The 72,089-nt window shown below is 50.4% G+C and overlaps 1 protein-coding gene across 1 annotated transcript; it reads left to right on the top strand.

Annotated features, from left to right (window-relative positions):
- The first annotated feature begins 21,454 nt into the window (after positions 1–21,454).
- LOC128270010 (uncharacterized) lies at positions 21,455–22,153 on the top strand. Its single transcript, XM_053007413.1, has one exon. The coding sequence runs from the start codon at positions 21,455–21,457 to the stop codon at positions 22,151–22,153; it is 699 nt and encodes a 232-aa protein (XP_052863373.1).
- The last annotated feature ends 49,936 nt before the right edge of the window (positions 22,154–72,089 follow it).

Genomic DNA, 72,089 nt, shown 5'->3' with positions numbered 1-72,089 from the left:
AATTGACCGGACCTTCCGGTGGGCCGGTGCGAAGGCGCAAAAAAAAGCTGATAGAACCATCCGGTCCGGGCTCTTTGTTTTCTTTGTACATCATTAGCAAGCGATTGTTCGTCCTTTGCGTGGAGCCCCGTTTCTCCTGGGTGGCGTGCCGCTTTACAGAGCTCTGGCGGCCGAAAGCGTGACCATGAAACGAGCATAAGAAGGTGCACGATCGGCAAACAGCAAAAACCCGCCGATGTCCCCGAAGGCGGCTTCTGCAACCCTTCCGAGGGAGACCCGAAAAAGGACGCCCCACGCTCCCCGTGCGTCCGTCCGTCCGTTCGGGGACCGATTTTCTCCAATTTAAGACACTGGAGACTGCCGCTGGCCGCTTAGGGGTGAACGATTTATGCTCGTTTCCCTCGCCTAACAAAGCAGAAAACGATCCGGTAAACGAGTAACGCAAACAGAGCAAACCAGGAAAGTGACCACTTTTCGCCCTTTTTTTGATGTTTGTTCAATTTTCGGCGCTTTCGCTCGCTTGTTTTCTTACAAATCGTGTCGTAGCGTAACGGAAGAATGGGGGTTGATTTTTTGCAAATTTGAATCTGTTCCTTCCGACAAGTGACATATCGGCCTAATTTTAAAGTTCTCGCTTTGGGCGCTGCGCTGCGATGTGGTTGGTGAAAAGCGAGACGGGTTAGAATCGCCCATTTATATCTTCTATGCCATTAAGATATCCCGTCCCGGTCAACCAGAGGACATTCTGAAGCTTTGGAAGCTAACTTTTAATGTCTTTTTATTAAATAAACTGGCCTTTAAGGTCAAATATTTTGGAGTTTGAGTTGTCCCTTGATCAAATACTCTTCAGCTACCAAAAGTAATGATCTATTCTTTACGCTTTGATAGACCTTCATGTTTTAGTTTCACGGTTCACTGGACATCGGAAATCGGGATTCTCAAGAACCGTTAGAACGGAGTACGGAGCAAGTTAACTCCTTCTCCGCAGATGTTAGAAATGATGCTCTAAGCACTAAGCTAAAAGCAAAATGCACCCGAGGCTGCAGTATTTGTGCAGTTCGCTGCGGCAAAGTGCATTTCGCCAGCCAGGGTGGCTCCTCGCTTTGTGCCGCAAAGAGCTCCCAATAAAAAACGTCCCGATAAGCGGAGTCCTTCAAACTCGGTTCAACCGACTGACCGAACCGTACGGAGCATAAAGCAAAAGCGGAAGCAATTTGTGACAGATATGAAGCGCTCCACACAAGACCCGGTGCGGGCAGGGAGTTTCCGGCCAGCTCTTTCCATTGAACTTTTCCCGAAGCTCCCGAGGTCAGTGCCTTGATTTTGCGAAACGAGCCCCTCGCGTAGCACCGTAATGAAGCCTCCAAACGTGGAGCATTCGCACACAAGGGTGGATAACGTGAAAAAGCGTGCTTCTGGAGAAGCAGCTCCTGAAGGATGGCCTTAGCCACGGCTGAAGCCGCCGAGTTCGGAAAATAGTCGACAACTTTTATCGGCTTTCCACCCGTTCGTGAACCCACTCAATCGGAAAGTGCACACTGGGCCAGCTCTGGTGCACGGCGACACAACAATTACCGCACACCACACGAAACAATCGGCTGGCAACCACTGTTCGGGAAAACGTTCGGTGTTGAATCTACTGGAGAAAAACGGTGGCCCCGAGAGCGAATCTACCGCGCTAGCCTAGGGCCTAGTTCTAAAAACTCCTTAAAGTTTTTCCTAACGTTTCCAGACTAAAAGTTTGATAAATATTGTGTTTTCCAACAAAAAAGTTTCGTGCCCGAGATTTTGCAGAATACAATTGCAAAACAAAATATTTATAAATAAAACGGAAGCAGCAACTATCTGCCGACGCAAAGCAAAAGGCAACATAATTCCCGCGGACGCCGGGCCCTGGGAAATTTCAATTTCACGCCACACGGCCGCCGAGTGCATCCGACCGTTCCTTGGCTCCCTTTCGCCTGCGCCTGCATTCTCCATTTTTTACCGTTCGGCCCTTTCCCAGATAGCTTTTCCATCGCTTCGCCTTTATTTAGTGGGACACATTTTTCCTTCACTTTTGCTTGGCGTCCCCGGAGCTCGCCTGCCATCGCTCGACCGGCGCATCCTGGGAATGTCTGCAAGGACACGGCCCGGCACAACAAAGAAACTACCGCTCATTAGGTTCGCTTCAGGGCTGCAGCTCGCGGATAACGCGGGCTCGTAGGTAAATGGCGGACAGAAAAAAGCTATTTCAAAGTTTAATGAGTCGAATTAATTAATCATTGATATTATTTTTAAATTAGCCGATTTTTCTTTTCACCCACCGCTGGCGATGCAACCCGCAACGGGCCACGGACAACGGTCGGCGGACGTCTTAAGAAGAAGCTCTCCGGGCCGACGGCCAACCGAATGCCACCTTGAGAAAGTATCAGCCCCTGAGCCGGGGGTCCCAGTTTTTTTTGTGTTCCTTGGCCAACTAATTGACCGGTGGCAACCGTGGTACCGCACGGCAGCGAGCCTGACAAGTGGATGCCAAGAACCCATTAGATTGAAATGGAAGCCGAAGGCAAGCGGCCGGTGTTAAAAAGCAAAATCACAGATAGAGCGCAGCAAGCAGCAACGGAAACGAAATCAGCTTCTGAACGCGGCAACACGCAGAACGGCAAAGAATATCTCGATTTGATGGCGCTCGTATTTTAAATAGTTTCGCTCGCTACTTCCGGGCCCTCCCATTCCAGGGTCGCGCGTTTCATTTCGCTCGCTCCGCCGGCGGACGAAGACGTCCGCCCGGCCACCGAATGGCCCACAGTTCTTTCGTTCGTTCTTCGTTCGCGCGAGAGAAAATGAAGAAATTAGCTTATCTCGCTCCTCGGTCCCCGACGTGTACGTCACCTGCATAATTAACCGTCGGAAATTGTGCGCTAAAAGCGGGAAATTAAAACTGATAATTGAGACGGAAAAGTGACGGCCAGATGTACGGTGGCCCGGCCTCGTCATCCGTCGCCGCCGCCGCCATTTGCATAGTATTGCTTTCTCTTTGCTCCAATCTTTACACGGCTCGGCTCAAGGACGAAGATGCTGCATTTTAAAGTGCCCCTTGAGGTGTTTTCTTGCAAAATTAATTTAAACTATCACAAGACGGGGTCTTTTCGTCTTCGTTCCCGTCTATTCTACGTAATCCGGAATGTCCTGCTACGGTCGGTACGGGCGAAAAGCTCCCTTCTTTATTGGATCTATTATTAGCAGGTGGAACCGTAACAAGGAACTCCATTAACTTTTACGAAACTTTCTCTAGTTTTCTGTACGAACAAAACTTAAATTTTTATAAAATCCTGATGCTCGCCGAAGAAACGAATAATAACGCGTAAAATTTTAAGTCGAGCAACTGGCAATCAGAACCAGGCTGTATTTCGCTTAAAGTTCACAACATCAAGTCCGTCCGGAGTGCTTATTTAACGGTGAACACAAAACACAACAAACCTGGCCTTCGTATCACGGACAAGGTGCGGAAGGTGATATTGAATCAAACAACCATCAATCACAGCGCACCTTGAAACCACCTCGATCTGCGAGGACATTCGGTAACACTGGCGCTGGTTGAACGCTTAAACCCTTAAAATGATAACACTGTTCCACTTCTTTGCAAATGCAGAACTAAAATGCAAAATGTCAAGGTTATCCGCAGATAAAGAATTATTTCTTCAACTCCAAAAAAAGAAAAGACCCAAACGAGAACATTTCAACTTTGGACGAAGTAAGTTGTGTAGCGAACTAAACCCAGTGTCACTTATGGCGATATAATCTAACGTGATCTGACAGTTAGGATTAGGGACAGCGAAGAGAAAAGCGCAACTCCAGAGAACTCCCGGTTCTACGGTCGCCAAAGCCAGCCAAGCCAACACCAGCGGGGCCAGGAGTTCTCGGAGTGCCACAGTTCCAACGAACATTAACGAACCGGTTGACGTCTGGTGCTCGAAACAAGCCCGGGTCCGACGACGGTTCGACGTGTGCCGCTTGGTGATACCGTTACTCTAATCATTTCATCATCAATTTCCTGTCTTTCCAGGAGCAGTCCCTGCCAACACCCTGCGCGGCAGCCAGGTGCTCGGTGGTGTGGTGACGGATTTAGCCGCCCTCTGTTTGTTCCTTCAAAACCGAGCGCCTGCGAGCGCTGACGCGGCGAGTGACGGCGGCACAACCTTTGAACACGCTGCCCGTAGCCCCGTAAGAAAGGATTGGCCAGCCTCCACGACCGGGGGCGCCGGGGAAACTCATCTCGAGAGTGGGGAAAAAAGCGTCAAAAACTTGCGTCATCCGACACGGTGCTGACACATCCACATCTTGGCGACGGCGGCGGCGGCACCCGCGGCCCCTGGGCGCGAGAAATCAGCCAGCTCCGGTTCGGTCGGGCAGTCGAGATGAAAACATCGCGACCGAGCGCGCCAAAGTAGATAAAGAAAAGTTTATTTCGTCCCCTTTCGTGCCGACGTCCAGACTTTTCCATTTCCCGCAGCCCTTTTCTGCTGCATTTTTTGCTTCCTTTTTATCCCGGATAAGTTTTCGCATGCTTTCTTGGCAGCGCCTTTTTTTGGTATTGGCGAGGTTTAAAGAATGCTCGCGCTTGTTTTTCCCGGCTTGCGCCGTGGGGACCGTGTCCTTTGTCCGTTGTGCCGGCGCTGGGCGATATATCGCCAGGACTTTCGACCTTTATCGGCGAAGTGATCATGCACGACGGAACGCTGAGTGAGTATTATGTGCTAAGGTGGCGGAGGGCCGGCAAGGAGGACCGGCCACGGCCACGGGATCCACGGGAGAGTCAAGTGGGCAGGCGAAAACTTTCTTGGAAACGAGAGCGCCAAGATTTAGCACCCGGAGCGCTGATGGGTTATTCAATGGGGTTCACGATCCGATCCTCTTATACGGCGTCGCAGAGCATTTTAATCGTTTGGAAGCCGCTTTAAACCCAGCGATTAAATGTTGAGGGAAGGACGTAGCAATTGTTTCCGTAACACCCGGGATGCGCTATCAACAGTAATAGTAACAAACAAATGTACCAAACAAAGCCAATTGGAGTGCCGAATAAAAGAAACGCGAGAAGCTTTACACAAAACACACCAAAAGCCAAACAGAGTACCACCAAAATATATTGATGATAAAACTTTTCGGAACATTTAACGAAACAACAAAGACAGTAAGGAAGCAAAACATTAAAGACAATATTGCATTGCAACCATCTCAAATCCCTATCAAACACAATATTTTTAATAAAAAATGTTTCACATTGCTGGTGGAGTCCAATTTAGTCTTAGCGAAAGCTTGAGGACCAAAGTTCAAGTACCCCAGTTAAGATGCCCCTTAGCGACCGAGTGACCGTGCCACACGTTTGTGGTTTGCCACTAGCACTTTACGAAGCGTGCGCATAAATTGAAGTTGCATTATTGTTGTCCGGGACGCAAATGTAAATGGAAGTGACAGTATGGCCACTGTGGGAAATCGATACGAACAGTCACCAACGCACCAACAGTCACGCGGGGCAGCGGACAGTGTCCTTACAATTTGAGTTCGCCTGTTCTGTGCACCACCAGCACACACATCGTCAGGCCAGCAGCACCATCGGCCCGGCCTCGGCTAGGATCGTAATCGGATGGAAATGTTTGTGCCCTGGATCGCATCCTACACGCGTCCAGCAAGGCTCCGGGGCATGACATGGCGCCCTGTGCACACTGCAGCGCGCGGCTCCGTTCCACCCGGGGCCATCCTTTACTGGGCCCGCCAGTCGTTTCCATTCACCATCAATTTCTATGTAAATTTCCCTCCTGGCGACCAATTTACCTGTCAACATATGCGTCTGGGCCATAAAATAAGCAATAAACATAAAAATCGATTTCATTTGTCGACGAGCTCAGCGGCGACGGCGAAAAGAAAGAAGTAAACCCTCGACGCGCCCGCTGATGTTCGATTCGAGACCTTCGATTCGGGGAGGCTCGGTCGATCGGTTCTGGGCGCGAACAACCCGTCCCTGTGCCGCCCCACGAGACAGGCCTCGCATGGGCCATTTTTCGTGTGCGTGAAAGAAAAACTGGCGCTACACGCCGAGAGAAATCGTTCCAATCACTGCCGCCAAAGTAAACTTATGAACTTCGTTTCGCGGCGAGTGCGTCAGGGATCGCGCAAGAGGATACGTCGACGTCTCAGAAAGCGGCACTTTTCGCGAATGAACTTCTTGTTGTTTCTTCTTCTTCGCTTGGCCCACATCGGCCAACGCGGCACTGCGTTTGCTTTTGATTTATAGTGCCATTCCATTTACCGTGGCATAAAAATGGCGAAAATGCCGTCGCCATTGTCGGTTTCTAAAAAACAAATCCGATGACAGTCGCCCCGACGCGAAGGGTTACTCGGCTGGCAACGGAGGCACCAGTGCGTGCTCCGTGCGATGGATTGCAAAGTGAAGGCAAAACATTCCATTTCCCGGAATACACATTCCGAGTTCGGGCACGGAAGAAAGCAAACTTTCGCGCGCGGAGTTGAAAAGCAACGGAATCCAAGCACTGGAAACTTACAGCATAATTCGCCGAAAAATATTACTCAAATGAAGCTAACTTCTAAAATATAGAAAACCAAACACCTGAACTTTTAAAGAAGAAACTCAAAAAATACTTTCGAAATTAAATCGTCAATCGCTTTGATCATTCATTATCTCAAAGGCTGTTGAATTATTTATGCGAATCTAAAGACAAACGATGGCTCTTTTTGAAAACGTACAACATGCAGCGGCAAACGGAACTTTTCAATCCACCTCGCAGCTAATAATTCTTGTAAAGCGATATCATCAACCCGAACGGAAGAATCGTTGCTCAACGCAACGCCAACGCCGTCAGTAGTAGGGTCCCGGCCATTTTTATGTAGATTATTTATCAAATTTTACGATAACAACAGCCAGCGCATGCCACTTATTTGGTCGACCATTTTGTCACCCTTGTACGAAGGCCCACCCTGCCGAGCGGGGCCCCACCAGCCTGAACCCACCCCGGGCGGGGGGAGTACGTCAGTCCGAGTCACTCGTGATTGAAATATGGCGATGGAATTGTTTTTGCATTTTTCATGCAAACCAACCGGGGGCCGGTTGATGGGATGGTGGGCGGCCTCTAATGCTGCTTACGGTGCCCATGATGGAACTGTGTCGTTCTCTCGAAGCGTAAACAAAAATGAATATCTTTTAGGCAGATGCTTCATCATCTCGCCCTGGCGCCGTGCCGTTGATCACCCGAAAGGTCTAAAACAAAACCAAAATAATGTGGGACCAGCAGCGACGGTTCCGGTGCTGGTCCAACATCCGGTTGGGCCATAACTCCCGCTTTGCACACACACATACCACATCGCTTAACGATGCAGTTTGAAGTCTCCCCGAGCATCCGACGCCGATACAGCGCCACCGGTTTTGTGGAGTCCCGCCCAGTTCAGTTGACAGCGACCGGCTTAGAAGCGTAAGTTAGATTCGGCTCGGCCGGGCACGTAATTCAACTGTCTCTGCCTTCCTTCAGTTCACTTTTTGTCACTCATGTCACCCGGCAAAAGTGCTCCTGAAGTGGCCAACGTGGTACTCAAAATTCTGCTCTTGTTACGTCCAACGTCGTTGCATGGTATCTTTGTTCCTGCCTGAGTACGGATCCCTGATGGAGCGCACTGCGCACCATTCGTTCCGATGGCCACTGGAAACGCTAGATGGCCAGGATGCATTAGTAAATCAGTAAAAGATGCATTCCTTCATGGTTCGTCGTTCCACGATGCCATTCGTAGGGTCCTTGCAAAAATGGATCTCTACATTTTCTGAGGAATTATACGAACAGTACTAACTTTAAAAAGTAACACATATTCATACTTTCTTTACTATCAAACTTTTTTTACCTCCTATTTTACGGTGCTTTGTTCATTTGGCGTCTAGCGAAGTCACCTAACGAAAGACATTTAAAATGCACATTTGAATCAAACAGATGAAATTACACTACCCGTTAAATGCTGTGTGATATAATTTTTGCTATTCCACAATATAATTCATCTAAGCATATTAAAATTTAACTTCCATCCATTTGAATAAACTGAATGTTCGTTGTGGCTTTACATAACACTTTTGCTTACTACTGTATTGGAAAACCGAAGTGAATTAGTCCAAAGTCCTTATTCTTTGGTCAACTTCTAATGAGAAGTTTTAACAAACATATTTCCAACCATTACCGGAACTCCCGGCAAACTTTACGTAGATCTTTCACTGTGTTTTACGAAATGTTCAAGAACCCGTATGAAGTGCTCATTCTCACTCATTAAGTGCACTTCCCATTCTTTAATAATGAGAAAGAATATGATGAAAGAAAGTAATCAGTGACTATGACAGCGATAATTATAGCCGTAATTCGAGTATTGCCAACTGTCAGACAGTTGTGCTATTGTAGCCCGGATTAAAGCCAAACGCTTCTGCCACTCACAAACCACCTCAACCAGAAGCGATTAAAATAAATACTCAAAACGTTTCTATGTAGCGGAATGTTACGCCAAAACTAATATCCAAACTCCGGTGGCGTGGATTGAGCAATCGTAGCGCGGATGGATGCGCCCGGCATTTTGCAATAAAGCAGGGCCACAAAATAGGCTCCAAAAGTGGCCCCGGTTTTGGCTTAAACAATTTGTTACTCGAATGCGCAGAGATCATCAGGCCAGCCAGCCAGGACGAGACTCCCAAAACAGCGCCAGAACAATGGCCGGGAGAACTTTTCCTGGACCTAGCGCCCGGAGCCCTGGGCGCCTCACGAATCTCTCCCTTCCCATAGGAGTTGTTCTCGTTTTTCATCGCACATTGGCCATTAACCTTATGCCTTTATTTACTTTGCTAGTCTAGCGCAACCGCAACAACTAGCGCAACACTAACTCACTTTCACGCACACAGCCGCGAGCGGCGCGATGGCTGAGGCTTCATTAGACACAACGCCCCCGGGCTTCATAATGACCAGCAACCTGTGGACCGGTGGTGATGGCGGTGGCGATGAGTATTCAACTAGTCGGTAACTTCTGAAAGTCACATTAATTAGAGCCAAAATTACGACCGTGGAGCGCCTTGCAGCGCACCATACATTGGCCGGCTCGCGGGCACCCTTTGTTTCGGGTTTCGGCACACTCCAGGAGAGGGCGATCCTGTGGCCCCCCCGGGGGTCGAAGCGGAGCAATAAAACAATTCCTTTTCACTGTCCGGGGCTCACCTCACGCCGGGAGTGGCGAAAGCGAGACGCTTAAACCGGCGCGCCGAACGCGGGGTCACCGCGCACCGGTCGCTCGTAAATATAAAACGGACGAAGCACGCGCACTGCTATAAAATACATATTAAAAAAGGATCCCAAGCGGACGACTATTCTAATAGTTTTTGTTTTTTCGGGACCACGGCGTCGGCGTCGCTGACCGGTGGGCGGAAAAATCACGCCCTTCAGGACGTCAGGACCCGTGGACCCAAGGTGTCCCGTGAACCCTGCCTTCCAGGAGCCGGACGGATGCTGTTATTATGCTGGCGTGCCCGACAAAGTGTGTCCAGGTCGCAGATTATGAGCCAGAAGTTGCGTCTAGAGGCCAGGCGATTCCATTAAAAGTTATGTGCTTAGGTAAACCGACACTCCGGTATCTGGCCGCCGGACGGACGACACGCGGAAGTCATTTGTGGCGCTCCATCGTTCTCGCAGATTGCGTCCTCCTCGCTGGTCGGTCGCTGGGTGGCCCCAAATTAAGCCCCGAACCCGTCCATCGAAAGGATGTCCTGCGTCGGTCGGGGACCACCGTTAGCCACACAAAAGATGGCGCGGATTATGCTTAAAGGCCGTACGGAGACCGGTATGCGGTTCGTTTATTGCCATCTTTCACCGGGCAGCAGTTGGGCGCGCGGGCGGGGAGCAAAATTTAAATCGTCTCCATCCGCCCACCCGTGAAAAGAGAGTGTCCGGCGCGCTCCTGCGGCTCCTGGTCCGGGTTATGGTCGTTTGTGCGCGGGTCTTGAAAAACACCTAATTCTGGTTCGGTGAAAAAAGAATCTGTTCCAATACTGGTGGCCTCCGTCGGAGCGCGCCACTATACAAATTGTTCCGCGGGGAGTTACCCCGCACGGGCTCTGGCGTCCCAGACCCCCCCGCGGCGCGCTCTCTTTACGATGGGACTCTAACAAAGTTTGTGAGCACCGAAAAAAGCACCACCAACGGTTCGGTATCTTCACATATTCGCACACTTGAGACCGTCGCCGGGAGAATGGAAATTCACGCCTTAAATGGATATAAATTACACACACACACACACAAAGCATCCTCGGCAGCGGCCGCCATATTTGGTCGCCATGTTCACGCCCGGGGGCGATCCCCAGGAACAACATGAGCTCTCCCACGGTGTAGCGCGGTTCGTGTTGGTAACCTTCGCGGCTCTAAAGATCCAAGTCATTTCCGACTCAACCCAACCCGACCCGACCCAATCCGGGACCAAATCGCCCGGGCGCCGGGCGAGTTTACCTTTTTATGGACATTTCTAGCGCAGCGCCTCGAGAGGATGGTGCTTCGCGATGACATGATGAGAGGAAAATTAAATCTACTCGCTACCACACCGCGTCGTCAAAAGCCAGACTCTCTCTCTCTCTCTCTCTCACACACACACACACACACTGTGTCCGTGTGAGTCATCATCTTTTCGCTTTTCCGCTGGATCCCGGCCAATGGTGGCCGGAAAAGTGTAATATTTGTTTGCAGTGCGTTACAGCAAGCACCGGCAACATCGGGGTTTTTCGCACCGGCAGGGATGAAAATTAATGGACCCGAGGAAAAAGGACCATTTCTCTCGGTAAAGGTAGCCACAATGTACACTTTTTCTAATATGGTTACCCAGTCAAAACCGTAGTGGGGATGCAACTATTTTGTTGTTGAAATTAATCTAACCGCATCTTACCGCCATAGACGCCGAGACAATGGACAAAATTATGGAAAACGCCGTAAAAGGGTATATTTGGTTACCAAGGCGAGATAACAAATCTCCTTGGACCAAAATAAAAATAAGTATTGTCTTTATGTATTTTGTTAAGAAACAAACGCTTCCACTTCCAACGATTCACCCTGTACTTGTTGTAAAGTAATTGTAAAACACGATAACAATCGCAAAACAATCAAGTGGGATTACAACTTCATAACAACATCACGAGTGCTAGCGCACGGCTATCCATCTATCATGCAAACTCCGCGTTGGCCCTGTCATGGAGTGTGATTATCATTATAAGCTTCTGCCTGACCGATCGATAGAGAACCGCACATCGCCTAGCGATCGAACTTCACTAACGAGCTCTGTTCGCCGCGCTCTAGCGCTAACAATCTAAAGTTTCACAATTGCATCAAACATTTAATTGCAATGGAGCGGACCGCTTTTCCTCAGGCCGGCCTCAGGCCCGACAAAACTTGCCCGACAACACAGCGTTATAGGAGACCTCTCCGCCCGGCGTTCCCTGTAAGGTTGAGTTTATCAAGGAACTAAACTTAAATGCCATGCGGAATGCCTACAGCATTCTAAACATTCTTCCAAATGACCACCAATCACGGAAGAACGCTACACTCATCAGTCCACTTCCAAATGTTGCCGGTGGGTCGGTGGGATGACCGGTTCGAGAGCACGGCTGCGTTACCTTCCAGAACACTGTGCTACTGGCGTGAAGGTACCGTGAAAAATGGCAGCACATATTTTGAATTAATTCAACCGACAATTATGCTCCGAATCCGTACACCACAGAACCGCCCGTTACTCGGTTGGCTGTGTTTGTCTGTCTCTCCGAAGCGTCGACAAATTATCTCCCGTTATTTATTAGGTGCTGGTGGTGGTGGCTGGTGTTTGCTGGCAGATACTAAAATTCTGCGTACGAACTGTTTATGAAATGATAAAAATAACCACAACGCCGGGCAGTCAGACATAACATTCGACTGCCTGTTACTGCCAGTGCACGCAAACAGCATAACTCCTGGGAAAGGTATTTTGTAGTTTTAATGAATTATTGAACCCACAATCCGATGGTTTCGTGCCTGCGTGGGTTATGCAACACAAAGGATGAGGCGTGTGCTGGGAAATACGGCAAAGTGCTGCACCGGGAGTATGCGCCTGAAAGTATGCAACGGGTTATGAGTCCTTACATCAGCATCACATTTGCATTAGTGTTCCACCAAGTTCGAATCTATAACTAAGTTGGCTGCGCAAAAGTTCGAATCCAAATGCTTTCAACCGTTTGAAACTCACGGTTTGTGCAAAAAATATTTATTTTTTTCGCTGCATCGCTCCTGTCGCTTCGTTTTTTAGTGTAATAAAGCATACAGCACTGAAATCCGGACCACAAATACGCTCGGGGTTGGGTCACACGGTGTGTAATAATTGCTTGCGTTCCATTGCTCGCACACATGCACACGGCGAGCCTACATCAATATTGTTTCTCGTAAAAGCAGTGTAGCTACATGCCGAAAGCATCAATGAAGGAAAAAATTGCAGCAAAAACCGGACAAACTTTTCATTTCAACCATGTTCATTTGCGAAACCCCAGTTTTTTGGGTGGGAAATTTTCCGCTGCATGCAAAACCTCGATGGCCAACGCAACGCGAGAGAGAGAGAGAGAGAGCTCGGGTTCGGGAGAGAAACAATTGTAATTGCATAAATTTTCAAACATGCACCGCGCAGCGAGGCCACTTCCTGAGGGGCACTCTGATTTTTTCTACCCAACAATCGGCCCTTTTTTGTCGGTTTCGCTTTTGTGAGTCTTCTTCCGTCCGTGAGCACCGTGGGGCATGTAAATCTGGGTGCCGCCGGAAGGATGCTGTGCCCTCCGACCAACGCCACTAATGGCCTGGTGGAACCGGGCGCTGGTTTTCGATGGCGACGAACACGACGATGACGACGACGACGAAATTGTGTTTCCCGACTCAGACGACTCAGGGCGCCATTTTTATTGCTTAACAACAACACGGGACCCTGAGAACCAATCAACCTACCGGAAGTTGTTTTTTTCGATTTTTCTTCCCAACCCAATGGGAATTACTGCACAAGGTTTAGGTGTGTTTGTGTGCTTTTTAGCCGTTTTACTGGCTTTGTGACTCACCGCCGGGTTCGTGAGCGGCGGACGGCGCCAGGTGAGCGCGGCCGGTGTTACTCGAATGGCAAATAAAATGTTACTGAAAACACACTCCGCATCCGCACAGATTCTTATTTGCTGCGCCAATTTTATTTCGGTTTTTTTAGTCTTTATGAGACGCCGGGCGCCAATGTCCCAATGGCGCGCTGAGCGGTTACCGGTGAACCGTCTATCCATCCGTCGTCTTCAGCCTTCGCCGTGACTGTCACCGTGGAGATTCATCAGCGTGCCAGGCGACGGAAAATAGTTTAAAAAGAAGAGTGAGTCGCGCACGGGGGATTATGTCGCTCCCGACGCCGGCAACCGTTGTCGTGACAGATGGAAAATCTCGCATTCGCGCTCCGTCCACCGTAATTACGGTGTAGAAGATGGAACTAATAAAACCCATTTTATATTCGCTTTTAATGACCGTCCGCCCCGGGTGGACTGGGCCGCCGTATGTTGGCGTTAGAATCGCGCGGAGAGCGGTTAGTGAGCCCGTTACTAATGTGGAGAACCATATGAAAAACAACAACAAATCCTAGATCCAAGGACTTGTGCGTTGCGTGCATCGTGCCCTGTTTCGAAGGCTCACAAACCTGGCTGTTAATATCTGTTTCGAGTGGCACACGTAATAATGAATACAACTTTGAAATGAGCCAACTGATGGCAAACTAGTTCGCGGAATGGGAAAAGTTTACGCACCGCAACACTGTTGATCGAAAATCAACTTCTGAAGGGCTTTGGGTCCTCATTTGGACGGCGTCAAGTTGGTCAACCAATCACCATTAACACGCCATGTTTCGCTGTGGGCGCGCGAAATCCCCGGTGACAGTCGGTTGTGAAATTCTCGAGTCCGCCCCTTCCGGTTCTTAGGCCACTTTCCCTCACTTCCGGCCCGCTTCCGTGGTCAGTCGCTCGGACTACGCTCGGTCTATTATGAAACTTTTGGCTAATTTGATCAAATGTTCGGAAAATTCTGTAAATTTTCACCATGTTTTTTTTTGGTTGGTCGCCTATTGCTCGCCTCGACCGGTCAATGTTATTAATTTTATTTCTCTCTCGTGCTTCCGTGGCACACATACACACGCCAGCACGCGCAGGACTCGCAGTTTGGTAATTACTTTTCACGCTGCCACGCTCGTTCGGTGTCCGAGATGCTGATGAGCCGCTGGCCACCGACCAACCGACACACACACACACACACAAGACATGCTGCATGGAGAGTTTTTGTAAAACAAAAAACAGGAAAAAGGAAATGTTGCGGAACACACCCACTGCAACATCGTCGCGTCGTCGATCGTAGGAAATTTGCGGGTTCCGGAGAGAAAGTTTTCGGCAATGGCAGCAAGAAAAAAGGAGAAAAAAGTCCTTGCGTCACGCAACGGGCTCCGGAGGAACCGAGAACGAAAGTGGAAGCGCATCCAAAATAGTGAAACATAAAATCGGGTGACAGTGGCGGTCGAAACGCTTCCCCGTAGCACCGCCGCGGCATCGGACCAACACCGCCGACCGGCCGGCCGGCCTGCCAAATCATGGCTGATTAATTTCGCATCCCCAAGGCTCTTTTCGAGGCGGCCACACGACACGGAACGGACAGAACTTTAAATTAAATTCCCCAAGACAATTCGCGTGTTCCGTGTCCGGCACTCCCCCTCCGACGGACCACGGTTCCGCCCAAGAAACGGGCCCCCGGCCCCGGTGCAAACTTTTGTCCGACGCCCAGTTTTGTGCCCTAATTAATTCACTTAAGTTATTAATTTCTCGCAGCTTAAAGAGTGGCGCCGGGCGCTGGCCTCATCATTAGAACGACAGTGGCGCCACGGTGAACTTGTTTTCCGCAAGTTCTCTGCATTTTGGGAACCGAACTGAGCGAACCACAAAAAAGAAACTCGGGTGCAGGTTGCTCAAGCAGGAGCAAACCAATTATCGGGTGAGGACGCGAACCCACCCGGTCTGGTCTCGGCTTGGCGGAAAGTATCTGGCAAATAGTGCCCAACGGAGGAGGAAAACTTTTCCTTTGTTCCGCAACATTATGATGCAGATTGGGACCATTGGCGGTGCGCGACACTTGAGACCCTTTCCTTGAGCAATAATGCGCTGTTAACAACTGGGCCGAGTGATGGCACAAAAATGGATCATTTGAAAGTCCTGGCAAGTCCCGCAAGATCCTAGCCTATTCGGATGATATAGACATTGCAGGTCGAAGGCTCTCCGATGTATCTCAGGCTTACATAGAGATTGAGCGAACTTAGGACATTACCGTCAGCAGCCCTACAAACAACACAGGAGACCATACGTAGGAGGTGACGTACTAATAGGTGACCGAAAGTTCGAAGTCGAGCTTTGTGCTTCACTAAGGTTAGCGCCACCAATGTCATAACTGAGATGCTTCGCGCTAGGGTGTTAGCAACTACCAGGACCTTCTGTAGGCCGAGGACATCCCTTGTGGAGACGGTCGAAGCTTTCCTATACCCATCTGACACATGCGACTCTGTCCAAATCTGACGAAACCCTGTTAGGTGTTTGAATGGCTTTTTATCCTGCGACGTCCTCAAGACCGTGCAGCTATACGTCTCGCAAGTTTCCGGTGGCTGGTCATGTCATGAGAATGGCTGACGACGAACCAGCCCACAAAGTCTCCTCAGGCCGTCCAGATGGGCAGGAACGGATGATCGACGAACGAGCCACGCCCGGGATAACGTTGTGGTGGAGCGTTGGAAGGAATCTGTGTTGCAGGCCAAACCCCTATAGAAAGCCAGCGGTTAAAGATGGGACCACGAATCCCGTTGGAATGCCCAAAACGTACATTTCATAACCGGGCCGAAGCTCATCAACGCCATTAGCCATTTCGATGATTGCATTCCGCATCGAGCCCCATGAATTGTACCAATTGATCGATTCGAAGGAAAAAAACAGCGGTTTCGATTGAAATGGAGCGCGAATCCAACAACGACAGCCAGCATAACCTGCCCGCCATTTTGGCCGGTGCACTCCACGAATTATTCATCGTACTTCCAGGAATTTAAAATGCGCATCGCACTTGACGTGAAAGCTACGGTTCCAGAGCTATATTCCAGCGCAGCTTATCGCTTCCAGAGAATCGGTTTGCGTTTCGTGAGGTAACAACAACAATAATACTCCAACTGTTATTGTGTACTTGAATAATATCGTTTTCATAAAACCGCTTCCCAGTAACACTCTGCTGTATGAGTCATATTGTCTCTGAAGTATCATATCCTTTCGTGTATCCTAGGTATTTTCGTGTAGATTTAAACCTCAAAAAACCATCAAGTAAATCTCACCGACTGCGGAACAAGCCAACTGCGAACCACCGAACAAGCGCCATCTTCGATTGCAGTTGCTAAGGGTTACATCGCGTCACACCGTCTGTTAATCAGTGTGCCCTACATCAGCGGGCAGGGATTGATGAACTGTTCAAATGCCAAAAAATGGAGGACTTTGGGTTCCGTTTTTTTGCCGGTTTCTATTTGCGCCCGCGTACTATTTACGACGAGAGTTTATTTAGTGGATATTGGCAGAGCACATAAGCGTGGCTTATTTTCCAGCATGATGTTTCCAGTCCCGAGCCACAATGCCAAACGCCACTCAAAGCCGTAAAAAACCGTCTGCCGCATCAGAGACTCGCTTCGGTTTTATTGATTTGCCGTTCCGAAACATCAAAGCCGCGTTGCGGTATGTTTCGTTTTGGGATTCTGCGTTTCCGTGTGTCAACCGATGCTCTATGTAGAGTGGCTCTTCATTTGGCGCTTCATGTTCGAACGTAGCGTGCGATGGTTGGCTTTGTAGTGCCCATGGAGCTTTAAGGAACTGTGAAGTTAAACGTGCAAATATTCAGTGGAAAATAGTGAAACTTGCTTTAAACTGAAAACGCAAACTTTTGCATTTAATCTAATCCCGTTTAATCTAAGATCTTCCGCACGGTTTAATGGAAATTAGTCACTCCAATAGCCTCCAGAGTCCATGATGATGATCAACGGACAACCACAACTATCTCCCCCGGTGGCGCACCAGAAAGTTTGAAATAAACTAAACATAAACTAAACTTTACATCCGCACACACGGGCTCACCTCCATCCATCCATCACCACCATCCTTCTGCCGATGGCCCGAAACGTCGATTCCTGTCACAGACCTGTGGGTAGCAGCACTTTTGTCCGATTTTCCAGAGAAAAAAGTTTTTGCTCGGATTTCACTCGGATGTTGCAGCGACCAACCACTCCGGGCGCTATCAGAGATTGATCCCCTCCCTGCTCGCCAGACGCCAGAAGAGTGTTCAACTCCATGTGGTGGCCGCCTCCCTGAGGGGACTGAGAACCGTGGCGACAGGACCAAGTGCGAGAGCTTGACCGGAAAGCCTCTCCACCAAAAACCGTCTGCTGCACGTCCAACTTCCAGCCCTAAAACGTAGTTCCGGCGAGCTCGAGCTCAAAAAACTACGGAACCAACTTCGAGGAATAGGAAAGATTAGCCTGCCTGGGGGCCTGGTGCTGCAAAAGCTGGGTCAGAGCACGGGGCACACAGGGGCAACAGTGGACGGTCATCTCCCATCGGAAATGGCACAAACACAAATGAATCATCACAGTCCCGCGTGCCGGGGGACAAATTGTGAACGACTATTGGGGCAATTACGAACGATGCGACGGTAAGCTGCTAGCCGAGTGACGGTCAAAGCACCAAGGAACGGGTAAATAAGAAGTGTAAGAAGTGTATAACTATATTTATATATGGCAAAGGATATCAGGAGCAGCAACACCAAGGGGAGAGGTGATTCGGGAAATCCTCCGTAAAGTGTGCGACCTGCTGCGGAACGGTCCCAAAACTGCTGGACTGCTGTCGACTTTCAAGCAGTTGAAACGCGAAACTATTAACACAGATTTCCCAACCCGGTCCGGTGCTATCCGACCGGAACGCGAAAGCTATACAGGTCACCGGCAGATCCGCTTCCGATTGATGTTTGAGATGCATGTAAGGATCCGGCGGTTCAGTCCGGTCCGGCCGACAGGGGAAAGCTAGAAAAACGAATGCTCCAAACGTGCATGCTCATCGCATGGCGGCCATTCGGGACGAAATGTGATGATAGAGCAAACAGCAACGCGCAGCAAACCGGACTCCCGCAGGACTCACCCTGAAGACAGGCTGGCCAGCATCCACATCCGGACGCACTTCCATGCTGACGCACATGGTGACGGCTTCGGAGCGGTTACGCTTCGGTCTTGGATAAGACCAAAGTTTAGGGCGATTTTTCAAGAGCAGCAGAAAAATCCTGCCACAAGCTGAGTGACAGAAAAAAATCACACACACACAGAGCGTCCTGGGATCCGTAGCGACCGTAGCTGATTGCGCATGTATTTGGCACGCAACAAACAAACAGGAAGTGTGAGCAGAATACCGAACAGAGCGGCAGCACTGGCGACCGGGCAGGCTGCGGATTGGAAGGAAGGTTGTTCCGCTTCGCAGACAATCTGTCACCGGACGTTCGATGACACTGGGCCACCAGTCCGGGCAGTCGGGGGGACGAGTTCGGACCCGTCGGCCCTCCGGAGATCGATGCCAAACTCGAGTCGAGAGCCAACATAAACCGCGCCATGAGCGCGGTTCAAGGTTCAAGGTTAGGCGCTGATGATGGCGATGCAGTGAAACATTTTATTAAGATTGATTGGAAATTTTGATCGATTTTTTTATTTCTATCCCTCGCTAACGAGCAGCTTCAATTGGCAATTCGTTGGGAGCATGAACGTTCAAGGGTTGCACGCACGCCACGGTTATTAAATCATGTTCGTCTGTCAAACCCGCCGATCCTTGAACAGCTCTTGGCGCTGTCAAAGTGTTTGTACACACATTTTGGATCGCTTTTGATAGACAACAATAAATATGTGTACGACAATGCGAAGAAATTATGGTCATTATTCCATAAAAAAGCTAGTAAATCAAGAAGCGCTCTCGAAGAAGTTCTGGTTAAATTATTGTATAGTGTTTGCTGTTCTTAAAACAATGTTTCTAAGATATTCCTTGTACCATGCATTATTGCCTCTACGATAATTAATCTCAGTTTTCTAATCTTAATCATATCAATAGGTGGCCTCCAAGATAAATTTAAAGCTAAAGGCAAGATATTGTAACTAAGGCTTTAGTAAATGAAAGACACCTAAAACAACACAACCCAATCGAAACACGCAGCCTTTGACGCGTTATTTTAATTCCCCAAAAACACGCAGCGGGACGTCGAAAATATTTTCCGACAAAAAAAACGCCAAGGTCTTCCGAGACAGAAGCGGCCGCTACAGCAGCTGTCAAAAGTTTAATAACGCTAAGTGATTTTCCAGAACCCCGTCGTGGCGGGTGAATTTTTTCATCGACCCCAAGGGACCTCACTGGGGGGGCTCACGAGGGCTGCAAATAATGTTTGCCGCAAAACGCACACACACACACACACCGAAACCGATTATCAGAGCGGTGCGAGGTACGACGACGGAACAGTCCCTCTGTCCACTGTCCGGGGTGATGCAGAAGGCAGAAGTCGAAAGATCGAATCCGATTGCAGCGTACGGACGGAGCTGCGTGTACTTCGACAATCGCGCTTTCGACGGGAATCACGCGGCCACGGCCGGACACCGGCCGGAATTGGCAACACAGTCGCGACTGCCCACTTGTGACATGAATATTAAACAGCCGGCACCGGTCGACAGTCCGGCAGCCGCGTATGCTGGCTAGCGGACGGGATGGCATTGGTTTGCGTTTTCGATTATAATTCGATTAAAGGCCCGGCCCGGCAGTACTTGGCATTGGCGTAGGCCCTGGCGCTGCTGGCGGTTCGGCAATAAGCGGTGCGACCAAAACCGGATGCCGGCCGGTGGAGGTCGGCCGGGCCTGCCGGGGCCAAGATTAATCCGCTCGAAATGCATTCATAAATCCCCACACAGTCCCCGGGACCGGAAGCTCCGCTCCGGTCGGCGTGGTCCGGCGATTTGGGTCAACAAATCATCAAGCCGGAGGAAGTCATCCCGGCTGGCCTGCCGTGCAGAGTCAAACACGGAAGCAATCATATTAAACGGGAATTTAAGTTGTCCCGTATGATGAAGTAATGCTCGTTTCGTGCGCATGTGGCCTCGGCGGACAACTGGCCGGCGAACGATTTAAGGCCATCTGACGCTGGTGTCAGTAAATTGTAACACCTTCGGGTTATTGCTAGGCCCGTGGCGGTTGATTATCTTCTGCTACGTGTGCTTGTGGCTCGTCCGTAGAGCATCCTGTCGACTCTTAACGGTTACCAAACTTTAGTTTGATGCTCGAATACAATTTTGTCCGTTCTAGTAATAAATAAGTGTTTAAATGGATTAACTAGGTGCGCCAATTAAGAGTCTATCTAGATCACGCTAATTGGATTGATGAAGCGCATTATATTTTTCATTACATAGTGTGAACCTTATCAAAAAAGCTGGTGTTCAAAGTGTATTTAAAAATAATGTTCCAGCTCATAGTCTTTCGGTACCAGCCAGCGCCAGCAGATAATAGCTCACGAGCCATAGGGGCCTACAATAAGCCAGTTAATTGAATAATCGACAACACACCATTCATTAAAAGCTTTTTAAAAGCTCTATCAAACAATTTCCTGATTAACGAACTCAAAAGCTGCGCCGAGTGCGATGCTCGCGATGCTGGAATTGCCGCCTCAATCCGTGGGCGCCATCGCATCATCGGACATTGTTTCGCTTCCAAAAACCCAATCAAGCTCCTCGCCAGGGCCGCACGTGAACGTGCCAAAAGTGCCACAGTGCACGGCCCACTCGGGTCGGGTCGGATCGGGGGTCCAATTTTCGGCCCAAAAACCACTCCGCGGCCATCCCAATTATAGCCAGCGGCACGCGGCCACCGCGGCGTGACCGCGACCCTGGGCCGTGCGGAGTTTTCGATGTTTACGAGTTCATTCGCTTCGCCCCATGGCCAGGGTTGCGCACGTACCGCGCTGGGATGGTTCGGTACCCGCAAATAAGTACTCCAAGGAAGCCAGCTCCAGGCTTCAAGGACCACGTCGCGTACGTTGCCCGAAACCGAAAATGGGTCACCGACTGGCTCACCTTAACGCGTTCTCGCAGCTTTGGCACGCGGTTTGCGTCCGGTTTGGGGTAATTGCTTTTCGGTTAACACGGCGTACGGCGGCTCCGGGGGAAGGGATAACGGCGTCCGGCGCAGTCGGAGTCGGAGTATAAAAGCGTCCTGCGGGCCGTCCAATCGATATCAGTATCGGTTATCTAATCAATCAATTAATTTCCGTCTTCACCATCAATCCGGGTCGTTAGCATCATGCATCGGACAGTGATCGCCATGTTCGCACTTCTGGCCGTGGTGGCTTGTGTTACGGCGGAAGCTCCGGCGCTCCGTTTCCGGCCACGGTTCGTGGCGCAGCGATCCAACGCACGGTTTGCCCGGCTGGAGGAAGCACCGGCAGCATCACCGCCGGCGGAGGAACCTAGCTCCGGAGAGAGTCCATCCACCGGCTATCAGTACCCGAAACCGACGTCTTCCGGTTATCAGTACCCGAAACCGGACCAAGCTTTCCCCCTGCCCGGCGAGGACGGCCCGACGGAAGTGGCCCCCGAAACGACAACCGCAGGCACCGAAGCGACTGCGACCACCAGCGCGGCTCCCGAGGATTACGAGGACTCCACGGGCGCAGCGGAAGACTCGACCAACGGTGCCAATCCTACCGGAGCGCCAACGGATGTGCCCGCCAAGGACGCGCAACGTAAGCGCCTCCAGCAGCAGGTGAACCGTCAACCGATTCGACTTACGCTCGCCCAGGCTCGGCTGGAGGAGACGGAGGCGGATCGCGAACCGACGGTTGTCAACCGTCAACAACCCGTCCGGCCCGTCTATCTCATCAATCTTCCCGAGTCCGCGCTGCAGCAGCTAATCCTGCTCAGCAACCCGCAGCCCACGCTCCAGCTGGCACCGACCACCGTGCTGCTGTCCGAGCTGGACTACGTCTACACAAAGAAGTGAGCCGCACACGTGGCCGAGGTCTTGTAATCCTAGACTCCACGGGCGTGAGAGCACCGCCCGGCGCTAGGATTAGCCAAGATTCGTCACCGTGACACGGACGCACCAAAGACGACAGGTTCCGTTACCGGTACTTGAGGCGCACTCATCAGCGTTAGGGTCTGGAGATTAGCGGCGGATTAGGTGGCCGTGCTGAAGTGTCAGGTTTAGAAGATTTTTCGCATGTTATCCATTGAATCGAATTCAAAATACAAACTGTTATCTGCACTGAACAACGTGAGATGATTGTTTCAATTCCTTAGCTTGAATGTGAAGGGGTCCAAAAGCTATTCCATCCCATGGCGCAGCTAACTGTAAATGTTATACGATTGCATCAAGTGCAGATTCTGTCGATGGGGTCACAAAGTGTTTCAGTAATATTTAACAGATTTAGTTCCAATATCTAATCTGGTCGGTGATCGCCTTCGTTTGGTTGAGAGGGTCTGTTACTCTACTTTCATTCGTTATCTGTTATTTGTTTTGTACCAGGCTGTTCAATAAGTTTCGCGGTTCGTTAAGAAAAACACAATGTTATGGTTTGAAATACACTTTACTATTTAATATGGTCTCCCTAAACATCAATACTCTTGTTCCAACGAGATTCCAATTCATAAATTCCATCCCTAACGCGAGAATCTGGAAGGGCTGCAAAATACGCTTCCACAGCTATTATGACCTCATCGTTTGAAGAAAACCGCTTTCCACGCATGATTTATTTAACGTCTGGAAACAGATGGAAGTCTTCAGTCAAAATATTGCTTACTCAGCCAAATAAGATGACTACGCCTTGTACTAAATCTCTTTCAGTCACTCGACAATTTTCCAATACGATATCCTGTATCTTTCCTACGATTTCAGATGTTGCTACTGTTTTTGGACGTCCTTGACGTGAATCGTCTTCAAGGCTTGTACGACCACGTTTAAATTCAGCAACCCATCGTGTTACTGTATCAATTGAAGGCGAAGAGTTCTTATGTACTTTCAACATTCGGAAATGAATGAATCCTTTGTTTTTAAACCTTTCAAAGAAAATTCAACATGTCGCTACTAAATGGGTTGTAAAAAAAGAATGAAGTGACGGATTGAAATAAAACTCCACATACGTTCATACGAAGAGAGTACCAACAAAACAAAAAAAATAAGCTAGTAGCTACGCCCTCTGATATAAAACCGCAAAACTTATTGAACACCCGAGTAGGTAGTAGAAACAATTGGCAAGATTTGTGTAACATTTCGAATCAGAAGCTGAGCGCGTATCGAGCGTCGTTTGAAAAGCATCTTCAACTAGTCCGCCAATGTGTCGTCGCCTGCGACAATTGCCATGACAACACTAAACACTGGTTAAAAAAATTGGTGTTTTTAACGAGTCCGTCGATTCGACAACTCACGCTAGACTGGCCAGACCCTGGCCAGGGCTGGGATTTTGGCGGGATGCCACCGCACCAGGGAGATCGGGTCTTATCCTAACCACTCATCGACATTGTTAGCTACGCCATCCTACGTGAGTATCGCCGCGCGTGACAGAGGAAAAATCAGTGACCGGCCGGCCACCAGCCCCACCGTGCGATGGTGTGGATCCCTGAGTGGATGCTCGAAGGTGGCAGCATTCTGTCACATTCTGTCAACTCACCTAGCTAATTGAAAATTGATGGTTCACCTAGCGAGCCGAGCGAAACCATGTAGCGTGACAAACAGGCCCGGGGTTGCCTCCGACCGGCAAACGTGAAAGTCATCCGTCCCGCAGGAGGCGCGAGAGCAGGAGACGCGGAGGAACGAAAATCAGCCCTCTTCGGGCGAGATTTCGGTTCCGCTCGAGTGTCTGTTGAGTCAACCGGAAGAGTGCCCTCCGACAAGATAGCGGCTTTTCGGTCCCCGCGGGGGCGCCATGTTTACAAATCGATTGAAGGAGATCGATTAATGGGGGCGGGGGGCCACTCGATGGGAAGGACGACGGGAAGCCTATGAAAACGAAGAATCTCCTCCAACAATGGCACTTGGGGTAGCAATAGCACGCCATTTCAAGCATTCTAAGGACTTTCGAACGTGTGGTGGCGGCAGCCTAATATTATTGGAGAAAATTGCTTCGCACAGTGACATCAGTGACGTGTGTAGAACGTTTCTGTTGCGGTCACTATTCGCCGGATCCGCTACAATAGTGCGTCATTAGCTTCAGGGGTTTCCATCCAAGTCTGGAACTTCCTGTTGTTCGCCGATGGCGAAATATTCCGTTGAAATCCAGGATTAAAATCAAACTGCTGGGAGCTTGCTGGTACAGTTTGCCGGCTCGCCAAAGTCATAAACACTGAGCCGTAACTACGGAGGAGCACTCACTTCGAACTCTGGCCGGTGGACAATCATCCCTGACGGTAAGCCGATGCCCGAAGACTGGCTGAAAACGTTAACATGTATTGCTGGACCCTTAGAGTGATTGCACTTTGAATACTGCACTACGATTAGTATCAGAAATCACTCACTACCAAGTAAACTTCAAGAAACCTCTTCTGGGGAAAATATGGAGAAATAGTCAAAGTTGAGAGACCAGCTCGAAACGAAACCCCTGGCCGTTTCAAAATACTCGCAACAAAGTCTTGCCACTTACGGATTAGTTTAACATTCTAAACCTTGTGTTAACATTGACAGTTGCCTAGCCGGCGGGTAAACTGTCCATTTGACTGTCGGGTGAAGAACGTTACGTGCACCTTTGCCGAAACTGCCCCAAACCCGTACGCTGAATGAACTAAATGTACCTGCCGCCAATGGTGTGCCTTTTCCATTTATGGCCATAGCTTCCGGCGGCATCAGTCGCACTCGTCCGTTGCAAGATCTCGATCCGATTGCGCATTGTCAATCATTTCGCTTGCTGATTTACGCCCAGCAGCAGCAGCAGTGCCCATCTCGCCCAACGTGATTGCCTTTCGCTACTCGAGCCGTCATTTGCATTCGGGAGCCATTTTTCGTGCCACTTCCCATCGTAAAGCGTACGGTCACGAAGCACCGTTCAAGCTGTTACAAAACCCCGGGACCCGGGCCGGTCGCCCGGTGCTTCCGGTATAAAGATGTCGGATGCAATAACTAAAATTATAATTTCAAGCGGCACCCAGTCTTAGGATTCCGCACGAAACCCACAAAAGAACGTAAACCAATCAGACCCTAATCATCAAGATAATAAAATTAATCTGACCCCCACACAAAGAGCGACACAACAGCCCGGCCCCCCATTAACTGTAGCCCCGGCTACGCGCTAAGAAAGCGGCACGAAATCCAATTCCATCGACGATAATTCAAACAGGTGGATTACAGGTTTGGCTGCGGCTGCGGCCACCGCTCGGATCGGTATCGGATGGGTCCGACCTGCCGGCCCTACGCCTGCCCTGCCTTTCGCAGGATTCCCATTACGGGTGCGTGTCCTGGGCGCAAAATCGAACCTTCCTCCCCGCTTTGAACCACCCGGGTCCGGTTCCGTTAGGTCGGCGCACCGAAATGGAGTGTCAAATAGCCTGATCCGCCATCCGGGTTATCGCCCGGATGCCCGGAATGCAGTTTCGATCACCGGCTCCGGCTCCGGCTCGTAGCGACCGTAATTTGCTGGCCCGGCCACACCGACCACGGGCCACATAATCCCGGCCGAGATGTGCCGAGGCAATCCCAGGGTTCGATTAGTGCTGGGCACGATCCATTGCCATGGTACCGGTGCGGGGGGTTTTATGGGCCCCGGGTCGGGACGACAGCATTCGAAAGTCTATTCGAAGGCACGGTGCTCGGTAATCAATCTGCAGGCTTCCGGGCAACACAATTGTTGATCCAGGACCCGAAGCCCCGGATAGCCGAGCAAAAGCTCGCAAATGTTCGCGTAAACAATGCTCGTCGGCGAGCACACGTTTGCGTTGTGGCCGGGTATGTTCGCTTTTCAGTTCGCTTTTCAGTTCGCTATTTGTAACTAAAAGATGAGCCTACAGGCGTGTAGTTAAATAGCGATACAAGATATGGATGTGCTGCTCCATCACCGAATCGAATTTACTTGGGCCACCTGACGGTAGCGGGCATTTTCCAGCTATCACTCGGACTCACAATGCTCAGGTTGCTGTCGCTCAAAATGTTTAAATATCTCACTCAACGCCCTCCGAATGCTCCGGATGGTTGCCTTATTCCGGTGGAAATGACTCGATATGGGCCGCCGAGGTCGCCGTAAACTCAGGACCTCAGAACGGCTTTGTTTGGCTTCGGTTGATTAATTCTTGGTACCTTACAACTCCCTTGTAATACCGTCAACAGTATTTGCATTTGCATGACGCACACACACACAAAGTCCGAACATAAATTGACTCAGAAAAATCTGTCCCGGACGCAAACGATCATTAATTTTCATCATCATTTGCCTCAGATTACCACCAGCAATCGGAAGTGGACTCTGCGAGCTGTGTGTGCGGGCGCTTGGGAACGGGCCCGTGTTCAATGCCGACCCAATTCCGGGCCAATAATTTAATATTTTTAAATCCCAATCCTGTGCGAATCGTGTCGTTTGCAACTTTTACTCAATTAAACCTCGCACGAAACCACCGTCAACACATTCATTTTGATAACGGCATTATCGTGAATGTGTGTACTGGGTTTTCTCGGCTCTGCGGCCACACACACACACACACACACCCACCGTGGTCATTTGTGTGATTTTTGGGGGGGTCCAGTATTAAAACATTAACCTTTTGAACCCCGCCCGGGCCGGCGGGTTTCCGGTGTGATGCGGCGTGATGAATCAGCAAACACACTACTGGCCACGGGCCGACGGGCCTGCGATTATCTCGCCATATCCGTACCATTAACTCCGCCACAGCCCGGGGCCCGGGCATTAATCTGCGGCCAGTCGGGCGACTGTTATCACCTGCCGAAAGCTCGTTCGCGGGCACCATTTTCGCAAGGAAGAGTGCCGCGGACGCGTTAGTTTTTCCGTCCCTGGGAAAACGGCGTGCCTGGCGGATTCCGTTAATCCGTTGGTCCTAAGCCAAATGTTTCGGAAATCGATAGCCACGTGTACCGTCGGCGCCGAGGCAAAACGTGGTCCGTGCAGAACCGGAGCAATCGGAGCACCAGTTCGTTGGTTATGCTATCAACGGGCCACAATCGGGCCCGCCCTAGGCCCGTTCCGGTCGGTCCGGTCGGTCCGATCCGACCAAACCAAGAGCAACCGGTGGCAATGCTGGTGCCTGTGCGGGCCACTGCTTAAACCAATTAATTTTAACCCTTTTCAATAAACCTGCGACCGTCCGACTGCTGGTCGGCTCGTAATTTGAAACGATGAAGAGCCGACGGTCCCGGCTGTGTCCCGGCTACGGCTAGGTGTCGGACCATTAGCCAACCCACCGACGGACCGAGCGAACCATCGGAACCGCAGTGGCCAATGAATGTATGTACAGTCTGTGTGCGGGGGCCACAAATGACCACGGCCAAATCTGAACGAGGGGAAAAAAGAAACGACCAAACGCGCGGAGGTTAAGACCTCGGGCGCCAGTTCCGCCAAGATGGCCGCCAACCACGACCCAGCGTACAGTCATTAGGGAAACCCATCCACACACAGCGAGTTCCTAATGAACTCCGGTGTCTGTGTGTGTGTGTCAGGCCTCCGAACGAAGAACTCCGAAACGTGCCGGTTCTGCCGCCTTCCGGTGGCGCGATTAACCCGAAATTGAAAGCCATAAAAGAAGATCAAAAATTAAATTGAATCTTGCCCGGCACGGACCACGTGTGTGTGTGTGTGTTGGGCCGGTGGGGATGGGGTTATCGCGGGGCCTGTTCCTGTTTTTTTTCCCCACAATTTTTATGTCCAGCCACCGGCCCACGGTCCGGCCCGGCGGGCGAATTTTCATATGAACCGGCCCGTGCCGAGGCCCGGACTAAAGCGGTCTCCATTAGGATTCGCCGACCGTTAGAGGCCCACCCAGAGAGACCCAGGTGTCCGGTGGACCGCCTACGAAACGATACCGATTAGAGGGCCCCAGCCGTAAACGCGTCCCGCATGCAGCGGAGCGTAAGTCTTAACCGGGGCGCCGAGGCCGAGCCCCAAGCGGCCTACGGAAGACTGCCCCCTCCGGTGGCCACTGGTTATGCGGCGGTGTTATGCCGACCGACCCAAATTGCGGCAGCTATTCCCGAGGCCGGATATGGCCTCCCGCCGCACCGCCGCCGCACGGTGACCTAACGCCGTACATGCCGGAGCACCAGCGCTAAACCAGTCCGGACCCGCATCCAGCGCCGGGGACTCATTTGCCGAGTCAGGGAGGCTGACTTTTATCAACCCACCGTGGGCCTCCGTGGACCGACTTCGCATAAACTTCACTTCTACCTTGAATCCTTGGCCCCCTCGCACGAGGCGCCTGCTACGATACCTGAAACGGCATTGAATAAAGTGTGGCAGGATCAAGTGATATCGCAGCGATGGCCTCGCCACGGGCCACGTGTCCTGCCGCAAAGCTCCCGATGGACGGATAAGGATTAGGCCGGCAATTGATTCGACGGCAGCACGAGTCCCCTCCCGGACGGGCCGACGCGCCCAACAGATCGCAGGGGGCATCGCCGACGACCGAAAATTCTCCCGAGCCAATCCTTTTCGCCCGACGGGATGCTAATGGTCCCGCGCCCACCCCGCGGTCGGTGGGATATCGGACCAGAGCCGTTGAAAGCATTATTGAAATTGCACCATTCAACCCAACGGCCCAACGCCGCCCCGCACCGGTGTCGGATCATTGAACTCCCAAAGAACCTCGCCGGGAAAAGCGGAGCTCCCAGGGAGTGGTTCGAGAGTTGTCGGAGATCAAATTAATTGTTATTTCTTTTCGGTTCGTTCCTTCCATGCGGGGAGCGCTGCGGCGTTTGCTGAGGAAACACTCAATCCCAATCTGTGGCCCCATCAACGGATGGAGCGCCTTCCCTTCCGTCATCGTCTTCGTCGTCGTTGTTCGACGATCCTAATCTTATTTGCGAGCATGTATTAGCATAATAAAACACTGTCTGGAATTGCTCCGGGAATCCGGGGTACCATCGGGCCCCGGGGGAATGGCTCAGCTTATCGGGCATCTTTACACACACACACACACACACAGACACAGCTTAACGTAGCACAATCGAGCATTACCTGACGAGAGTGATATGCATACGGCTGCCGGGATGGTTGCATCCATCGGGCTGGGTGTGTTAGGTGATTACTGTTGAAAAGAAAACCAAATAAACAACAGGGCTAATCAGTTCGAGAACCATCAGCAAAGCAGTTCATTGGTTCGATTAACTCCCGAACGGAGGTTAATTTATTCCATCTTACCTCGATTGCTGTACTTGCTCCAGTTCGTTCGATCCCTGCCTCAGCCTCGTGCGGTGGTTCTCCGTGCAAAACTCCTTAGCACTCAAAGCCTCCTGCAGTAACTCCGTCTTGGTTAGCCAATAGTTACTTACTTTACTGCTTGAAGCAAAATCATAGCCACCTTGCTCGAGTCGTAACAAACTTCACACATTTGACATTAGTACACAGGATGTTTAGGTAGTAGAACAATATCATAACAATTAATGATAATGTACTTCAAAATTATTGTTTATGTCGTTCGAGATTTGTTTAATTCGTATCTCTTTGCGTTCGCCCCTTTCCTGTAAACATTAAATTAAGAAAACTGTCCTATGCGACAATATTACCAAACCGGTTGGTTTTGTCATATTCCCAGGGTATTATTGTTGACCAGATGATGTTGATTAATTTAACAACTTCTCACTGGTTGGCACGTCTGGGCATTGCTGAGGATAGTCTAAAACCTAAATATCAGCATCCCAGAGGTACTGCGTGACTATCCCAAGTATTATTATCCCAATAAAGGGTGAAATCTTGACCAACGAGACGCTTTTCTTCACGAATGATTTTATCGTTCATCTAACACGACCCGGAAATGTCACTAAATTTTAAGTTGCATGGAAAAAATGCATCCCTAGATCATAAAGCACTTGTAATTTGCTGCCTAATGTTGATTTACCAAGATCATAGGAGAAACGCTCGACTCCTCAAACCTGTAGTTGAGACTTACCAACAATTCGACAGACCAGAGCCCCTTTTCCCAGAAGGAAGAAGATGTCAAAACATGCTGACGCTATTCTAATGCTATTACGTTTTTCAAATTGACCCAAATTCAAATGGCCTGTATTCTAAAGACCACTTCGGATGACATGCAGCGAAGAGTCCTTCTAATGGAAACTTTTTATGAACATTTTTTTGACGATTTGTAGTTGAGATGGTCACTGTACGCTTATCGATCGTCTTCGTCAGTTAGTTACTATTACTATTTTACTTATTTTATCACGTTATTTTTTTGCTCATAAATTAAAAAATCTTCTCAAGTTGCTTTTAAAGCTGAGTATTATACTCAGCATAACGATTTTTTGGATGACAAGAAATCGAAAACCTTCAGCTTTAATCTTTCAATAAACTTTGTTACGCAGCACCGAAATTCGCACCTGAAACTAACATTCACGCTCGTAAACGAGCGAATCCAAAAGAAAATATATTCATATTTTCCCATATAATTAAAAAAAATGATACATTTTGTTATAAAAGCAACAACAATTACACTCTGTGTAACTTAGTAAATCACTTATGGAAGTCGCAAAAAGGCATTCTTTAATGCCAACCACCCGGTTATGTTTCGTGAAATCTAAAACATCTTTATCAATGTCGCAAAGTAAACTCAATAACTGGCGGACGAATCCTCGCCGTCCCAAGCCCCACTGTAATGGGGTTGTTCTAAATGAAATTCATATTTATTCTAACTTTCATTTGCCGCGCTCTGAAAATCCTACCACCCGCGGGGCGACTTGCCGCCTTTCACCCATCGGCCCCCGCATCGGATCATCGTCGTACGCTCCGTGGCAGCATCTGCATAAATCGACCAAATCGTTCCCGAATCATCGTCAAGCACAGCCACCCTCCCGCCCGACGTGGGCCGCCCGAGTCGCCGAAAGGCTAATATTTTAATTTCGCTATAAATTAAATCACCTAAATTTAATTTTTCCCCACTCCGTGAAATGATGATATTCCATCGGGACGACCGGTCGCCTCTGGCCGTTCGTTCGCCCGTCCCGGCCCCCAAAAAGGATTCCACCCGGCAGACCGGCGGATCCAGATTTCCCACTGGAAATGGTGACTGCCGGGGACCCGGGGCACCATTTGCATTGCCTGCGTGGTGGGCCTCGGGTATGTTTATAATTTCTGTCATTCCATTCCGACGAGCCGCACGCTCCAGGTCTCCCTCGCCACACTCCCCCCTGGGGGGGTGGGTGGCGAGATTGGTGTTGAGAAGGCAATCTCGAGACTTCGCAGGTCCGGAGGCCACACCACGCCCTCCACCACACCATCCGCACCAAATCAAGTCCAGTTTCCACGTCGTCACACTTCGTTCTGATTCTCCGGAGTCTCCCGGAGTCCGTCGGAGCGCGTCGGGCGGTTGATGGCATTCTAAACCTGTTGATGGGAATGTTTCATTTTCCGCCGTTGCCCTGGGCCTTTGGGGGAGGGGAGGTGTTCTTAGATTTTCACACCAGCTTGCACACACATTCGCAGTTCATTTTCCCATAGCCGGGGGTCGCCAAGCCAATCGCCGAGTTCAACGAGTTTTTTGTCCCGCACCGAACCCGTCGGGCCCGACCCGAAACAACCCGTAACATTATCGGGCTTAGTTACGTGTTTTCCTTTTTTGTTTATGCTGACTTATTATTTCGAGGGCCACGACGACCACGAGGAGCAACTCCTCCGCCAAAGCCGGCCCAGCCGGCCAGCGTGCAGTGAGACGACCAACATGTGGCCACGAAGTCAAACATACGGAACCCGGATCAAGCGGACCCCGCAACCACCGACCGGTGGGCAGCAGCTAAGCCGTATACCTTGTTGATGTTAGTAGCTCCATTTGCATACATTATAATGTGATTAAAAGTAAATTAGTTAGCCGAGGGCCGGCCTTCGGAAGTTGGTGGTAACTCGCTCCCGAACCCGTTGCGGACCAAATTCCGCAAATAAAGTGTGGCCGGCCGATGTGGAGTTTGTTCCTTTTTTTCCTCGTGTCCTCCGATCCTGGGATCCCCTTTTTTGCACACCGGGCTGAGTTTAGAATTTTAATAATTTCTATCTGTCAAACACAAACTTCATCAAATTCGGCGCCGGCAGCCAACAGAAAGGGTAGCAAGGAAATTTCGGAACACCGGAACCGGTTTGTTGGAAAATAAACACGCGTTTGTTTATGATAGGCATTGAAAAACTACAATCGGCCCAACAAAAAATAAATGCCAAATCCCACGCCACGCGGCTTTTAATGTAAGCGGCGGGGTTTTTGGTGAAATGGAACGAACGACATATAGTTGATTAAAAAATAACCGACCAAGCAATCAATGGATCAACGCGAAACAAATGCCGAGCCGAGCTTGAACCGAGAGGACCGTGGAAAAACGTACACCGCAGAGAGCGCGCACCGTATAAAACATTCACGGCGAGTGTATCACTTGAAATTGAATAGAAATTTATTTCCGCCTCCAGGTTCGCGGCGTGCGCGATGCTCGTTGGCCAGGACTTCGACCCGCTCGGACCCCACATGTGGACGCGGAAACAGAGCTCGATGACAATTGCAGCATCGCCTACATGCTACACGTTTGGGGCTCCGACGGCTCCGACCAAACAGATCTGAAGAAGCCGCACGCTGAATTTAGATATGGAATTATGTTTCCAAATCATGCGCCACCACTTTGCCCACACCGAAACGGGGTGAAACGTTTTCCCTACGCTATGCTCGCGGCTTTTTCTGTTTCGTCCAAACACGACAATTGCTCGATGGCTCCGAACATGGCCACGGCGCAGCACTTAGGTCGCGTACGGGTGCTGACTTTCGAATGAATCACGCGAACTGTGTCGAAAGATACCACTTTTTGTTATTTCCTTCTTTCTGGTGTCATGTTTCATGCCGCCCCGCCAGTCGATCGATCCTTCATTAGGGTAGAGGCCCCTCGGAGAGAGAGAAAGATAAATTCCACAAAAGTTTCGTCAAGCGGCAGAAAATAAATCCTTTTTTCCGGTGGTACAGCGAAACCCGAGCAAGGTTCGCCGGATGTCAACGATCACCGTCATCGGAATCACTCAAACGGATGAAACGCTTAGTGAAAAGTTTAACATCAACGTTTTTCTTCCATTTTTTTTCCGCGATGAATGTGGTGGTTTTAATCCTGAGATTGCTTTTGTGATATCCTTTTTCGGGATGACTTCTGGTTTCGATGGCGGCGATTGTCGGGAAGCGTTAGTTCGGTGAATCAAACAGAGGAAAAAAATACAGGCGGAGAAGAATTACCCTCGTCCTCGTTGATATGCTAATAATCCTTTTATGGGCCAGCATCAAATTCGGCCCGGGGAAAGTTCCGGGCTCATCGGACCGTTTCACGGTTATTCGTTGAGGTTGAAAAGTACCGGCACGGAGCTCGTGGAGCAGTCCTCGGATTCCGCACGTTCTTCGGATGCTCAAATTAATGGATAAACAGAATTTTTATAATGCATTTTGTTAAACACTGTTAACTTCAAGGAAAGCGATTCCAACGAACTTCTCACAGCGATTTGAGCAAGCTTCAAATAAGCTCGCCCAGGACTTCAATCAAGTCGGTATTTCCAGCGAATGCCCTGAAAACACGGCATGACGCATTCTCGTAGCATTGCCCCACTGGCGGTCAACCCACCGACAGGCCATTACTCATAAACCGAGGAGAGTCCAATTCAGCCCCGAAAACCCCTTGCCTAATGCGCCCTCGAGCCCTGTCACGAGTGGGCACCATTAACTGGACCAGACACTTGAAATCGGATGTCTAGTGGTTGCAGTTAACCGTGCACCGCACGTCATCCCGATCCGCACATCCGAGCGCCGACCTCCGTGACATGAGTGGAGCGATGCAAACCCCATCGACTGACGGCCAGCGGCAAGTTGAGTGTCCCCCGCAGGCCCCCGTGTGCATGTGTGTGTCATGACTGCTTAATGTACTGCCAATTGGACTGCTCCGGCAACTCCGAAGGCGGACAGCACTCCACATGATATGTCTGCATGGCGGGAAGGGTACCAGTCCGCCGTCCGTGTCCGCCGGTCCGAACGTCAGCGAGCGCATTTGCGTACGTTGGCCTCGAGGAAGCGAGGCGCAATGATCACAAATGAGAGTGTTACGTTTGATAATGTGGCAGTAGTGGCGGGCCCCGGGCACGGGCCAAGTTGTCCGTAAACACGAACGGTGTGTCCATTCCATTTTCTGCGCCGCAACATTACCGATTGACAGTGAGGCGGTGAGGCGGCCGGCGTGCGCGCCGTTTGCTGAATTATGCTGCATATATTGAACCCGCCCTATCAGGACACGAAAGCACGGTCGCTGGACTCGGAGCTCGATGTGACACACACACACACACACGTTGGCGCGTTAGCAGGACACTGGCGACGAATTTATAATTATCGACAGTAACGACTCTAATGCACGCATCCATAATTAGCTTGCCCGGGCTCACGCGGAGCCAGCCAGCGGACACACTTGCTCACGTGCTCACGAAATAGCATAATTACACGCGACGGCGACCACGGCGACGGTGGGTGGAAAATGTGGAAATAATTGAACTACTTGCAAATCGTTTTACGAGCCCGGGCGCATTGTAAATAGTTGGGCTCGGGTCTCTAAATGCATCCAACTGCATTCGCAGTCCATCGATCCACTCATACCGACAGTGGCAGATAATAAAGTTTGCTTTTAATTCACGTGTAACGTCATCAATGAAATGGGCAAATAGCTGTAGAACCCTTCACGTGGACCCTGTCTGACCAATGGTGAGCATGGTTTACCTTCATTCATATAGAATTTATAGATAAACAAATAGATACTATTTACATTAATTTTAAATGCCGAAATGTGTTGTGTTTTATTACCACTTCACGCAACAGAGCATTGAAAGTTCAAAGCTAAATTTGGCGTCATCAAGCGGAGTTATGACGGTTTTTGATACTATGTTTTAAATGTAACATTTTCAAGCATCAATACCTAAACCGGAACTTCCCACACCGGAATCGCTGTGTACAAACGTTTAATAGCGTTCCCTGTTTAACGCGTTACTTCATTAGCTTCTAAAGATGAGGAGTTTTATCAACACGGAATCCAGGAATAACCTGAACGATGGGAGAAAGTAGTAGCTCTATATGTTTTGTACATGTTACAATTATCAAATGAAAACCGCATGAATTAATTCAAAGTCCCAATAAAAATAATGTATTTGAAATTAATGGGTGAGAGTCTAATTGAAAGAATATGGAGAGCGGGCTAGCAATTCGAATAACCGTTTGTACATATTCACCGTATTCACCTCCGATGTGTAACAAGTTGCATTGAATCGATAGCACCGAGCATTCTTTGTTGCATTTGACGTTCGATTTTGTACTTTCAGAACTGTCATTTACTAATTATTTGTATGGGCTTCAGTTTCAAGGCCCAGCCAGAGTTATGAGTTCGAATTAGATGAAAGTATGCAAAACATCCTTTCATCTAATTATTTAGGAAAAACAGAGTAAATATTAACTCGCGTCAATCAACTGCTTTGATCTACGCGATGATCACAACGTGGCCATATTACCATCAGCAATCGAGCTAGCAGTTTAAAACTTTCATTTGAAAATTGGCTAATTCTACGAAAAATAGTTTTAAAAACACACTAGCACTATTTATGTGCCACTGCAGCTTGTTTTTGAATTTACTTCTTTTGATTACCCACTTCAAAGCACAGCTTTACATGAAACATAATCATTTTAATCCCTAATAATCATTGGCGAAACATGATCAGCCTGCGCACCAACTATCGATCGTTTCGTGCTGACAGCAGTACCTTAAGGTCCGTGAAAAGTAATTAAAAAGATTGCCAGTTTGGCGAAGATTTGATCCCGCCGCGGTTTGCGAGGGTTTCATGTTGCGGCTTGCCGGTGCCGTGCTGTTGCTTCAGAAGACGTTTGATTGAAATTTCATCCACCCGGCGGGGCGGGCTACTGCAGCTGGGGCGCCAGTAACGAACCACATCAAAACCCCGTTACAAGCCAGCGCATTGAACCAAATCCGATTCCAAAACTTCAAACGAAAAACGACGACATCAGCCGTTAAGCTGCAGCGTTATGCTTCGATGATGGCGCTCGGTGCTTGCCCCGGCTCACCACCGGGGGCAATCCTATCTGTTCGTCCTTCAAACTGAAACCAATCAGAGGATGGAGTAGAACAACACGATGAAGAACGTGCAAAAAAAGGCCGGTGAAGACAGGAAAAAAATAGCGAAACATACGCCAACGCCGGCAGCTCGATGCAAAGAAACCCGGCCGGCTTTGACGGGTTGCCGTCGGGTGGTCATGAATAATTTGCAGCGATATTAGAATGCAACCAACGTAAGTCACCGCACAGTGGAGTGGAGCTGGCTCGGCGCTGGTGGCTGACACATCTGAGCGCGTGAAACAAACTCCTGCACAAATAAGCTCCACCCGACATCCGTGTCGGTGTCATGATGTGGCAGTCCTGGTGGAGGGAAAATTACACCTCCAACAATTTTATATGAGCTGCCAGTGGGTGGGCTTCAAAAAGAAGCCACACAGATCAGCAACAAGACCATGCTGGCCGGGACCTTGCACTGGCGGGGTTTGATTGCGAAATGGTGCGAAAAAAGCTGACAACATTGTTTGGCCTCTGTTTTATTTTTTGCCACTTAGCAATATGCAATATTTTATTTTGAACATCCATCAATTAATAAATCAATATTTTATTTACACAATTTTGGAAACGTAAGTTGCATGAAAGAGCGCGCATTTTTCCAAGTTCGTTCCGAATTAACACAAAAAAAAACAGATTCCTGTCTAAAGTTTTAGAGCCGGACCTATACGAGGACTTCAGACTCCCTGGTCCCACGCCCGTGTACCAGTGTGTTGTGGAGCAGTACATGTACCGAAGGCAAATAGGGGTTTTTTCCTCTTTGTCCGTCCGATGGAGCACAAAATCAGATGACACCTGTCTGCGAGCTAGTCTCGTGCGCGAGCGATCAGGAATCTCTAGCACAAAGAATTTCCACAGCGCGCTCCAGGAAGCTTACAGGGCGAGGCCATCAAAAGTCGGGCTGATGGCTGTGAACGGAGAAGAGATACAAATCAGCAGCAGCAGCAGCGGCAGCGCCAGCATCATCAGCTCAGCAGACATCACACAAGGAACACCCGCAGCATCGAGAAAGGGCAAACATCCACCTCGAGGACCACAGCGAGTCGTCGTCTACAATGTTTGCAGAAGCTGGGGCAGAAAAAAAAGGTGGCATAAAAATATTTGTCATACTGGCGCAGCTACCACGGTTGCCAATAAGGTACTTACAGGTAATGAAATTCTCCTCAGACAGCGCAACCTTCCGGCGGATGACATGGCCGAGAGCTATTGCTGCTGGTGCACGGGACTGTCGGGAAGCGATCGTCAGGTCCACCGGACGCACAGACCCGGCGCATCCCGGCGAGTGCACTTTGATGACATGAAAATCTGCTAATAAAATTTACATTTTAAGACAGCCTGCTAGGACCATCGACCAAGCCAACAGGAGCTCCATAGCGAGAGAGAAACTGCACCCATGTACGAACTACGTTCGAGTTCGTTGATTAGTAGCACCACGAGTAGCCGAAGAGAATGGCGAATTTACACCAAGGCGCGCCGGGTTGGCTCCAGCCAGGGGGAGGGGGAATTTGGCACTTCATCGGGCACCGCTCTTAAAGATGCACTTCATCAGCCCAGCGGTGTCGGTAGCCGGTAGAAACTTTTCCAATTTTACAGATAAACTCGCGTGCCGAAAAGCTCATCCGACAACCGCAGCAAATAATCAAAACTGTCATTTGGCAGCACGGCGGGCACAGTGGTCCGTGTTCTTTTCTGTAAAGTTCCACCTCACCGGAAACCACGGGCAAACTTGGCCCCTCTGCCCACCGAGCGTTGGCTGGCCGAACGCTAAATTCTGTCAATCTTCCATGTAATGATGCTTGAGCAGAAAGTTAATTTCCAGAAAGTAGCGTTTTCTGGCGAAGATTCTTCCATACGCCGCACAACTGACGCAAACCGGAAGAGCTGTTACCGGAAGATCACTTCCAGACACTCACGGTCTGTCTCTCTCTCTCTCTCTCTCTGTCTGTCTGTTTCTCTCCACCTCGTTCGCTCAGTCTTCAATTTGGAACTCTTCCGCCGGGCCAGGCTTTCTTCAGCAAATCCCAAAACTTTGCGCCGACTTCGACGAACCCCCTCGGGCGCGTACGGTCTGCAGCTGCTACTTCTGCCCCAAACTTGTAGGGAGCCTTGTACGGCCATCGGCCGAGACTCGGGCCCGTGGCGTATGTCGAGGGTTATCCAAAAAGCTGCTCAGGAAAATGCGAACTACTAGTAGTAAATACCAGTTCTCCGGAATACACTTCCAAAGATTCTTCACCTTCAAATGTGACGCGACTGAAAATACGCGACTGGAATAACTGGAACTTCCACAACTCAACAGAAGCGTTTAGTAGAACAACTCCCAGCTACAAGCGTCACCACCAGATCGGCTTTGGGGCGAACTTTTTGACGAACCCTCACACGAACGGCAAGCTGCGCCCGGAATTGAAAGCTGCTTCAGCTCTTTTCATCCCATTTCCGGCACGGGCCAACCGACGGGAAGTCCGTTTGTCTTCCGGATGCGTCCCGTTCCGCTCTCGGGGCCGTGGACCCCGGGATCCGTCCGTCCGATCAACGCCATCAACGCCATCAGTGCGCCATCAATTTCAATCCCGTGCAACTATCCGTGCGGATGGAAAAACAAACTTTTGACCAACCCGGGCACGCCCCGTGTCCTCGCGTCTCCGTCTGCGTCTCCGGGGACCGATTCCGACCGACGGGGGCCCGGGCCGCCGAAAACTTTATGATAAATGTTGCGTTTGGCGTCGTCTTTTTTACCTCGCCGGCCACCCGCGAAACCCCGGTCGGCGGTATCACTCGAATCTGCGCAAGGCGACGAGGCTGAAGCGGACGATCCCTAGCGGACAATTTTGTAAAAACCGAACCCGGGGCACCGACGGGACCAGCGCAAGACATCGCGTGATGAGATTTGATTTCCGCCGGACCGGACGCGCTCGGAAGATCCAGTGCACGTCTTCGGTTTGGTGGCTGCTACGCAAACATTCGCCTGTGCAAACGTAAGATATGGTTCTTCATGCATTTTTTTTATTCCCCGTGTCACTCCCGCCGTCCGTGGCCATTGGGTTCCGTGTGGCGTCGCCTTCAGTTTCGCCTTCACTCGCACGGGGCAAACACGGAAGTTTGGTTGGCGGTATTATTTGTTTTACGATTCTCGGCTGCAAGCCGGCCAAATTAAATGGAGAATGTAGATAAACATACCGAGAATTGGATGAAACCGCTCCGGAGAATATATTCTGCGATCGTCTCAGTGTGTTCTCACGCATTATAAGATTGAGATTGACCAGCGAGTGAGGTCGGTTTTTTCAGTACTCTTAAAGTGTGTATTTTTTATTTGGCAAATGCGTCCAAATCATAGCTCTAGCCTTATGTTACTTATCCGCTAGCCGGTTTAAATACGCAAAGAAAGCACCAATTTGCTTCCGCAATATGTTCTTATATTGTAAACAAAATACGGAACAGAGAGTTGAAAAACTTTCATTTATTATTATTAGAACGGTCGTATTGAGCAGTGACTTTCGCATAGAAAGCGAAGAATCAGGGAAGCGAGCCAACGACTCACGAGCATAAACATGCCAGCGCAGCCACGATCCCAAGAAACTCGTGATCGTGAATCATGAGCATGAGCAGCTCCGCAAATACCAAGCAGACAACCAACAAATTCTATCTCCCTCTATTAGTTACATTTTGTAGAATTAAAAATTGATCGTACGGACGGAACTTGAAAGAGTAAAGTTTAGATTCGTGTTTTCTTTACGACTGGAGATAACTTTAACTCGCACTGACGGTTGATTTACTGACACAAAGTCACAAAGTTCATGAACTTGTAAGTGTATTTTTATCTATTCTTGAACCTTGTTTTAGCAACTATCCGTTCTTGGGATATGTATTTCTTTTGGTTCAAACTAAACGATGAATTGTGTAAGTTTATTCCAGTAACGATCTGAGATCTCTGAGGAGACTCATCGGAAACGACATCATGACACTGAAATAAACCCCAAAACTATTGCAATGTCATCAATCATGCCATCGGGTGCCATCATTTCCGAATGGCGTTGCGTTCGGATTTAAATAATCTTTCGATCGAAGTATCCATGGTGCTCCGAGTTTCGGTAGTTCAAAAGGATCCTTAAACCACATCGATCCCACAGCTATGTGAGCGTAGAAATATTGCTAGTTCCATTTCGAAACGCTTCGTACAACATTTGTGTTAATAATCCCTTCGCCGAAACCCGGCAAATATGACAACAACTAAAACCTGGCCATGCACACCTAAGCCAAACACCCCGAGCTTTGCTGGGATTAGTTCCCGTCGAAACAAGATTCATTCGCAACAGCACCCACACGTACACATACACACACACGCACTCAGTTTTATGGCCCACAATTTTGCACAAAACATGCACCGGAGCAGAGCTGTTCTTGATCCGGCACCTGGAACCTGGGTCCGGAACGCTGGCCTATTGATTTTACCGGAGACGCAAAACGCAAATGAAATTGTGATGAAATTTTTCGTCGACACCACCCCACCCTTTTCCTGCCCCTCGGTCGTTCGGTGCGATTGCACTGCCGACGGACTAATAGTTTTCCTGCGGAACCGGAATTGATTATTTGCTTTCTAGGTCTACCCTATACACCACCCTTCACCGCCTGCACGGGTTCACAGGGCCTGGAGTTTGATTGCTTCATGCATATAGGAAAATTCGTGCGCTTCGAAAGGCTCCCCAACAAAGACAAAGCGTCCTTCAGGCGAGCCCACCTTCGACCGCGTCGACAAGAAGCGAACGCAAAAACGCTACATTCCAGGACACTGGTTCCGGTCCCGGGTTGTGGAGCGCAAAAGTTTTAGCCTAGAAGCCACTGAATCAATTTCCTGTTCCTTCGCAGCGCCCACCAGTTGCATCCACAGGTCCGCCGCCTGTGTCGGTGTGTGGCGTGGTCCTCCGACCGGATATATGAAGCATAAGTTTTGGCCACCGTTTGTGCCCCGCAACACCATCGACCCACCAAGCTGCAGCGGATCGCCATCGGATCGAATTTCAGCTACAGCATCCTTCCACGTCATCCACGGCCACTGCTATCGAGTGAAGAAAATTGGACGAATAAATACGTACGTACACACCTTTCCCAACACCTCAGCCTCAGGCCTGATGGCAGATGAAGAAAAAACAATGGTCGACCAGCAGGAACCGACAAAAAATTATACCAAACCGGAAGCGGCCAGCCGACCCAGGAAGCTGGACTGGCCTGGGCGCCCGGGTAAGGTGGGTATCGATATGACAATGATGATAAAAGTTTTGCAAACCCCGGCCCTCGATATCGGAGATCGGTAAACAATGAGTTAAAGTTTGACGTTGACGCTTCCGGAAAAGGCCCGGCAACCTCGAGCCAGGGCACCCAGAGCCGCCGGTTGGGTGCATTATTGCCGGGCGAAAGTTCGTCAACCATCGGGGCCATCGGGGAGCGAGAATTTTTCCATCCCTTTGGCGGTGTTTCGCCATTCGGTGTGGTCTGCAGTTTCTTCATACGTCCGATCCGTGCAGTGTGGAAGGAAAAAAAACCCGACGAAGTAGCAGAAAGACGTGCCCGTACCCGGATGTGCTGCTTCACACTCGTGAGACACGACACTGGCGAAAGAAATGCTGATGATACTCTCTGGAGGAGCATCATAAACCATTTATCCATCGCCCGCAACAGGTCGCCCTGCTGCCGTCACCGGCCCCTGGTCACTATTAAGCCAACTGTCCAAGTTTCGTTTCCTGACAAGTTTGATGAGCGTGTATCCGGCGGTGGGATCTGAAGACGGAGACTCAAGAAGGAGCGAGTAAGATGGACGAAGCGTCCTTCAAACTCTTCAGATGATGAGCTGCGATGAAGTTTCTCGGAGTTTTGATGGTTATTTAAATTTTACACTCTACTCTGCCAAACGAATGAACGTCCAGCGTTCCGGTGTCACTGATTTGGGCTGTGAACTGCTGCAGAGCGTGATCCAACTTTGATCCGGAATTGATGCAACAACATTTTGTTCGTTTTATGTTCAGAAAACTATTTATAAAATAGGTGTTGTCGGTACCAAAAAGGGTCTTAGACCAACTAAAAATAAACATTGAGGCGTTTGAAATGTAAATTTTAATACTACGGAAACCCTATATTCACTGTTTAATAGGAAAATTCTTCCTAAACTGTACAATTGAAGCTTCCATTATAATATCTGAAGTGCTGAACATACAGAGCCCCCCCGGTGGACCGATACTTTGAGTCCGTCTCCCCAAAAGGGGATTGTTTTAAAAAGGCAAACAATGTTCTGAGTGGAAAAGCGGGACAAAAATTGGCCACGTTGGCAGAAAAGAAATCCCCAGAGCTTCGCTTACGCGCCACTCGCGCGTTTGAGGTGCTTCGTTGCTGCGTTGTTCCGTTGCCACCGTCGGCCACTAACTTTATTCCGCCGAGTGTTTTATCATTCGCGACATTCGTCGGTGGGTGGGCCTCGTCTCGTCGAAGGAAGGATGAATAAATTAAAATTTACTTTGCATAGATTAAAACTAACCTCCCCTCGCGTGATCTCCGGAGCGCCCGGCGGAGTGACGGGTTGAGATTTTAACGCCGTCACTGCGGCCGTCTTTCTTCCGATTCCGTTCTGTTTGTATTTCCCGCACTGTAGACCCGCACCTCCGACCAGCTACGCTGGTTTTGCTGAATTTTTAATCAGATTTGGAGTGGGCGGCCCACGGTCCCCGGTCATTAGGCAAACGCCGACCGGACCGGAATGGGTGCCACTTCGAACAAGGAGTGATCCATTGCCCGAGCCTCCCTGGAGTTTCTCCGGAGTCACCCGGTGGTCCACCCTTTCGGTGAAGGAAGGTGAAAAGATGCTGACCTTAGGCGGAAAAAGGCTCAAGTGCAAAAAGAGCTGGAACCAAGCCCAGGACACTGGCCCAGGCCACTCACACTGCGTGCTTATTATGATTGATATCTCGTGCCCACTGAAGTCACTCCCAGGAGTCTTTACGTTCGTGTGTGTGTGCGACTGTACAGCTTTGTCACTTGATAAGGGTAGGCTGACAGAGCCTGACGGACAGAAAGGACCACTCCGTGGCGATAGTGTGTGTAGCCACTGGCGCTGGGAGTGATAGCCGGCCGTTTGATGTATTGTAATGGATTATGTTCAATTCATCGTCGTGGCCGTATCCTGTCGCCGACGCCGATCGTATCGCGGCGGTCAAGTGGCTCAACTGGCCTCTCGCCGGCGCCAGCATCGTAAAAAAAGCCGGCCAGCGGCCGCTCGTGAGGGATGATTCTTTATGCTCAATAATTGACGGTTCCTCGAGGGATGACAGCACGCAATAAAAACACGTGACCGATGGTTTGGAAAACCGTGGCCTGTGTGCACACCGTTCTTGGGCCACGTCTCCGACGGTGGTGATAAATATGGTTCCGAATGGAGTCACTCCTCCCGAGTCGGCGCTCAATTTATGGAGAAGCTCCGAAAGGAAATTGACACTAAAGTGCGGGCCAACAGAGTCGCATGGCGCATCGTGCGCAGGCTATATCAATATCGAAAGTATCGAAAGTAAAAGCAATCGTCCCAGTCGATGAACCGACATCCGTTTTTTTATGATAAGCCCCTCACCGAGGTAAAGTCGGCCCTGCATCGCCCTGCCACAGACCGGATATTATTTGGTTCCAAAAACTACTACCACTTTGGCGAGATGCTTTGGCGAGAGTGTCGCCCGGGGGTTCGGGGCTCGAATAGATTAACATCATAAGAAATGGAAACTCTTCCCCCAACCCCTTTGCGTGGGATATAGAAACACAAACGAGGGAAAATGGCCACCACTCGGCCGCCGGCCGCCATCGCGTGCCGTTATCGCGGATGCTTTCAATTTCCTTTTCATTCAGCGTATTTAATATATTTACGACCTCCCAACATCATCGCCGCCATCACCACGAGCAACAACGCCAACGCCTGGCCAGGCCAACCATTGTTCCGGAGAGAAACATGGCGCTCTCCGGCCCCCACACACACACACGGCAAATAATCGAGTATCAAGAATTAAAACCCTGTGTGAGCCCTTTTTCGGTGCCGCCCACTGGCGCCGGGATCCTCTTGACGGTGGAGGAGCGGGAGCTAGGGGCAGGAAGGACAGCTTACACCACAAATAGCTTTCAACGCAAACACACACACACACACACACACAGATGCAATTCCGGTCGCCAAAGATAGCAACACTGGCGTACACCTTCGCCAGCCGCGAGGACGATTGCCGAGGACGATTGCCGAGGACAATGGCGAGGACTATCAGCCACACGGGCACGTGCACGGGGTTCGACGATGATGATTTTCAATTATTAATCAAAAATAAATCTCCCACACACACACACACAGACGCTGGGGAGAACAATTTCGCAGCACACGTAATCCTATTTTCGTGCTCACCGCGCCACAGCAGTCGTGAGGACGGACCGTGAATTGCAGGACCCTTTCGTTACACGCTCCGAGCATATGCTAAATGCACACAGACGTGCGCGCGCCAGCATAAAGTGCATACCGCGTGAGTGGGTCTGACCGACCGGGAACTCCTGGTATGGAGTCGGGCCGCAAGTCGATGGAATGGAATGTGGTCGACAAGCAGCAGCAGTCCGTGAGGGAGCTTTATCTTCCCCGAGCGCCGTGAGTGTGGGCAGCGCGAAGGACATTTTTCAACGGCCCAGCGCACCGGTATGCGACGTGCGTAGGAAAACAAATAATTTATTCGATCCATTATCGAATTAAATTGTTTGCATGCAAGGGCTGCGAGGTCACCGACTGGCGGCATCTGGCCAGGACGGCGGCACGGAACAGCGCTTATGTTTCGCACTTTGAAGCGATACCGAGAAAAGTACTGTAATCAACAACGGGGACGGCTATCCGAGTGAAACACCCGTGATTAGTCATCTGGGAACAGCAGCGCATAGCGAAACATTCCCGAATCCGGGCTTCATTACATTTCATTTCAAAATGATTGCTTCCGCTGCAAATAGCCTGCCGCATGTCGCAAACTAATGAACTGAATTCGATTTCTAGCGTAACCCCGTTTGGTGGCCCGTGGGTAAAGCAAATTGCCGTTCCCCCAGGGGGGGTGGTGAATTTCAGAACATCGCGACCCCCCGGCGAATGTGGCCTGCGCTGGCCAACCATTTGCATCCCGCGCACTCGCGCGGGCGGCCAACATTTTCACGGGCCGTCATCCGCCAGCTTTTCGGTAATTTGATTCAATTATTCGAAATCAATGATCCCGCACGCACACACGCACACGATTAGCGAGAATTTTCACGCACGACTCGCACGCAGCGCGAAGAAAATCGACTGCGGTCGCGGAATGCTGGAAGCACGAACGCCGGCCATCGCACCACGCGAAGCCGACAGGCATTAAAGACCCTGGCGTGCCTTGCCGTGACGGTGCTCGGTCGGCTTTGGTGGCCCACGCAACGCAACAGGACCGTCGCCAACATAAAATGGCACACGGTGATGGTGATTTTACGGTCACACGCTACGGTACGCGGTACCGCTGTGGCTTCATTTATTGTGCAAAGTATTTTGTTTTATGGCCTAATTAACATTGATTGGCACACGGTCCGTATCTCGGCCACCGGTATCTGCTTACACGGCGCAGTTTTAGGGTGCGAAAATGGATACTTTCCCGTTCCGGTGAGCGCCTCCTATGCCTTGGCCCCGGCGTGTGTCACCTTGTTTGAACCGGATCTAACCGGTTGGGAAAATTTTTGGGGGTTAAGAAGTATGTCGGAAAACATTCTTGTTGCCAATGAAGTACGACTAAAAGTATTATGCAAAAGTAAGTCTAGTATTGCGACCCAAACATCTTGTTTAACAAAACACTGTAAAGTAGCGGATAAGGAAATGATTCCGAGAAGGACTAATCTGTTCAATATGGCCGTGACTGCAATTAAACCAAAAGCACCGAAAGAAGCTAATCAGAAGAACAGATGTCAAAGTTTCTTTGATTGACCTACGCTTAACGAATCGACGCCTTCTTCGATTGGACGAAGAAGCTGTTGCACAAAAATTATCTGAATTTCCATCAACGTATTCCTTGACCTACACGGCGATAACGTTTCCAAGATAAACCGTTTGTCGCTGGTCATGGTCATGGTATACCATCACTTTACGTAATATCACTTTACGTTGTCGTTGGGCCCATTCTGGCCCTTTTTTCATCAATGTTTCATTTGTTTTCTATAGCGTTCTATATTCACCGTTTGGCCTGGTTTGTGTAGCTCATGATACACCATACCCTGCTTGTCTCACCACACACAGGGCATCGACTTTCTATCGAAATGATTTGCAGTGGATGGATTGGCTTCAGCAGGTGAAAGCCATAATATTTTTCACTTATTGTTCTCAAAATAAATCAATTTCCTTCGTTGCACCTATTTTTCGAGCTTTGGGATCTTTCTCATGACTTTCCATTGCCACATAGAACCCTACTAGCAACATCTTAAACATCAATCCAATAGGTTTTACCTTATACAACTGGTGCATCTCCTACTACAAAATATTATAACTTATCGTCGGTCAATTGCATAAGAATCATTTGAATCTTAGGTGCAAGAAAGCAAGATATTAAATTATGGTCAAACTTGTATCACTTATGCAGCACATTGAGTCCTTATTACCGTTAGCTCTCTCTATAAAAGCGCTAGCCAACCGGAAATTACGTTCGCTCTTAAATAAATTTCACAATCAATATACAACAATAATATTTACCCAGGCCCCGCAACGAATCGACCATGTTTGTGACCCTCCAGTGCGTTTGTTGTCGCATAGCAATTTTCAAATAAATATCACACTTTATCATGATAATGCGGTCCGCATATCGATCCCAGGAAGCACTTCGAGCTCCGAAAGTGCATCATTTGTAACCGCCGAAGATGTCTCCGGCCAAACCCGGCCCCAACATCGGCACGGTTCTGCCACACGTGACCCGCCGGCCACAATATCGCTATCACTCCCAACGGTACTCCCAAACGCCATCAAAACGCGCCCATATCGGGTTGCTAGGGACTCGCAGGCACGCGAACACACGCATCCCGGGGCCCGGATTGGGAGCATTTTTCATCGTAATGTACGGGCGCCCCACGAAATACACGTGTCCCACGTACACGAACCGGATTCGATGGGATTTTATTTCCAACCACTAACCCGACCGGAGGAATTTCCAATAATTCCAGGCCACCGCGGGACGATAACGATAACGCACACGAGAGAGAGAGAGAGCGACAGCGAAAAAAAGGAGACAAACAACCTGGTCGTAGTGCAATAAAAATGCTCTCCCAGTACAGGCAACCGGATAGTTCGGAATGGGTGGCTAATTCTCATGTTTATCATCAATCATGTCACTGCGACCGCAAATTACACCACTCAACTCGAAACCACAGTGCTTTGCAGTGCCACAGACGGGACCGGGACCAACCCGGGACCGGGCCATCGGATTGCAGTGCATTTTTCCACCGAAGGCGAAGATGTCCTCGGACGGTATCGCGCGTGCCTACGCTCGCTGGGCCACCGGGCACCGGAGATCGGTGCAATCGAACGTGGCACCAGTTTGCACCTTTATGCGTGCCGGGTGCCCGTCGCCTCGGCCGGGCCCGGTGCGCGCCTAGGGTGTCGTTAGAAGAAGTGGTAGCTAATTTGAATTTCCCCGGTGCGGTGCGGGATTTGTGGCGTGTCCCGGACACCGGCACGGAATGGCCCCGTTAACGAAATAGCCAGCCAGCATCGCCATCATGATTATTAGTCGACGATTCATCTCACACACACGGCACGGTGCCGGCCGGCCGGCGGGCTCTCGGCAAGCGGAATCGATTTGCGCCCTCCGGTGGCAAATGGGACGCTCGTTCGGAATCAAATAAATGCGCTTCGCCCAGCTGTGGCGCCACCGAAACATATTCAGCAGATGCATTAAACACACACAGACGGAGAGCACGGAGAGCAAGGAGGCACAGTCGGTGACAACTAAGCGCCGGTGGCCACCTCGAGCAGAGCGGTGGTACGGCGACAGTGATGAATAAATTCGAACGACTTAATGCATAGAAAATGCATACGTCTACCGGCGGTCGTAAAACGGAATACCCGCCGTATGCATTCTACAGCAAAAGTGGCCAGAAGAAGCGGCCTCTGGCGGTGCAGCGTCATCGTGCAACGTTCGTGGCGGACGCGAAAAGTGGTGCAAATGAGAACAACATATTTGGTTAGCAGAAGAGTTCGATGTGCCGTTATTGACTTTATTAATTTATTTCCCTTGCATTTACATTTACTGTATTTAGAAAAACTAACTTGTTTTATGAACTACATATCTTTAAATTCTTTAATCTATTTTCTTTAAGGATTTATTCCATCATCTAACGTTGCTTTAAACGTTAAGTTACAAATTTGCACACTCTTTGCATACAGCACCGATGGCGAGTCGAAACAGGCCGGTGCCCATGAGCAGTGTGTGTACGTGTGTGTGTGTGTGTGTGCGTCCATAACTGTAGCACCGGAAGTCACACACAAGTGGGTCTGCAATGGCCCATCCTCCCGGTTCCCCCGGTTGATCCCGGAGTGTCGGGAGTCAAAAAGACAATGCGCCGGCACACTGTTGATTCCGGAAGGCGGAAGCGCACCGATAGTGCTCCGCAAATAGTGGTCCTCCACACGCCCCCCTCCCCCCGCTAGTGCAACAGCAGCCCACAGAACCGAGTGCACCCAAAACCCCAAAAATGAAGCCACCACACAAGATGTGCAGCGCGCGCAAGTGCACCACATATGCAGCACCCTCCGAGTCCGAGTCCGAGGGTCCGAGCCCAAGAGGAACCAGGTCGAAACCGGGGGTGGGTGGCCGGTCTGGACACGGGCCACATGGTGCGACTGTCACGACGGATGTGAAAGTGAACGGATGCGAACTGGAACCTCGAGGACGTTTGTTTATGCGCACAATAGAATTATGTTTCCAAATTTATTAGATGCAATCTATTTACCCCTCGCGGGCACTTCCGGTGTTCCGGCAGTTGTCGGGCCGACAACTGCACTTCCGGTCCGGTCCGGTTCGGTACGTCCTTCTGCGGGTCCCGGTAACAAACCCGAAAAACCAGGCCCAGCATTCAGGGCCGGCCCAGCCCCGGTCCGGAGTCATCTGTCTTGTGCAGTGCACCGGGCGACAGTGTTTTGAAAAAACATACCCGCTTTACGCAAACCTCACAGCGCATTTGCAAAAATGGGGAATTTAAATCGTCAAGTGGTCCGCCCGTGGTGGGCGGAGATGGAACGGAAAAGAAGAAGAAAAACGGACGGAACCGAACCGAGGCTCCGGCTTCTTGCAAGGCTGCAAGATAAACTCCGACCGCTCCGGCCGACTAAAGTACTGAGCGAGTACATGAATGCACTTCCGAGAAGCAGCGAATGGCAGCTTCCGGTGAACAGCCATCCAAAAGACTAAGCACAAAACTAATCAAAATAAATAACCCGTAAACTGTTTGCCCCCGAGAGAGAGAGAGCGAGAGAGAGAAAATGGAAATTGGAAAACCAGCACACGGGCTGCGTTTTGCGTTTTATTTACATGATTTTCCGTGCCGTCTCGCAGCATTAAAGCGCAAATGCCCGAGAAGACGGGTTAAGCGCAAGGCTGGGCCTCCGCTTGGGGCTTAAGCCCACCAAAGCCAACCGTGTTGCAGAGAGGCGGTCCGGCCGTTAAAGAGTTCGGGTCGGGAGTTTTAAGGAAGACGCTCGCTTCAAACGACAACGGCTCGGCCACCGCAATCGTGAACCGGAGTGCAAATGTTTGCCGTGCCACGTCAGGCGTGACATTCGAACAAACTAGTCCATCGATAAGCCCGACCGACCGTCTTAAGGACGCCTTCCGGCACCGGCCGATACCGGCAATCGGACGTGTAAGTTAATGTGACTAATCCTGACTGACACACAGCGCCGCAGCGCACGGCACGGATTGCATTTTTGCATTTCCCGACTGTTTGCTTTGGTGTGGCCGTCACCGACTGGCGCAGCATCCGACGATCCGCGCGAAACGCAAAGCAAACACCGCCGTGCACTGGTGGTGCGTCATCAATCCGCAGCGGAGTGATTAAACATTAAACGTGTCTCACAGTCTCACCGTCAAGTGAGTCACCAGTTGGCGTTGTTTTTTCGTCCTGGTGTGCGGTTTGTTTGCTTTTCCTTCTGCAGAGTCCCCACACACATTGAATGACTTTGCCGCCAAAGACGACGACGATGGCGTCACTACTGCAAGCTTAATTAATTAAACAACGGAAGAGAATGCAGTCCCGCTGAGCTGCTGCAGCGCAGAGCGTCTCGCAGCGAATGCCGCCGGGCGGCCGGCACAACTGTCGACAATTTGTCAGTGTGACAGTAATCTGCAGTGCCTGTCCCCTGGGCAGGTCCACCCACTTTGTGCCAATCCATTAGCTGTCTGCGAGAAAGTCTTGGAGAAGGATCTTGAAGCAACAGCCCAGCGGGAGAGTGTCATGCGAAAGCCCCCGCCATATGTGAGCTGCAAACGTTAGTCCTTGTGTCTTACTGGTTCACATCGTCGAAGACTACATCCTGACAATCGGTTAGTAAAAACAGATATTAAGCAGAGTGCGACTGTTATTTAAATGTCTGCAGTTGGTAAGAATTATTTTCGAATGTTTCGAATTTATTTAGAATTTCCCCAAGTTCCAAGAAGCAAGAATCCGGTGCCACAGTGCTCCTGATTTCCTACATTCCTAGGTCGAAACTTATTCTCGAATTTGGTGACCTTCCCAAAGTATTGCATACATTCAGGCGCTTTTCACCATTTGATCCATCCTTTCCCGAGCCAAATGACGGCACTTCAGATGGAAGCTTTTGGGAAAAAACTAGTGCTGCGAAAGCCGTGAGCTTTCCAATTATTGCGCCCTCGGCTTCGATTCCAGACTTGCCGTTTCGAGTGTTTCAGTAACGAGTGTTTGCGCTCGGCAGTGCAAACAGCTTCAAGATTAAATCATATCGCTCCAACCAGCCGGGAGCCAAGCTCCATTACCCGGACCATCAGCCGCGCCGGAAGCTGCGGGTTGTTCCGCCTCAAAACTTCCGCGCGCAGGATTCACGGAATGTGAGGCGTACCAACCCTTCGGCCCGGCCCGGTCGATTGTGGCGAACGATGATAGCGAGCGGTGCACTCTTGAGACGCGCAAACTCTGGCATGCTGGTGGCCTATTTGCACAGCAATCGATTAGGTCGTTATCTGGCTGGTTCCCTGGTCCTAAAATCAAACCCGCACGCGAGCTACGCGTTTGACCAGAAGCGCACGGATTCGCACGGACATCTTGCTGACAAAGTTCGAGCCTCAAAGACCTCGGCCGGGTCCAAGTTCCTCCCGCTTGTTTGTCGGCGAACCGTGGCAACAAATCAAACTGAACGGAACCTATCTGCTGGTCCCTGCTGCCGGCCGGCAACATCTGGGCAACGGATTAATGTCCGACGCGGAATGCTCGGCACTCGACATGCGATTACAATCGTTCATTAATTAGTGCTAATTAATTTGAATAGCGAAGAGAGCGAGCGTCACTAGGTGGCACTAATTCCACCAGAGACGGCTAGTGCCAGTTGACGTACCCGCCCAATATGCTGCGGTTCTGATTGGTTTGCGTGCCAGCATGATGTGAAGCTTGCGTTTTCGGCCCGCAGAGCGAAGTCCGACGAAGGTATTCACTCACCACCGAGAGACGTCACAATCGACTAGTCCCAAAACTTTCCCACCGAACCGGCTGGACCGAACGATAAGGCTTGTGCGGGAGTTAGGACCCAGGTTAAGTCCATTTGCAACCATTGGCAAAACAAAAGGGAAACATCTGTTTTATCCTTCGCCTTCGGGCCGAAGGCGAAGACAAGCATCACCTAAACGCTTCTTCGCGAGTAGATCTTCACCACTTCAGACGAAGCAAGCATCAGCACTCGAATCCAGCATTACCGTTCGATAAACAGCGCTGCCAGCCCCGGGGCGGCATGTTGGAACAACACAAGTACAAGCAAACTTCCACTTCCCCCTCGGAAGTGGCGGAAGTGGCACAGCAGGCGGCCTGGCGCTGGTTACAACCATTAACCTGCCAGCATTCAATTGCCGGCCCGTTCCCGCGGCGGCGATCGATTTCGCGATGAACGTGACATACATTGTGGACACGAGATTTGCGACAATCAGTGGAACGTGGGTAAATACACGTTTGTGGCCAGCGGCAGCGGCGACGGATATGCCACTACAGTTTAAAGCCCTTGGCAGGATAACGGTGTCCTTGCCGGTGAATTAATGGGTTGCCACAAGTAGGCGATGCAAAACCACGAAAACTGCACCTGCGCTCGATGAATGGCGATGAGTTTTTATCCTAATAAACTCTGTAAATAATCTGGAAAAATGTGTTGGTATTGATTTTTTTGGAACATTCGCGCTTTGAAAACAAAAAAAAAACAAAAACCAATGTAGGGCTCAACGCGAACAAGCAAACACAAAAGCAATTCCGAGTCAGCCGTCAAGCGTCACGGTTGTGACACAATACCGACATTTAAAACAAAGTAGCCTGAGTAGCGAGCGGCAAAGAACACGAACGAGGACCGGTGGCATTAATTAGTCATGCAAAAATCATGACCACCATCCAGCAGCCCCGCTGGTTGGCTTCGCGAAAGTTTGCCGTCCGCTTTGCTGGCCGCGCAGTGGCCATGTTGCGCTGTTGACAGACGGATAACTCCGTGCGCTCAAATGTATGCAAATATCCACTTCAGCACATTCCTATTATCAAATTAGCGTCGGCATCACACGTCACCGGGCTTCAAACGGAAACGGTCGCGTGGCGAAAACGAACCAGGCGAAAGGTAATTTCAAAAAATCAGCGTTAAATGACAGTTGAAAGTAGATTACTCCATCGCTCCATCAGAGGCAACGAATTAAACTATTATTCAATTACACGACATTTTCTGTTTGTCGCTCATGTTACACATTCGTATCGACGGTGAATCGGGTAGAGAGTTGGCTTCGTACAAAAAACCTTCAAATTCCATTGTTTACAGTGAGAAGGACCGAAGCATAAGGAGCGAGGATCAAAGCATTGTTGGGACAATTTGCCACGATTTGTGGTATTTCTAAGAAATTAGAAATTTTACGCCTCGGTCAAGTAGACAGCTTCACATTTTAACAATATTTAAACAACTCAGTGCATGTCGTTTCTCTTGATCGTTAAAATCGAACGAGTATCCTAAATGCAAGTTGATAAATTTTACAACTCGGCAAGGTTTCCACAATGTTCAACAAGGTTCTTAGAGTATGAAAACTCCAACAAACCCTTCCGAATCGTTTCAATATGTCTATATTATCGGTTAGTTAGCTATCCCTCTTTTCGGTATTCAGAAGAGATAGCCCAACAAATGAATTTTCCGTCCGCGCCCCAACACGTTACCAAAAACCTGGCTGAAACATGGAAACACCGAACATTCGTTTATACGTCAGAATATCTCATTCTGTCTCTCTTCAAACGAGGCGGCCCTTCCCTGCGGCGACCATCGTTCGCTGCGAAGCTTACAGCATTAAACATTAAGCCCTCAAAACATATCGACACCTGCAGGCAATCGAAAAACGAGTTCATCTTCCCCAAAAACCGGCGCAGACACGTGATCCCCCCGGGGAGCACGTATGGCATCCGAAATGAAGCGAAGAAAGCGGTGGCGAAAAACGCCCGGGACGCTCGGGACCAGGGGCCCCGACCGAGCACGTCTAGACGATATTATGTGCAGCTAAGCAATTTATCCCATTCCCCCCGGACCGGACCGGGGGACCGGGGGTAGCGGCGATAGCGTCGGATCGGAGGTATCGCCGTATTTTAAACCATCTCCGGTGGGTTCGGCCCGCGCGGTGCTTTATTGCTGCAAAACAGATCAACGAATATCCGCTTACGCTTGTTATGGGACCCGAGTGATCCGACACGATGGGCTCGGGAAAGCAAAAAAAACCCAACAAACCATCACACGTAAGGCTAAGCCCCCATTCTCGGAGGGCTGTTCAAACTTAATTCGTGCTCACTGCGTAAAATACGTCCTCCGCAGCCGGGGAGGGTCGGGTGGTCGGGATATGTGCGGCATTTCGAGAGGCGCGCACACCGAAACCGCTCTCATTTCAATATCCAGCCGTCCATCTGGCGCCGTGGCCGTGGTATTAAAAACGGCATCCCGATCGGAGCCCGCCGGATAGCGCCATTCGAAGCACCAGGCGCCTCCATTTGACGCCCGAATATTGAAAGCTTCGACCGCGACGGCCACTCACGGCTAAACGACGAATTCCGGGTGCCACGCTTTCAATTCCGACTCCAAACCCACAGCCTCCGAAATGGTTGCCTTTCAAAGCTCTCGGGTGCTCGGGAGCCGTCGGTGGTGATGTATGAAACATCCGCAAATTTGCCGTGCCATTTCCAACGCACACACACGGGACGGAGCTCAATATTGCGCGTGGAAGGTAAGAAAAAGGTGCGGTTCCTAAAAGCATAATGCGACACTAGGAGACACGATACGTCTTGGAACCACACGCCAGCACTTGCTCTACGGCGGGCGACAAACTAAAGCGTGACGCCGTGAAAACCACGGACCACGGATTCTGGGTCGATTGGCGCGGCTATATCCCTGAGCATTAGAGCTGCTCAGCAGCAACGGTACCGTTAACCGACCCGGAGACGCCCATGTTTATCACAACTTTCGTCTAATAACGAGCTGGCAACTCGGAGCCACGCTCGATGTCAGGATTTACCGGGAACGATCGGCGAGATTAAGGATGGCACCAGCGCAGCCAACGGTGTTCTAAGCACTTCGCTCCTTTGCAGCAGACAACCCGAAAGATGCACGAGCCGCGACACTGCTCCAGTGGACTGCTAGCTTTTGCCCGACCGCCACAATATGCTTCCAAAGAAGACTCTTCCCTTTTTAAAGTGTGTATGCCATGGCTTCCTTTGAGAATTACTGCTTCTGGTTTCTACAGGGGAATTTTCTCCTTCAATTTCATAACGCTTCTTCGGCGCCAAGCTCAACCAACCCTGTGACTGAAGCATGAAAATAGCGGCTAAAATTGAATCGATCACAATCGAAACCCCCAAAGCAATGGTTTGCAGGTGTTGAACCTGCATTATGGGCCACAAACGAATCCGTTCAGCCCGGTGCTGGTAGAATGGTCGGAAATGTATGTTATTTACCAATAGTTGTTATCCCACTGCGCCGACCCCCAGCGCTTTTCCGGGGCCCTTGAATCCTTCCAAAGGAAACGTTGATCTTCCGCAAGCAATGTTTTACATTCTCTTCACTCGCTACCGTAGCATCAACATTGATGTTTCACCGAACCGGGCGTCCCGGTCCCGAGCCCGGTCGACCTCATTCTACCAACCGATTTATGCTGCAGCTCGTTCCGGCTTTCATTGTTCCAGCCCGAGGGAAGGGCCCGAGCGGGAGCCCGAGCCGCCGCCGGTACCGGTGCCGGGAGGACGCAATCAACCGAAACGTTTCTTTTCTCTGATCAACCGTTGCCAAATGGGAGCAAAGAAAGCATACCTCACGACAACGACGACGACGATGGCAAACGACGAAGCTGCAATCCAAATTGTGCAATAAAGCGTTCATTATTGTCATTTGATTGCGTCGAAGATTCTTATTTCATGTTTTCCCTTCGCTAACCATCCGGTGCCGCGCTTCCGGAGTGTGCCGGTGCAGTGATTGTATTGATTTGAATGAAACTATGCTACTGTAATTTGAACTTCGAAATTAAATTATAAGACCATACTTACCGAAAACTATTTAAAGTTCAGCGCGTTCAGATCGTTCGGCTTGCTGTGGTCACTTCAATAGTTATCTTATTGGTCGTATTGGAGAAAGGCGAACCCGTTGTGAGGATGGAAACTCTATCGATCGTTTACCTTCCTTATCCCCATTGTTCGATCGTTAACAATGGGCAAAGATATTAAGCTTCATGAGGACCACAACTTCAATATGCCGCAATTTGCGTGGCTAATCAGCGGGCGAAATCGATATCGATATTAACATTTTCACTCAGCACACCACCCCGCACGGTGCGTTCGGATCCATCATAAGTCCCCACCCCAGGGAATGTGCTTCGTACGCATTTTTATGCAAACTAGAAAATAATAGCCATTACCATTGCATGCTAAATACTCACGTCGCCCCGGGGCGCCCATTGCCAATCAGGCGCAGTCCGTGGGCAGCATTCCTTCCTCGTTACCCGGCGGCACTAGTCACGCAAATACTAGGCAGGCAAATTGGAAAAAGAATACAAACAAAGGAAGGAAAAAATATCTACGGAAAAACACAAACCGGCCGCGACCGGCGAACGAGCAATAATAATTTGCTCGGTCGGCCGTATTTTACTGTAAATTAAAAATTTCATCGAACCACATCCACCCAGCGTTTTGGTTCCGGTTCCGGCTTTTTTCCGCTACATTGCTACGCAATCCTCGGACTGTTTGTACGGTGTAATCTACGGAGCGCCGATTCTGTTGAAATAATATACTAAACAGGCCTTAAAATGTTGTACGCTTAGAGCAACGGGCTTGATGGTACGAAATAAATCAGTATTATTATTCTAACCGCCACCAAAGACTGGTGTTATTTATTTTGGTCGCCAATAATTACATGTTAGTACTTAGCACGTACTACAAGATAGCACGGAATCCAAAATACTAAAGCATTTCCTGCAAATAAAATATGCACTGATTGTCCATTGAATAGGATTTCGGTTCAACATTTGTTGCCATTATTTGTTTATACTTTGCTCCAAAATTTACCAGGAAAAGGTCCTGGCAGTGATAAAAATGGTTTTAAAATTGCATAACAATACCTGTTCCGGTTCAGAACCGTTTCGAGTAACTGTACCGGTTCCCTAGCCGATTAGCGAAGGATGCCTCTAAACGATATACGAGCGAGCTTTAGCAGACCGCACAGACGATGGGACGATAACCCGGTCGAAAAAGTGCCAATAAGCGCCAAACCTCTTTACGCAGAAACACACGCACTACCACCGCCGAGTACATCAAATCGAGCACAGGATATTAATAATTCATACTTTTCGTGAGCAAACTGCCAAACGAAAAAAAAACGGATTCGTACGATCCACTGCCGGTCGCTGTTTGCACTGCCAACAGCTGTCTAATCTCTGTCTATTTGCATGCTGAAAACATGTTGTACTACAGTTTGAAGAAGAAAGCCCCGAACCCGGGATAAACTCCCAAACTATCTGGAGCCTCGTCGTGCCGAGGGATAGAGGCGAAAGGAAAAAAAACTGGAAATCCGGCGCTTCCGTAAACCCAAATCTGCACCCTGATGAGAGTGTTGTCCCACCGCTCGCCCCTTTTCGACCTACCCCTCCAGAGTGCTGCCCTGCGCCGGAGGGGCTAAAGGATAGATTTTATAACTTCCGGCTTACGGCAGCGGCACCGCTTGATGGACAGGAAATTGCTCCGATACACGGTCCACACAAGCGGCGGACCTAAACGGGGCGGGGGCCGAACGCCAAAAAACACGGCAGTAAGGTTTGCGAAAATCTGCGAACACGGACCACGTGTGACGCACGACGGCAAGGACGACGACGACGGACGCGGCCCGCCCTGTCGATTTGTATGTGTGTGTGTAACGGCGTTAGCTAACGGGGCCGATGAGATTTTTATGCTACCGAGCAACCCATCACACTCCCGGGCGGTCATCGTCATTTCCCGGGATTTTCCCTCGTTTTGTGGCCGTTGTTTCGCAGTCCGGCGCGCGTGTGGGGCAGCATACTGATAGTACGAAGCGTTTTAATCTTTAAAAGGTCCACACGGACTCCGGCAGCCTCGGACCGACCGGCCAGCAAATCGAGCTCCCGGGACTGCAAACTGTGTAGCACGCGTCGGGTCCGGGAATTGGCCGGGCGAAACAGATTTTTCTGGACACCACGACAGGGTTGGTTTACGAGAAAACCTTAGCCCAGGCCGAAAAAGAAAAAGGTCCGCAATATACGTGGGCGGCGGCCGGCATCGGGAAGCCGGCATAAGCAAACAAAAATCATTCCCAACCATGCCCTATAATCGTGACCGGAAGGGCTTACGGTCACAGGGTGTTTAACGGGAACCGAATTCATCGTCCACCCTTCGGCCCTTGCCGTCCTAACAGCCCCCGGCCGCCCGTGGTGAGGATGGGGTGTGTAGAGCACAGCATAAAACACCAAACGGCAGCCAAGCAAAATCATGCAAAACGAACGATGTTTAAATCGGACCGCTAATTTGTTTTCCTTGTAAACATCCATCAGCACCGCGTGCCGGCCACCCCGGTGCGGGTGACGCTGGATTATGACCGTAGCCGGCCCCCTCCGATGACGTCGATCCACCGCTTCTCCCCTGTAACATTGCGTTTCACTTCGGGAGGGTCCCCCGTTTGCGGGCCGTTGGGAATCGGCGAAGAAAACGGCTCATAAGTAGCCGTGGTAACAGCGCTGGTAACTCGCATCGCGTTCCTGCTGCCGGTGCCCGGGCGCAGCACAGGCACAGCGCAGCACCTGCATGCCGAGGACACATGCTATTCAATATTCATAGCCATCGCCGGCTAGTTCCCGCCCGGTCGACCGGTGGGACACCGAAACAGATGACTCCCCACGGTGCGCACGGTGAAATATGTGTGCAGCAAAGTTTCCGTGAACAGGAGCTCCGATCCGATCACCAAGCACCTGTGTGTATCCGTGGCACGATCATTACTAATTTACAGTAGCAGCAGCCATAGCAACTTTCCCGTTCGAGAAAGTTTTTTAATGACATTCGTATTTTGTGTAAATTCATCCTGCGAGCGAATATAGCGCACACGGTTGGTACATAATCAAGTAGATAGCCTTTGAATGAATAAAAAAGCCCGATAAAAACGAAAAGAAAAGAAATACAAGAGAACACGCAAAGAAAACATTACGCAAATAGAGCGTAATTCATATCGATGTAAAACCAGGCAAATGTCAGTCAACAGGAGTACTTAAATTCGGATAGCAAAACGGTTAAAAAAATATGAGAAAATAGGAACAAATGGCAGCAAAAAAAAAGAAAAAGTTATCTAAAAGATAGTACACGACAGAAACATAACGTGTTAACTAACAAAGAATTGTAAACTAAATAAACAATATGTGAACGAAAGGTACAGATTAAATTTTATCCACCACCAATCGGTGCTCACCAAATGTCCAACAAACTTCCTGTGGCGTAGAATGTGGCAAAAAAATACGAAAACAGCACAACGTGTGTTCGTTTGAGGGAAAACCGATGAGAAACTAACCAAATGGGACACCGAACCGTGCACAAAACAAACCGACCGACCGACCGACCGACGGAACCATAACGGACGGAAATGGGATGAACATCAGTTGGTCAGCCTGCCAAAGCCTGCCACCTGCCACGAGCCCCCGTTTCGTGGACGTCCTCTCGTCGCCCACTTCCGGCACCGTCGAGGTTGGGCAAGCGTGCGTGACAGAACACAATTAGAAACACATGTTAACTGTTGCACAACTGATATGCTGTGCACCCGGTGGCGGCCATCGAAAGGGCGGCCGCCACCGGCAGCCCTACGGGAGGTCGTGGAAAGAAAATCGAAAAAGCTCGCCATGGCCGGCGCAGGACAAAGTTACAACCGTGCAACATTTATCTCTATCAATTATGCACGACACTTATTAAAGACAATGCAACCGAGACGGCACGAAGCCGCTGGAGGAGCTGGGGTGGAGCGGCGCCACCGACCAACACACACACACACACCCGGCTTGATAGGCATTCGGCCTTTTTGCGTGTTTCTCTCGCTATCTCTGTGTCTTCCCGGCTGCCCCGGCTGGCCATTTCTTTAGCCATTTCTACTTCTCGACCCCGTCGTAATGTATGGGGCAGCGGAACCATATGCTCCGGGGCAGCCAGCATACCGTGGCCAACTAACTGCATGCCATGAATTTTCCACAATTCCAGGTATCGGGGAAAGGGGGGAGCATTGTGTGACCGTATCCGGTCAGTTAGCCAGCACGGTGCCAACCGAAACATGCTGACTGTGGCGGTGGCACACACACCTTATTGGACAAAGCGACGGCCGAGGATGCATAAATGGGATGGGCGGGCATCCTCGAGCGTAGAGCGGCGTAACCCGAGAACCCGGCCGAAAGATGCAGCGCCAGTTGGAAGGATTCCCAGCGGCAACCCCGGGAGCGCCGGGGATGGCTCGAGCCTATTCTTCACTTGGCGCAGGATAGTTCCGCACAATATGCTAGAATCAGAACCCCGGGAAGCGGTCGGAAGCGCACCCTGTGTGTTGCCTTCATTACACCCTATCATGGTGATGGGATAGGGCTGTTGTCTCAGCCAAGTTGGCTCGGTTCCCAGGCAAAAGCAGTGGCTTCGCTTTGGCGAGCACAAACGCACAATGAAGAGGTGTATCCTTTCGCTAGATGCTTCCGAGCAACGTTCAAATGAACGTCTGGCCGTAAAGGGCTAACATAAACCGATGACGAATCAATTTCCAATTCAAAACCAGTTTCACTACGACACTAGCCTTCCATCTTTGATATCTTCTTACCATCAACAGCCAGCTCGTCTGGTTTGACGCTACACATCTTGATTCCGTCCGTCCGACATCCGTTCACCGTTTGATGTATTACCGAAGAAAATTGCTTCTCCACCTTGCGCAACTCGGCAAACCCAAGAACAACAATTTTGTGGGCCATTTCTTTCACATTCGACCCAATAATTGCGTTGAAAAACTGGACCAAACAAACATTGATCACCATGTAGACAATAATTGAATACTCACCACCCAACGAACGAACGAACTCGACCAGGGTACACCAGCTGGTGCTCGATGGCATCCCATGCGGGTTCCACCGATAAATGATCCTTTCGGACGGCAGGCCCGTGATCGGAAGGCATGCTGTTGTGGATTGCTCAATTGCTCCCGGAGTGCCGGCCGCCCAAAAGGGCTTCTCCAAGCATTCCACTGAAATGCTATTCGATATGCGACCCGAGCATGGGACCACACCGCACCTGACACAACACACGACCCGATAGAATGGGGGGGAAAAAATTTGCAAATAACGTGCAAAAAAGACACCCATTGCCTGGCGCCAGACCAAACCCGACCAGTGCAGGCGAAGCTGTTTATGGTCGAACTTTTCATATTTGCATTCAATACTCCACCGCCATTTGTTAGGCGGGGACCGTGGTCCGTGGGTGATGCTGATCCGTGGTCCCAAAAAAAATATGCAGAACTTCTCTTTGGAACTCTGCCTCTAGTTTATGCGCTTTTGTCGGCGCCACGTTGCACCGAAATGCAGCTGAACTGCAGAAAAGTTTGTGCTAACCAACGGATACGGTTATCGAGCGAAATGGGACTGGGACTGGAACTGGCGGACCCAAGGGCCGTTGGTCCCTTCTGGTGGCCTGGAAACCAGTAAAAACCCGCCCCACGTTCTAGAGTCGCTTATGTCCGCCGCCGTTAACGCTGATGATCCCATTTCCCTTTTCTCGCAAATTATGCAATTAGTATCCCAAGGAGCCTGTCATTGCCAATTCAAGTAACATCACACGTTGTCGTTGGTTCCTGACAGCTTTATTTAACAATTTCCCAAACACCGCGGACGACAACAGGACCGCGGCAAACGACCAGCAACATTGTTTCCAGATCGTAAAGCGAAAGAATTCCGTGGAGGCCATCCAGTAAAAGACCAGGACCACCGATTGCCCGCAACGTGTCCCAAAAACGCCCATCGCCTCCGGAAACATCGGAAACCAAAAGTCGTTGCCGTCGCCGCCGCCGCCGCCGCCGCCGCCGCCGCCGGGTTCGCCAACATCGACAACTTGTCCGCAGAGACAACCTCAAACTAGCAATTTAAAATATCCATTGTAATAAATAAATAGTCGCAGTAGGGTCGCCGCCGGAGATGGACGCACCAGGGGCAGGCACCACGTCGTCGGCCACTCGGTGATTGGGTGGTTGCCGAAGAGTCCTGCCTTGCCGGAAGCCTGCCATGCAGAGAGTTCGGCGAATAGCGAAAGAGGGACGTGACCGATGGCAGGACTAGGGACTGACCTGGCGAGGTCCCGAAGCGACGTGCCTGTCGACCCGGCGGCCGCCAGGGCACAGTTGACACGTTAGTTGACCGCTGCAAACCGGCAAGCTTTTAGAGGTCCACTCCACTCGCACACACACACACACACACACAGAAAATGTGAAACTTTTCCACACAGTCGCCCGCGCCCGCGCCCGAAGGGCGAACCGAGTGTCCACCACACGGTTCGGTTTGAGGTTAAAACATTTTTCAACCCGAAACTCACCACCACGTTATCACCACACCGCCGAGCGGGCGGCCGACGGTGTGTGCAGTGTGCTGCGGCTACCGTCGGTTGCCTATTTATTAGACTGTCGACAGTTTTCGCCACACCGAAAACCCGCAAAAGCCCTGCCGGAAAATAGAAAACCAACGACGGCGGCTAGCGGCCGAAAGTTTCCAGTGGTTATCAAATTAAAATCCACCTTCACTTAGATCGATGGCGCTAACAAGCGTAACGTGAGTGGGGGTTACCATGGTAGCTGCAACACAAGTAGACCACGGCGTCGGAGCGTGAGTGGGACAAGTGAAAGATCAAACTGTTTCGACGTACGTAATTGGCAATTTTTGTATCTTCGAGTTTGAGCTCATCATTAGAGGCAGGCAGGATGGGGCCAACCCAACAGGTATCAATGGCATCCAGAAGCAGCTTCTTCGGTCACATCATCAAACTGATTAAGTATCCGGTGTGTCACTTGACGCCACCGCACCGCACCGGGAACCGATAGACTGACACTGACACGTCGACCCGGTTGGCTAATTCTGGTGCAAGCAAAGCCAATGTAGCCCGTCAACGTGTCAATGTATCATTCGTGTGTCATTCGTTGCGTTCGGACGTCCCTTATTGCGCTCTGTGTTACATTCGTGTTTTTTTGTGACTTATCACTGTGCCGTGGCTTGATTCGTGTTTTTTCGGTTACCTTGGAATCACTGCCTTGCTGCCTGTTCGTGTAAAGTATCCTGCGCGCGTCTGTACTTTGCATTTCGTCGCGAATTGTTTGGCGTCATCAGCTGTTCGCTGCCTTGCTTTCGTCAATTTGCGCTTCGCTCTATCCCGCCACTAATACTACGCATCATATCTGCGCATCGGCACTGCACTACTACTTGTGCCTGACTATCATCACTATCATCACTATCACTATCATCACTCACTACTATTTCACCGCATCATGGCCTCACTTTGTTTCGCTTGTGCGCATCCGCTCGAAGCTGAAAGTTCTATGATCTGCTGCGTCTATTGTGACGGCTTATTCCACGACGAATGCTCCCAAGTTCCTATGCCGTTGATCCAGGAGGTGAAGCGGCATATAAATCTCCAGTGGAGCTGTATCGGGTGCACGAGCATCTTGAAGAACCCGCGCTCAAAGGCGTTCAAGAATGCAGGTCTCCAGCTTGGCATCAACACGGCTTTATCGGCTGTGGTCGAAACCATGAAGTCAGCAGTCCTCGAACCGCTGATTCGAGAGTTTAAGGCGAGTGGAAACAATTCTTCAGGTGACGCGACAACCAATAATCTTCACCCGCACGCCGATCGTCCCCTGTTTCCCTCAAACAAGAGGCGCAGATTATTCGCGGAGGTCGCCCAACCGATGGATCGGGAGGCAGCGAATGCGGACCACCCTGTCGCGTTGGCTACGGCTCGAATGAGTGGCAGGCCTGCATTACCCACACTAACAGGAACTGACGCCTCGTGTAGTGGAACAAATGCGGTTACCATCGTCCCGCGTGAGGATAACTCCAAGCATTTGTGGCTGTATATCTCCCGCTTGGCCCCGTCGGTAACCGATGATCAACTTCTTGCAATGGTGAAGCACAGACTGGACACAAACGATGCCACCGGGTTTTGTCTCGTCAAAAAAGGAAGCAGTCGCGAGTTGATGAATTTCATCTCGTTCAAGGTGAGAATCGAGGCAGCCCTTCGTGAGAAAGCACTCACTCCGAGCACATGGCCAGCGGGGCTCGCCGTACGCGAGTTTGTCCCGCAATCCTTTTCTCACACTTCTCACAATTACGCTCTACCGACCATACGACCTTCATCCTCACACGTTCCGGACGCGTTGAGCCGTACGTCGGACCGCTCGCCGGAGAATGCTAATAACACACTGGTCGACGCTCCATCTCCCACAACACACGGACACATCTCTAATCATACGACCTCTCACACCAAAACTCAGTCCACGCTGGACCGATTCTTTCGCGGCTCCTAATCGCCATCAAAATAAGAATCTGTCCATCTATTATCAGAACGTACGAGGACTCAGAACCAAGCTTGACAACCTCCGGCTGGTAATCGCCGATGGGGACTACGATGTATACGTATTGACCGAAACCTGGTTGGATGACACCGTTCCTACTCCGTTGTTTTCGTCCGATAAATATATCATTTTTCGTTGTGATCGTAACACTGACAACAGCATCTTCCGTCGCGGTGGTGGTGTGCTAATCGCCATCGACAACACCATCGCAGCTCGTGAACTAGACATGAACGTACGTTCACTTGAACAACTTTGGCTCCGCGTCAAAGTCGGGATGCACACTCTAATTCTCGGCACAGTATACTTACCTCCAGGGATCAGCACGTCTTCTCCCGCTATCGGGTCACTGAACGCGACGATGACTGACCTGCTCGCGAATTCTAAACCTAACGATGGACTGCTGCTCATTGGTGATTTTAATCAACCGAATGGCCCTAATGGCATTGGGTGCCCTGAGTTCATCGATTTGTTACACCTAAACGGCCTCTCGCAAATCAATGGCATTCGCAACTGCAACTCGCGCCTGCTTGACCTCGTTCTGTTCAACAATGCAGCCAACCTCGAACCACAAGTTTTTGAGTCTGCGATATCCCTACTACCTTGTGACAAGCATCACCCACCGCTGTTGATCTCACTAGCATGGACAATTCCTGGTACGACCAACTTGACCTCACAAGATGACTTCACACCGAAACTGAACTACAAACGTACCGACGTGACGAAACTTCGGTCACTGATTAATGCGTTCTCGTCCCAATTCCTATGCTCGTCCCTCACAAACATATCTGTTGACGACGAAGTTGATTCTGTCACATCATTTATGCTGGCGGCGCTTCAATCCTGCACTCCCTATGTGAAACCATCCCCTGGTCCACCCTGGTCCAACGCGCAGTTAAGACGCTTAAAAACGCACAGGAACAAAGCAATTCGCACATATGCCAAGCGTAAGGATTCCGCGTCTCTGCTTGTCTTACGTACCATCAGCAGCGACTACGGACGTCTTAACTACGCATGTCACCGTTCATACACGAGGAAAATGCAGCTTAACTTGTATCGTAACCCCAAGCAGTTTTGGAAATTCGTGAATCGTCGTCGTAAATGCTCATCGGTACCGTCCTTGATCAACTTTAACGGCATCGAGGCGTCGGATCCAACCGAGTCCTGCGAGATCTTTGCGGATCGATTCTCCAGTACGTTTGCCGAACGGATACTCGACTACTCGCTAATTGAACGTGCCTTGATCGACACCACCCCTGACACCATCGGGCACATTAACCTTGCCGTCGACACCACATCCGTGTTAGCTGCCATCCAACGGTTAAAATCAACACACCAGCCTGGCCCCGATGGGATTCCTGCATCCGTAGTAAAAAACTGTGGGACTGAGTTGGCTCCAATTTTGTCCAAGCTCTTCAACCGCTCGCTGTGTTCCGGTGTATTCCCTTCGAAGTGGAAGACGTCTTGGATGTTTCCTATCCATAAGAAAGGGGATAAGTCCAACGCCAGCAATTACAGAGGTGTCACATCGCTATGTATATTCGCTAAACTGTTGGAGTCTCTAATATACGACGCTCTCATAACGAGCTCCCTGAACATCATCACACCACTGCAGCACGGCTTCGTTCCGAAAAAATCTACAAATACGCTGCTAATGGAATTCACTAGCTTCTGTCTACGAAACATGGACTCCGGAACACAGGTGGACGCCATATACACGGACTTCCAAGCGGCCTTCGATTCGATCTCGCACGACATCCTCCTTGCCAAGCTAAACAGGATTGGCTGTCCGGATCAGCTGCTGGCCTGGTTCCGGTCTTATCTCATTGATCGAAAGTATTGCGTCAGAGTCGGACCTCATCTCTCCCGGGCCTTTACCAGCACATCTGGAGTCCCTCAGGGGAGCAACCTGGGTCCTTTGCTGTTCTTGATCTATATCAACGACGCCGCATCCGTCGTTTTAGACAGCCGTATCCTCTTGTATGCCGACGATGCCAGGCTCTTCCGCACAGTGCGCTCCGTCGATGACTGTCGATTGCTACAAGACGACTTATTACGCTTTTCCGCGTGGTGCAGCCGCAACGCCCTGACGCTCTGCATACCCAAGTGTCTCGTCGTTTCGTTCACTCGCGCCCGGAATCAGCTAAAACATTGTTACGCTGTGGACCAAGCGCCCCTAGCTAGAGCAGAACTGGTGCGCGATCTTGGGATTCTCCTCGATGGCCACTTGTCGTTCAGGGATCATATCGACCACGCCATAAAAAAGGCAAATCGCTCGCTAGGTGTCTTGATGCGGATGTCCAGCGACTTCGAGGACCCCATGTGCTTGAAGGCAGTATACTGCGCCATCGTTCGGCCCACACTTGAGTTTGGCAGCGTCGTGTGGTGCCCCGCGACGGCAGGCGCTTCGGACCGTATTGAGCGCATCCAACGGCGATTCACTCGCTTTGCCATACGGAGGTTACCGTGGACCGCCAACGACACGATGCCTGATTACAACGCGAGATGTCTTCTTCTGGGGATCGAGCCTCTGATGCACAGACGGCGTGTGGCCCAGAGCTGCTTCATTGCGGGACTGCTGCTGGGGAAAATCAACGCGCCGAGCCTACTCTCGCAACTGCAGCTCTACGTGCCCTCGAGGGTGCTTCGATCCTCGCAGTTCCTTGCAGTGCGTCGAAGTCGATCTGCGTACGGTGATAATGAACCCTTGTCTAGTGCCATCCGTCGCTTCAACGATGTGTTCGAGTGTTTCGACTTTAATATTACTGTAGCTACGTTTCGTGATCGTATTGGTTATGTTCGTCTTAGTTGAATGCCCTTGAGCGTTAAATTGTCGTCCTCCCTGGGCTCAGTTAGGCTTCATTGCCCGTTGAGCCTCAACTACCAAATAAATAAATAAATAAATAAATAAATTATGAACGTCACCAGAATTGACTTTCGATTGCCTGAAATGTCATCCCGTAATTCGTGTAAATTACCCTTCTATTGGAATCATTAGTTCGCCGAATCTGTTGACAGCGTGTCCGACGTGTTCTCAATAAGCGGACCTCAATAACTCTAAACCGGTTTCCGGAAGATTCACTTCGCCAGGTGGTGGCTACATCGAAAAGCTCCCATCCGGCTGTAGCTCTAACAAAAACACCGAACGGTGGTAACGGCGTCCGATTCGGAAATGTATCATACAATCATCCCGCCGCCAGAGGGCCGACGGTAGCAACTGCCTCGCTTGCTTCGATCAATAGTTTTATTGCCCTCGCTATCGGTGCCACTTTTCGCGCTAAACGCATCGACGAAACCGCAGGCTCTGGTGTCACGGCGTGCAGGTTTGCAGCGTGGCCATCTCCTGCGGCTCTAATAATACGGGGCGACCCGGAAGCGACCCGCCAATGTTAACAGAGCACCAAACGGGGTCGTCGTTTTTTATTTCAAACACCGAACTCCGACACATGAAAAGGATTGCCTAAATTGCACAAAAAGGACCTGCACGCTCAGCAGCGGCCACCGGGCGATATCAAAGGGTAACATAAATGTGATTTAATTATGCTGATACCGGCCAACAATGCCACCGCGGTACACTGTGCGGGAACTGCCGCGGCCTCAGCCCGAAATCGATGATGTTTAGTGGACAATATTTGGACCCCGAACCCGGTGCTCACCGGTGAGCTCACCTTCAGCCTTAATTGGGAATTCAATTGTCAATATTTGATTGCTGACCTCGCTTTGGGGCACGAGCAAGGACAGTATACGACCACGGGCCCCGATTTTTTATGTCGCTGCCAAGCAAATAGCACCCGAGGGGTCCTGTGAACTTCCGGTGCGCCGGTCGACGCAATGTTTATCGAAAGGGTCCATCATGGTGGGACCATTTTTGTTAACCCAATAGAAAGGCGTTTAATGAATCGCGCGGAATTAATTTCCGTATCCGTAGTGCACGAGCGTGCCTGAGTCCACAAAACATGTGACTGTATTGTGCATGTGTAGTGTAGTTTAATGGCAACAGCAATAGAAAAAGAAACCCCATTTCTCACTCACCTCAAAGTGGTTTGATCATATCGATTTCGAAGAAGGAAAAGCCAACCTCTTTTGGCCAACCCACCGAAAGTGGTGCCCACTCCGAAGCGCACTTCCCTCAACGGGGGTCCCTTCTGGTTGCAAGGATATCCAGTACGATTTTTTTTCCCCGTTTTCGGCCATTCATTTTTCACGTTCTCAAAAACGCTCCCAGGGCCATTTGTTGGCCATTTGTCCAAACAAACGACACGCTCTCGGTGTCGGGAGCCTGGTGAGGGCAGGCGTTCGCCTTACCTGGCACTCCGACACCGTGTCCCCGGAGCTTAGGTTCCCCTTGTTCGGGTTCGGGTGTAGGGTTGAACTGTAAGCGTACACGGTCGGAAGGGTTTCGGTGACAGCGGCAAAACTAATACGAAAATTCCTCAAACCGAAGTCACCCGGGATGCGATGGTTCCGTAGCCGGAAGAACAGCGCATTTTCTGCGCCATTCTTACGCGGTGTCCTGCTTTGATGTTGCTCGTTCAGCACACGTGGGCGTATGTTAAAGCATGCGCCGTGCGCCAACTGCGATAACCAAGACATCCGGTCCGCTCGACTTTACTTTGTGTTAGTTTTAACCTGTAGCGTTACTTAGTGTTTCTTCTCGACGTCTTCTACTGGTTCGCCGCGTTTAATTGCTTCGAAACCTGTCAGCTTCCAGCGTGACTTACTCTTACCGCTTACCGCCGATTGTGCTGTTACGTTAAATTGAATTCAATTAAACGTGTCACGCCGAGTACCGCAACGGCGCGAGACGTCACCTGTGATTGTGGCGCAAACAATTTCGCCACTACTTGCACCGCCCAAGGCGGGTTGTGCAGGTAGCGAGGCCCCGCCCGAAAAAGCGGTGAAGACAAACTCCAAACTAGTTGGTGTCACTTCTTTCAATTGTAGTTCGGAAAACTTACATGACTGTAAAGTTTTCATCACTACGCCCAACGCCTCCCGGCGAATCGTTCGGGAAAATCCACCACACGGCACTCCAGCGTTGGGCGAAATTAACAGACAAACAGAGTCCCGCCCGGCCACCCCGGTGTCCTCGCCAGCCGTGTCCGCGCGTAATTGTTTCCGAAGACATCCAACCTCAAACAAATAAATACCGGAACGAAACAAACAGACACACACACACACACAGGGGGAACGAAACAACGGATTCAACGACGGACCACCACCACCATCACACGTAATGAAATATCTGTAATTACTGCGCCAGCAGCGGCTGCGCGCCCGACGCGGGCAGGAAAAAAGGACGCACACCATCCATCCAGCGCGCTGGCGACGCAACCAAGAAAAAGTTGCATCCTTGTGGAGTCGCTTCTGCTGCACCGAGCCGAGCCGAGGACACGCCACGTCAAAGGGTCGCCAGCTCGCCGCGTGGCAAAGCGAGGAGGCTGAGTTTTCTTAATGAAATGAAAACTTTCTACCTCCCGGGCCTCGGGTCGGGTCCACCGGGCCCAGGTCCTCCGGTCTGGGCCGCGGCTGTTTGTAGTCTCGTCTGGTTACTTCACCTTTTCTGTGCCGATTTTTGTGGTGCCCTTTTCGCATTTATAAAAGGGCTTTCTTTGCGTTGCTTTCGCTGTGTCGCCTTTATGCGCTTTATGCGCAAAGAATTAGTGAGCGCCACGTGGGTCCACGAGGTCCGCGTGTGTGTGTACTTGGAACCAAAGGCATACTAAGGGACAGCCGCCGTGTGTGGGACGCGTGTGTAACTAATTAAATTCTCCGCTCGGCGGCATCGTTCGCCGCTAATTTTTATGTCTGCCCCGAGACGTGCCGTGATGCGATGCACACACACAAAAAGGATGAAAAAGATTACGCCACACAACGCGCGTCGCGTAATACTGCAATTAGATATGTATGCGCGCGCTGGGAAATGAATACACCATAATAATGAATGCTGATTATGCTACTAATGCAAGCGGAGCGCTTGATGCGAAGATGACAAATGGGCGAGAAATAAGGCTTCCTTTTTTATCCCCGTCGCCAATGGTAACTTTTTCGGTTCACTTCACAAGGCGATGGCCACAATGGAGACGCCTGGTGGCCCGTAGAAAAAAACTCGGCGATTGAATGGAAAACTTTTCCATTCCCGTCGCGCCCGTGAATTGGATCTTATTTTAATCAACTCACTCACCCGGCGACTTGTGCATTGGCCAAAAATTAGCCCGTGCTCTGGTGTCTGCTGCTGTCTGCGGTTTCCGGCTTGCGAACAGAAGCCGACCGCAGCCGGTCCCGGTTGCAGGTCCCGCGGCGATCAAGGATCGGGTTTCTTCAGCCCGAGCAGACACCAGCAGAATTGCCAAATCAGGCAAATGACTAAGATTTACATCAACCGTCACCGTGGCTCGGCGGGGAAACCACTGCCGGAAATTGTTTTTCATCGCACCGACCCAAAAGGAGGCCAACCTCTTCGCCGAACGAACGTCGCCGATCGGTCGGGAGGCGGTGGCGGCAGAAGTCGGGAAGGAAATTTGCATTCTGTAACGTTGGTTTCCTCCCGAGGGTTTTGTAGAAGCCCACAAAAAACGCAGGAAAACCGAACCAGAACTGAGATGGGGCTGGCGAAGTTTTAACAACTCGTTTGGTACAATGCAGCTGTGGAAGCCGCAACCCGGCAGACCCGGCAGGGCTGGAATTGTAAATTGGCAACAAATCCTATAATCAGACGACTGCCCACCAGTCCCTCCCGGCCCCAGTGGTGGCCGTCATCGAAGTGGAATTCTGATTACTGCCGAACTGCTCGGCCACCTCCAGAAATCAGTGACTCGCTAAATGTTTTATCTCTCGTTTCTCTCTGGGTTCTCGGGCTCGCTGGTGCACTTTGACGGTGGCCGTCGCCCCGGTGCCCAAAGACTGACCGCCGATGGCTGCAGATGACTGCTGCGGTTGAGCAACTCCGTAATCTCCCAGTCTGTCAGTCCCAAAAACCGCCAGACCATCCGAAAGACAAATCACAACAATGAACGCAGAAGCAGCAGCAGCAGCGGCAGTAATCACGTCTTTCGTCTTGCGCAGATTGCAGGCCGGCAGGAGCCGACGTGCTGAACTTTGGCTGGGTACCGCATAAATGGGATAATTTTTCCGACAACCTGAAGACCGGACAAGACCCTGCGGACGGCGGACCCACTGGAAAACCTCTAATGAGATGCAGTTGCGCGTCGCTCTTCGGGCGTCGCGCTCATCGGGACGTCGCGAATGTGAAGCCATGTTTTAGCGGTT

The sequence above is a fragment of the Anopheles cruzii genome, chromosome 3 (genome assembly GCF_943734635.1).
Source record: "Anopheles cruzii chromosome 3, idAnoCruzAS_RS32_06, whole genome shotgun sequence".
Lineage (NCBI taxonomy): Eukaryota > Metazoa > Arthropoda > Insecta > Diptera > Culicidae > Anopheles > Anopheles cruzii.
This window is presented reverse-complemented; position numbering and strand designations above follow the sequence as displayed.

Coding starts and splice junctions, on each gene's coding strand:
- LOC128270010 (XM_053007413.1), top strand. CDS start 21,455: ATGCATCGGACAGTGATCGCCATGTTCGCACTTCTGGCCGTGGTGGCT.